The sequence below is a fragment of the Schistocerca serialis genome, chromosome 6 (assembly GCF_023864345.2).
Source record: "Schistocerca serialis cubense isolate TAMUIC-IGC-003099 chromosome 6, iqSchSeri2.2, whole genome shotgun sequence".
NCBI lineage: Eukaryota > Metazoa > Arthropoda > Insecta > Orthoptera > Acrididae > Schistocerca > Schistocerca serialis.
In genome coordinates, this window is record NC_064643.1 from 561,125,611 (window position 1) to 561,182,999 (window position 57,389).

The 57,389-nt window shown below is 39.9% G+C and overlaps 1 protein-coding gene across 1 annotated transcript; it reads right to left on the minus strand.

Annotated features, from left to right (window-relative positions):
• Positions 1-1,521: 1,521 nt before the first annotated feature.
• On the minus strand, positions 1,522-37,124 carry LOC126484424 (eukaryotic translation initiation factor 3 subunit H). Its single transcript, XM_050107938.1, has 6 exons — positions 36,960-37,124; positions 32,283-32,436; positions 21,733-21,900; positions 20,130-20,379; positions 3,507-3,642; positions 1,522-1,803 (listed from the first exon to the last, which is right to left on the minus strand). Exons 1-6 carry the CDS (start codon positions 37,017-37,019, stop codon positions 1,576-1,578), a joined length of 996 nt encoding a protein of 331 aa, XP_049963895.1. The 5' UTR covers positions 37,020-37,124; the 3' UTR covers positions 1,522-1,575.
• Positions 37,125-57,389: the final 20,265 nt, after the last annotated feature.

Below are 57,389 nucleotides of genomic sequence, written 5' to 3' on the forward strand. Positions count from 1 at the left end.
GTGTGAATTGGCCTTTATTCCAAACCTACTAACTACTCTGTGGTTATCATGACCAATTATATTCTCGACCACAATTATTTCACCTTTGAAGGCATCACCTACAAACCAATCTGTGGTACAGCAATGGGCACCATCCTATGCCAACCTCTTCATGAGCTATCTAGAGAAATACTCCCTACCACCCAGTATCCCAAATCCCTTACTGGGTTAAGATTCATTGATGACACCTTCATGATCTGGATTCAGGGTGAGAATACCCTATCCACATTCCTCCAGAATCTCAACACCTTTCCCATTCGTTTCACCTGGTCTTCCTCAACCCACAAAGCCACCTTCGCCAATGCTTACCTCTACCTCAAAATGGCTACATCAGTACCTCTGTCCATGTAAACTCCACCACCCACCAGCAACACCTCCACTTTGACAGATGCCACCCATTCCATACCAAGAAGTTATTTCCATACAGCCTAGCCACACGTGGCTGTCGCATCTACAGTGACAAGCAGTCCCTCTCCAAATATACCAAGTGGCACTGAGGCCTTCAGACTGAAATTACCCTCCCTGCCTTGTACATAAACAAATCTCCCGCACCTTATCTCTCCAGTCATCTACCACCTCGTAGAGTAACACTGCCTAGCCACAAAGGAGCATTCCCCTAAAGACTCGGTACCACCCAGGACTGGAACAACTGAGTCACATTCTCCACCATAGTTTCGACTACTACTCGTCCCACAGCGGTATTCCAGTGCCCACCAAACCTAAGCAATATCCTCGTCCACACCTACCCCACCCTTGCTACCAACCCCCTGCCTTGTAGATCGTAACACTGTAATAAACCTAGATGGAAGACCTGTATCATGCATCATCTTGCTGCCGTCACCACCACCACCACCTTCCCATAACCTCCTTAGCCTCAACCTTCATTGGTCCCTGTTGTTTATTCACCTATCCCTTCCCTACCCACTCTAGCACAACACAGCCTGCTGCTCTACGAAGCACCCACAGTCTTGTTCCCCTCTTCTACTTCTCTCCTTGTCCCCCCCCCCCCCCCCCCCCCCCACCTGTATCTAACATCCCAACTGCAGCTATATGCCCTAACAAGTCCCCATCACAACTCTGTATACTTCAACAAGCAGCACATTACTGTTCCCCACCCCAGCTTCATCCTCATCTCATTACCCAGGTTGATATTCCTGTAATCCGCACTTGCTTACAGTATGGTCTCAGTGGCCAGAGACAGTGGCCTGGTGTGTGTGTGTGTGTGTGTGTGTGTGTGTGTGTGTGTGTGTGTGTGTGTGTGTGTGTGTGTGTACACCTTAGAAGAAAGCCTTTTGGCTGAAAGCGCACCAGTCTCTCTGTTGTGCCTATCTGACTCCATCATCCCTATAAGGTGGGCAGCAGTTTATCCTTTTCCTAATATTATCACATAATATGATTTAGTGTCATGCCAACATTTTATTAATAAGTATATAATCAATAGAGCTTAAAGTTAAAGACAAAGGGATTACTGAAAAAAGTAAAAATATCACACACATTTATTTCAAGATACAATTCAGACAATAACTGACACACAACTTAATGGTTTTTGCTTTCCTTTGCACTCTGGAGTGCTTGAGTGATATACAATTTTGCAAGAGCCTGTGAGCAAAACTGAGATATGTGTTGACTATAAGTATTTATTTGGCCAGATACTATCATAGGATTGAGACGCTGCGGCACAGGAATTGGCCTGAACAGTTTATTGATGTCTTCTTCAGGAAGAGGTGGCTCATTTTTACCTTGTCTGTTGGCATTTTCTTGTGCCTAAAGAGAAATGAAAGTAATAAACATTACTTCATATTCAGTGAGACCAGTAGACTGTAGTTAAACTTATGAATAAAAATATTCTATAAAACAGATGTAATGATAATAATAATAATTATTATTATTATTCATCCAGTGGAGAATGATATTTTATGATATATAACAAACAAACAAAAATAGGAAACACTTTTCAGCTCCTTCTAATGATAAATCTCAACATATTCAAAAAATTTATACAAAGGCCAACATAACAAAAGGGCATGGATATGTTCCTTTAGAGTGTCCTTAACACGGTTTGTAAGCAAGTCCATGAATTATTAACAGTGGCTGCATGGAACCACAACAAACAGTTACTGACCAACTGTACCCCCTGTAATGTACAATATGTAACACAAGCAAATAAAAGTGAACATTATAGAAGACTTGGTACTCCATTCTTTGGAGATGGCTTGAATATTTTGCTGAATTATGAGGAGTTGTCTGGAGGAGGAACATTACCTCAAGCATTAAAACCTCCCAGGCATAGTAGTTGCCATTCTGGCAAATATTTGTGTACATTCTATAATCTAATTAAGGGGTGCCAAAAAACCGTGATTATTTTTTAAAAACTATGTATTTCCAAATTATTTACAAAACAACTTTATCCCCTTCAAAATACTCTCCATTACAACTAATACATTTGTCCCTCTAGTACTTCCACTGTTCAAAACATTTTTGTAGTCATCTTCAGAAATGGCTGACAGCTCCTTCCTTGTTTTTTCTTGCCTCCTTCAATTTTGTCAATTCAGTGTCCTTTCATGCCCCTTTTCATATGTGCAGATAAGAAAAAGTCACATGGAGCCAGGTCAGATTAGTAAGGTGTGTGTGGGGCAGAAGAATCATGCCACTTTTAGACAAAACTGTGTAACAGTGATGGCTGTGTGTGGGCAGGTGTGGTGTCGTGGTGAAAGAACCAGTCTCCTGCCTGCCAGAAATCAAGGTCCAAGATAACCCACTAATCTCTGACAGTTGATCAACTGCGTGTCAACAGTCTGTGAGCACAATCTCTTGATTTTTTTCAATATTTTCATTGATTTGGGCAGTTGATGGATGTCCAGAACAAGGTTCGTCACCAATCGAAATGTCGCTGTTTTTAAATCGAGCAAATTACTCATACACTTGAGTTTTTGCCATAGTGTCATCTTGGTAAGCTGTTTTCAACAATAAAACAGTTTCAGCAGCATTTTTACTGAGTAGAAAACACAATTTTGAGGCTACACATTGTTCACTTAAGCTTGCCATCATAAAAACTGAAACAAGAACGACACAACACTAGCAAAAACAATCACTGCAGATGAACAGAACAAGCCATGTTGACAACACTGGTGAACTGGCTATGAGTTGCACTACACAAGCCTAGCAGCAGAAATGCCTACTACATAAGCTCCACCCACGGTAATGTTATTCCAGTTTTTTTTGGGTACCCCCTTGTAAAATGACTGCCTCCACTCATCCTCAAATCAGGTGGGTCCCTCTCATCCTGGGGTCATTCTCTTTAATGTTCCACAATCTATCCTTACCTCCTCCCCATGCAGAGAACTATTAATACTGAAGGCTAGGATAATGTCATGTATCAGCAATACTAACATTGTGTTTCCTGAATCAAGCACAGATGTCTTTTACATCAGCATACTTCATACGAATAATGTGTAAACTTTACTTACCCTCTTTTGTAGATATCTGTTTTTATCCTGAATCTGCCTATTAACCTGTTGTTGGTAGCGATTGAACTTAATGGCCTCTTGATTCAATTCATCAACTCTGTCCATGAGGCAACGCAACTGGTTTTCCAAAACAGACCTAAATGAACACAAAACCACACTTTCAGCAAACAATTACTATGTAATTTATATGATATAATATCAAATGGCACAGTATTGTTCTGGTGCAGTAGCAGAGTTTTATTGAGCTTAACATATCTTACATTAGTCTTTAGTTTTGCACTGAATCTAAAGGAAACACATGTGTAACTGAAATGATGCAGTTTAAGCTCTGCACAGCAGTTTGATTAGTGGATGTGGAGCAATGACACAAATGAACACGAGTTTCTGAGTGGTGTCGCATCTAAATCTAAAATTATTTGAATTAATTTTAGATTGAGATGCAACATCACTCAGGAATTCTTGTTTGGTTGCATGAATCCTTCCCATAAAAAAATCATGCAGCATGGTAGTTTTAAGCTGTCAGTGTTACTTCCTGATTGACCTGAAGAAATAATTTTTACTTAATCCACACTTGGTCATGAAAAGCTGTTACTAGCAGCTATGACTGAATAATTCACAATTTGTGTGTGCTGAGACAATGCTCCTGATTACCCAAGAGAGCGCCATCATCATTTAACCATACGGTAAAGCTGCATCCCCTCAGGAAAAATTACAGCTATAGTTTCCCTTGCTTTCAGCCGTCCGCAGTACCAGCACAGCAAGGCCGTTTTGGTTAGTGTTACAAGGCCAGATCAGTCAATCATCCATCTTCTCCTTGTCCATCCAACATATTGGGCATCAAATGGAAACAACAACTTAGCAGAACACCCACAAGAACACCATTAATCAATCATGCCAAGATAACCAGAAAGATCAGATCTTTTACCACTTACAGTCTTTTCAAGGAATTTCTTGGCTATTGTGATTTCTTCCATCTGTTTCAGATCTAACCCTGCGGAGATTTTCCAGTACAATTTGTTCCTTTCATTCCTTATCTTATCCTTTATTGTTCATGTCTCAGCACAGATTTTGATTATTCTCTCTGTAAGAGCACAAATCTTAAAATGGGAATAGAGTAGGCCCTGGAAATAGTCTTACCTTACGTAGTATTTGGTTATCCTAAAGGAGGCATCTTAATTGTAAAACTGGACACCTTTGTGTGTATGGCTTGTAACGTCACCGATTTAAGTTTTTACAAACTATCACACTGTCCAGATATGGGAAATGTTGTACTTCTCCTAGGGTCTTCCATTCAGCTGTAACTCAAGGCTGTCCTCCTCTGCCTACCTTCGTAGCTACAGTCTTTGGTTCACTGATAGACCAAACTACTCAAAAGTGAATGTACCGTATACTCAGTTTTCTTGGACTTCATTTGTCTCTCTCCAGATAACACCACCATCAGCAAAAACCATTGCTTTCAATTCAGTTCCATACTATTTCTTTATCCATTTCATGATGTTACTCATCACAATGATGAAGAGCTGTGGAGACAAGGCAGTATCCTGTTGGACTCCACACTTGGTCTCAAATCACTCCTTCACTATTTCCTACTCTAACGCTGCTGATCCATATTTTGTAGTGCATCTTCAGTTTCTTGGTCTATTTCTGTTATCTAGGAATATCCAGATCTTGGTACACCATCACAGGCTTTTCCATGTTTAGGATAACTAGTGTGATGCTTTTATTACTTTCCAGATTTTTTAAAAGTGTTCTAGTTGCATCAATCTGATCAACTGTACCCCCATTTTTCCTAAACCTATGTACTGTTTGTTCTTCGAGGAAACATTCAATTACACTTGGATGTCTGTTTTCTATGATGATCTCCAAAATATTTAAACCATATGAAAGCAATGCTATCTCTGTAATTTTGAAGTAGTTTACTATTACCTTTCTTGAATGATTGTATAATTACACCTCTGCTCCAATAGTCAGTGATCTTGTTTTCCCTCCAAATTGCATTCAACAACCTGTACAGCCAATGGATACCATATGTTCCTGCCACCTTGATCAGGTACACACGTAATTCATCAGCTCTGCTAAATTTTCCTTTGCTCATTTTTCTCAGAGCTTCCTCTAGTTCCAAACGTACTTGGTGGTTTTCTCCACCCCTTCTGTTCTCTTAATACCCAACCTGAATTTCATTATCATTCAGGATGTTGTCCACGCCTCCATTCGAGAGTTGGTTGAAGTAATCCCCCATTACTGCTGAATATGTCATGTTTCTGACTACACTCCCATCTCTATCTTCAATTACTTTCATGATGTCCTCGTCTCACCACCCATAATCCTTTATTACTTTGTAGAGAAATTTCTTATTACCACTGCAGTCTTCTGTGAGTTACTGGTAAATCCGTCCTATCAATTTTTTTCTTATCAGCTAAAGTTCAAACAGTTTTCATTACATGCATTCTTGGGTTACTATTTTGATAAGTTCTTGATTCTTAAGAGTATCCTCTACCCAATGGTTTCTCTAGTCTACTTCTTGCTCCACCATGGGGTTTCTTGCTCTCTCACTTCTGTGTAGCCTTCCCACATATCTCTGTTGTTTCTCTAACTTTTTCTATTCTTCTTCACTACTTCTTGTTGCAGAAGTACGTAATTAATCTCTTATCAGTTGTGCAGTTACATTTGCAGATGATATGTTTAGTTTGCAGATAATTGAAAATGCAAATAATTGGGAATTCAAGAGAATTTTTAGAAGGGGTTGCTTGTAAATTTTCATGGACATTAACAAACAGTTTATAGCAAAGTCATGGCCATTCAATTTAAAAAGCACATTGTAAGTGTGTTAACCTGTAAGAAAACGGCTACAACTCTAGAAGAGATGACAGTGTTAAATTCCTGGGATTACAACTTTATCAGAAGTTCAGTTGTGAGGTACACACAACAGGACTGCTGAAGGATCTATACAGGTTATTTGCAATACTTAAATTATAAGATGAAGGTTATATTAAAATAAAAGAGCTGCAGTGCTCGGGAACCTCTTCAAGAAAGGTAGAAGTATTCATGGTTACAAAAGAATGCAACACACATTATTCAAGGTGTTAACCCAATAAGAGACTCTTCTGTAGCTAATTGGTTAGTGTTGCTGTCTTCAGTGCAGAACACCCCAGATTTTATTCCCAGTACCTCCTCAGATTTTTTTCTGAAGTAGGGAGGTCTGAAACGAGATCCTCTTAGATTTTTAAGGCTAAATGAGGAGCTGCTGGAATAAAGAAGAAGAAGCACCACCACCACCACCATTCATTTACTGACAAAGGCTGAAGTGACTGTCAACATGCTAATTAGATGTACCACAATCATAGAGTGCTCCCTTACTGCCTCAGAGACAACATTCAGCCAGTTAGAACAGGCTTAAGGCCTAAAATTTGAGTAGTGTTTGTGTTTAATTCAAGAATGTCTGCAGAAATCAGATCAAAGAGCTGAGTGTACCATTTATAAATGTGTTTATTCCTTACAGAAATTTACACTACTGGACAGTAGGCCTTCTCACACATGCACATGCACACACACACACACACACACACACACACACACACACACACACACACACACACACACACACACACACAGATACGAGTTGTGTTTGCGTGCGTGCGTGTGTGTGTGTGTGTGTGTGTGTGTGTGTGTGTGTGTGTTGTTTTTTGTGACAGTTTTTTTTTATGTCTGCGACTCAACATCTTCACTATATGGTGAATAGCAATTTAGCCTATTCATAATATTGTCATTATTCCATCCTGGACTTTCATTTCTTTGATTTTACACAAATTTACTGTATGTAATGTACCCAATCACCCTGTCAATGAAATCAGTACTAAGAACACGAATGCTATACGAGAATGTGTCTGGGTAGCTTTGCCAGTAAGAGTTGTTGTTGTTGTGGTCTTCAGTCCTGAGACTGGTTTGATGCCGCTCTCCATGCTACCCTATCCTGTGCAAGCTTCTTCATCTCCCAGTACTTAATGCAACCTACATCCTTCTGAATCTGCTTAGTGTATTCATCTCTTGGTCTCCCTCTAGGATTTTTACCATCCACGCAGCCCTCCAATGCTAAATTTGTGATCCCTTGGTGCCTCAGAACATGTCCTACCAACCGATCCCTTCTTTTTGTCAAGTTGTGCCACAAACTCTTCTTTTCCCCAATTCTATTCAATACTTCATCATTAGTTATGTGATCTACCCATCTAATCTTCAGCATTCTTCTGTAGCACCACATTTCGAAAGCTTCTATTCTCTTCTTACTCTGCCAGTAAGAGTAGCATCCTGCAAAAGGCAAGGTTCGAGGTGGAGGTCCTGGACCAGTACACAGATTTAATCTACAAGGTAGTTTCAAGAATGATATACATAAATATACAAGGTAACTTCATTCCAAAAAGAAGTGTTTTAAGAAAAAAAATACATTTTGGTAACTTTCCAGTGACAAAATGCAAAACTGGAAAGCCATAAGGATTTATTTTTGGGTAGCTACTTCTTTTGTATATTTCACTCCAGCTCACAAAGGTGGTATCATTACCAGTTTTGATTCAAGTCAACTTATTACCAGTACTTGTTAACAATTCAAAACTGGTTATGACACCATTTGTGTTGCCCGAGACTGAAATAAGTACATTGAAAATAAAAAGTCTTGGCATTCCATTTATGAATTTCTAGCTGGACACTTTACACAGGACAGTGGTCAGCAATATGTTAAACTGCCAAAATATGTAAAATGGTGGACCCACTGGCAGAACTGCGTCTGATACATGTCACTAAGACAGTCAAATAACATAAAATATGAACAAAAGCAGTACTGAAATTGCAGACATTTGTAACATAAAATAGCTCCCAACAAAAAATAATGTTGTAGGACATACTACAGAATGGGCATGGCAGGTCTAACTACACACGTGCAGTGTGTGCAGGCCGTTGGTGGGCCAAGGCTCAGTGTGTCTCTGCTTTGCATGGTCCTTCTTGCAATTAGCAGAACAGCACAACGTTTCATTTATTACTGCCTCGTGGCCTTTTTTGGTTAGCACAACTCTCTTCAGTTCAGCAGACTTGTCACGTCAGTGTTGTTTACTGTTCACTATATGATCGTGGTATGGAGGACACTCACAGATTCAGCGGTTGTTTGAAGAAGAGGAAGGGAAAAAAAGGGGGGGGGGGGCATTCTAGCCATCTATCATCACAGGTCCTTAAGAATTAATGAGGATGACAGAAGAGGGGGATAATTCTAAATATACAGTACATCGTAGGATACGCAATGGGTACTGCCAATTTGCTATGAAACGACATTACAATACCACACAGAAAAAAATAGTTGGCAATGTAAACACCAGAAGTTACAACATTCAGCAGATGGGATTCATCATTATCTACATCAATTAGCACTCTGTGCTAAATTTGCAGGTCTGGAGCACGTGAAGAAACTGGTGGTACGAATAGTACAATTTCTGACGTTGCGCGCATCAGTTTTCAGTGGAAACGAATGAAGAGTAGGGAGACTCCATACATTACTGAAAAATACACTGGTTAAGTCAAGAGACAGGCCTGGAATGATTTTTCAATTTCAAACTCGCTATCGTTGAATTTATGGAGGAAAAAGGATGAATGAAAATTAGAACATCCGGAATGGATTGCAGACCTCACATTTTAAGGGGATTTGTCTGCACATTGCCCACACTACAACACTGCAAGGAGAGAAACAACTTACTTCTGATTTTTTGGGGTGCATTTACAGAGAAAATTGCGTTGAAGGGACACATTCCGACAAACAATACAGTTTCCTAAGCCCATTGGCATTAAAGAAAACAAGAGGTCTGAAGAATTCATTGTGGTCTTTAAAGAATTACAATGACAGTTTCCTACATGTTTTGAGGACACTGGCAATCTTACAGCTGTTTTTGAGACCGTTTGCCATTTCAGTTAAAAGCGCTCCTGTGCATGTGCAGCTGTAATTGACTGATCTGCAGGATAATTCCTGTTTTATAGACATTAACGTTAACACTGTCCAGGACATCTATATTGCTCTCCTCATGTAGAGTTTCTACACCTCCACAATGAGGTTGCAAAAATGTTATGATATTTCTATCAACATACATGTATGAAAGATGTTTTCTCAACTATCAAACTAAGTCATGATTATGTGGCAACCAGAATGTGAAAGTCTGTAGAATGGTCTGCCTCTGTCTATATGCCGACTGTGCCAGACAAAAATTACACAACTTCAGTGCATCAAAAATGAATAAATAATACTGAAGAAGTTTTATTTTGATCTATATTGTTGAGAAATGTGAAATATAAAACCAAGTCTTATGCAGTGCTTCTGCATTAATATTTAAATGTGGCATGTTTGCAGACCCCCCCCCCCCCCCCCAATGCTCAGACAGTGTGGCATAGTGGTGGGGGAAACATGCCAGCAAGGCTAAGCTCTACAGCAATCATGCCAGGGTTCGGCCCACTGGCTTAATTCATTCTTACCCAACCCTGATACAGAACCAAAGGTACAATGCAAAGTAATGTGCACTGCACAAGAATTCTTACCACTCACAAAATATATCCAATGTTTAGTTGTCAGGCAAACTTTTCATTAGATCATATTTGTTGACTTTGCTTGTTCACATTCAAATCACTACCTTCACCTTCTAGCCTCATCAAAAACTGTGGCTACACACAAATGACTGACATCAGAACCTTTGTACCAAAGTAGTTAAACACCATCTATGATAGAGCCCCTCTCTCTCCATATTTAAACATTTGTTGGTGGCACAAATGCATATTGCAAATAAACAATGTGTGCTAGTTGTTGGAGATACTACCACTGCCTCTAGACCAGGGTTTCCCAAACTGAGTTATGCTGAACACTGCTGTTCCACGAAAGTGAATAAATACTCTGCAAAAAATTATTAATAACTTGACATTTTGACAACATTATTGTTTTAACCTTTTATGATTTCTGTGTTGTTAGTTATGATTTAAAACTGAAGAAATCACTAATTAAACATTATTTTATCACTTTTTAAAGAACTTTCAAAATAAAAAGCCGTTCCATTTAGGTACCAGAATTCTCAAAGTGCTCTGTGACATGAATGGTTTGTGAACACTTGCTCTAGACCAATGGTTTAAAACCTTTATACAATCATGAGTAAAATCAGACAACACACACACACACACACACACACACACACACACACACACACACACACCTGTGGCCATATCAAGACTAATTATTGATTATCAATTATTGAAAGCAGTTGCCTGGTTGAAGTGGATAGATAGATGGATAGAGATAGAGATAGAGATAGAGAGAGAGAGAGAGAGAGAGAGAGAGAGTAGAAAAGGACACAAAGAGGGAACAGTAGGAAAGAGACACGTCTTTCGAAATTTTGATAACACCTGCTTTCCACTGTAGATGTGGGGTCCACGGGCAGCACCGCTGTACGGAAGAGACTTTTTGACATGGAATGGATGACAGCTGTCAAAGTGCAGGTATCATTGGTGTTTGGTGCACTCCATACGAACAGACCTATTTCTGGAGCCATCTAGGAAGTGAAGTAAGATATCTAAGAACGTGGCTCAACGAGCTGAGAATGACCAGGTGAAGTCGACTCTGGAGTAGGTGTTGGGGTTGTGGAGGAAAGAGCAAAGGTTGTCCTTGTTCTGAGCCCAGATCTTGAAAATGTTGTGAATGATCTGAACCAGATATTGAGTTTTGTGTGTTGACTGGATAGGAAATATTTCTCCAGATGGTCCATAAATAAGTTGGCATAGATGGTGCCATGCAAATACCCAAGGCAGTACCATGGATTTGTTTATAAATTGGATCTTTGAAAGGGAAATAACTGTGGGTTAGGATTTGGTTGGCTAGGAGGATTAGGAAGGAGGTAGTGGGTTACCATCAGGAGCACATTTGGAAAGGTAGTGAGTGTTCTATGGGTGCAAGGTAAGGGGCATATGGAGGATGATGTTGCACAATGATGCCGAATCCAGAGTGACCAACAAGGAGTCTGTGGTAACGTGACAGGAACTGTGGAGAGGCACTGAATGACATGAGCAGTGTCAAATGTAGGATGGAAGGTTATGGACAATAGTTTGGATGTGTCACTCAACAAAGGCTGATGTTTGTTCTGTGGGAGCCTTGTGCCCAGCAAAAATGAGACAATGAGTAGGGAGTTTAGGGAGTAGATGAAAGTTAGGTGTGTGGGGAGTTGCTGGGGTGAGTGGAGAGATCGATTCAGGTGTCATTATTTTGGGATGGACGTAGGTCCTTGAGGAGCTGCTTGATGTCAAGTTCATAAGGTTTGCTCGTGGAGGTCTCAGAAAGTTGGTGGAGACCCACAGCCACATAGTCACTATGATTCATTACCACTGCAATGGAGCATTGCCTGTGGGACGGACAGTAAGGTCTTCATCGGTTTTCAGGTAAAGGATTGATCGTATCATCCTTCCCACAGACAAAGGTTTCACCAGTGTACAAGAATCTTAGTGGCTTTATGGCTGAGGGTCTCTGCCAACTTGCCAACACCTCTGCATACAAACCCTACAACCATGATCCCATCCCAGAAGTCCAATAGGACCTCCAGCAGCTGTTCAACACCTTAGATCCATCCCAACACCTGAATCCATGTCCCTCCTCACAACAGCAACTCTGTACACTCCTAATTTTCAGCTACTCCCCAAACTCTAGAAACTCAAAACCCCAAATCTCCCTACTGGTCATCCCTGTGTTGCTGGGTACAACACTCTCACAGAACGATCATCTGCCTTTGTCGATCGACACCTACAAACTGTTGTCCACAATCTCCCATCCTTCATTCAAGACACTGTTCAGTTCCTACAAAGCTTCTTCACAGATCCTATCCCGTTACTACCAGACTCCTTGTCGATCACTGTGGATGCGGCATTATTTTAAAACTACATTCTCCATGCCCATTGCTAGACCTATGTGAAATTAGCATATTAATTTTGAAAATTTAGTATTTTGAAATTTGAATATAGCATTTATTTAGTATTCAAACAATGGAAAATCCAGTTTTACAATTTATTTAGAATTTATATTTTTTGGTGGGTGTGTGAATTTAAATGACCCTAAACAATATATACATGCAAAATTCTTATCTTAAAGTTCGATTTTTTTTCTTTTCCCTATTCAGTTTTACACTACTGGTCATTTAAATTGCTACACCATGAAGATGATGTGCTACAGAAGCAAGATTTAACCTACAGGAAGAAGATTCTGTGATATGCAAATGATTAGCTTTTCAGAGCATTCACACAAGATTGGTGCTGGTGGCGACACTTACAACGTGCTGACATGAGGAAAGTTTCCAACCAATTTCTTATACACAAACAGCAGTTGAGCAGCGTTGCCTGGTGAAACATTGTTGTGATGCCTCATGTAAGGAGGAGAAATGCATACCATCATGTTTCCGGCTTTGATAAATGTCAGATTGTAGCCTATCGCGATTGCAGTTTATCGTATCGCAACATTGCTGCTCGCGTTGGTCGAGATCCAATGACTGTTAGCAGAATATGGAATTGGTGGATTCAGGAGGGTAATACGGAACGCCGTGCTGGATCCCAATGGCCTCGTAGCACTACAGTCGAGATGACGGACACCTTATCCGCATGGCTGTAATGGATCATGCACCCACGTCTCGATCCCTGAGTCAACAGATGGGTATGTTTGCAAGACAACAACCATCTGCACGAACAGTTCGACGACGTTTGGAGCAGCATGCATTATCAGCACGGAGACCATGGCTGCGGTTACCCTTGACGCTGCATCACAGACAGGAGCGTCTGCGATGGTGTACTCAATGACGAACCTGGGTGCACAAATGGCAAAACGTCATTTTTTCAGATGAATCCAGGTTCCGTTTACAGCATCATGATGGTCGCATCCGCGTTTGGCGACATCACGGTGAACGCCCATTGGAAGCATGTATTCGTCATCGCCATACTGGTGTATCACCCGGCGTGATGGTATGGGGTGCCATTGGTTACAAGCCTCGGTCACCTCTTGCTCTCATTGACGGCACTTTGAACAGTGGACGTTACATTTCAGATGTGTTAGGACCCGTGGCTCTACCCTTCATTCGATCCCTGCGAAAGCCTACATTTCAGCAGGATAATGCATGACCGCATGTTGCAGGTCCTGTACGGGCCTTTCTGGATACAGAAAATGTTCGACTGCTGCCCTGGCCAGAACATTCTCCAGATCTCTCACCAACTGAAAACATCTCGTCAATGGTGGCCGAGCAACTGGCTTGTGACAATATGCCAGTCACTACTCTTGATGAACTGTGATATCGTGTTGAAGCTGCATGGGCAGGTGTACCTGTACACACCATCCAAGCTCTGACTCAATGCCCAGGTGTATCAAGGCCGTTATTACGGTCAGAGGTGGTTGTTCTAGGTACTGATTTCTCAGGATCTGTGCACCCAAATTGCGTGAAAATGTAATCACATGTCAGTTCTAGTATAATATATTTGTCCAATGAATACCTGTGTATCATCTGCATTTCTTCTTGGTGTAGCAATTTTAATGGCCAGTAGTGTATTTTTTTAAACAATAACACAGGAAATTGATTACTTCTGAGAGACCACCATTGTTTTAGTTCTCATTCAAATTTACACGCATTATAGGCACATATACAAATGTTTATCTACTAAATGCAATCACTGAAGTTGTTTCAATAGTGTCTGGCTTCACTGACCTCCTCCTGCCACAACTAAATTGTACACTGAGAAGTATCTCTCCACATCCATGCTGTTCACAGGTGCCTACATTGCAGATAAAGCAGCTCTTCCCAATTCATTGTTTTTAAGGTTTCCACAGAGTAGAAGTTGCACTATATCAGGTTTCTCATCACATCTCAAACAGTTAAATATGTGTCAATGGAATGACTAATAAGCTTAAAAAACTGTCAGATGGAATGTTTTCAAAATGTGGAACCTTTTTTGTTATATTAAAAGCAGATTCATTCAAATATAGCTTTGCACCACAAACTGCAGCACTAAGAGCTCGCCAATGTTTTTGTAAAAGTATAGTTTGATCTGAAAGCAACTTCTCATAGCAGCAGATGCTTTCTGTGCCTCATGGTAAAGTGTGTGAAAACAACAGTGCCTGTTGAAATGCAACCTTCACAATTTCCTTTCAATAATTTTTTTGCTCTCAAGTTCCTCGCACAACAAATATGCAAGAGGGCAAGTTGTGTCTTCCAGTGTTGTCACTAAACTGACAACACTAGCACATGTATCACTCACAAATTTGCAGTGCAAGATAACAATCTGATGCAGCTTAATTTTTCGAATGACCAAGAATGAGCTCAACGGCAGCATTTCTGTCTACTAAAGATCTGAAAAATTTGATAATTGCTGGTAAGTATGTCCAAGTACTGCACTGCATGGAGCCAAGAATTCAATCTCATGGGAAAAAGTTTTTTTCGTAAATTAAGAAATTTCTCTTGAAGGAACTGAAGGTGCGCACTTTGTTTTTGCAGGAGTGCAGAAATGGCATTTTTACCTTACTGAAAATGAAAATTAGTTCCTTTAGTTCTTTCATCAAGCTGTCAACAACAAAGTTAATTTTGTGTATCCAGCATTTGAAATTTATTACATGGTCTCTGATCAATGTTTCAAGTGCTTCAAAACAAGATCCCATGTATGCAGCAGAGTCTGATACTAAACCAACAGCATTTTCCAATTTAATGCTGTAGTCTTTTAGGGCGTCCACTTTGGCCTGACCACGAGTACCTCTGTTGCAACATTTAAAAAGTTGCAGGAAGTCAGATACAGTTTCTGTTCTGATGTTGCAGTCATTGTCCAATATAAAACTGCAGATACACACCTTCCATTTTTGTCATAAGTTTCATCGACAATAATCGCACCAGGAACATCCTTCTAAGCATCTTTGATTTCTTCTTTTATTTCATTATTGCATTGTCTGACATTCTGGACGAAGTCCACTGGATATACAACCAACACCGAGTACATATCTATTTAAAAATGACCTAACTTCACAAATATCTAGTTTAGTAAATAGGATGTTTGCCATTAAACATATTTTAACTATATCGTGGTGCATGGATTCAGTATCAGTTTTCATTTTTTTGGCATTTTCAAACATCTCGCCAAATAGCAGCCTGCCATTTAGATGAAATTCCACTGCAGCCTCTTTTGTCAGGTGACTGGCACTTTTAATGTGTTTTCTAAATTGTTCTCCTCCCAGTCCAGTTTCACATTACAAAAGCAACAAACAAAAATTTTTGTTGTGAACATAAAAGCCTTTTTGTTTCTTACAGGCAGCGCATTTCTGCTGCAAACTGAATTGATGCCTACCCATTTCTAGCACTACAATCACTTCACAACATTCGTGATTAACAAAGCACTACACCATAAAGGTTAATTAAGATTGTGCAATTCCAGTGATACCATACCTAAACTTGAGTATAAAGTCAAGATTGTAATTTCCATTGTTGTTAATGAAAAGATAGATACATAATATTTATTTAATCAATGGAAAATCCATTAAAATCTAGGAACATCTTCATGAACAATATGGATACAGAACCTTCTGAACAGTAGCTGAAACAAGAAATAGAGCCAACAGGTACCCAACTGGAGGGGAAACTTGGAGGAACCTCAACAGATTACAAACACATGTTGCACCAATGAAAATAAAGCTTTCAGGTGGTAGTTAAAAGATGATGGTGACATTTTCTGTAACTGTGTAGAGGTGCAGGATATCATATACACATTAGATTGTCCCATCAGCACTTAGAAGTACATCATCCAAGATCTGTGGCTGGGAAACAATGTAGCTATTGACGTTTCCCAATACTGGGCCTAAAACTTTAGAAGATACAAAAAGGATCAGAGACCACGGCAGAATATTTGCTCTGACATGAAAACTTGAAGTAAAGAAATGTTCCATTAAGATATTTGTCTGTAGCGTAGAGGCTGACCACAAATAGCTCCTTCATGTTACTCTTCAACTACACTTCATTATACAAGATTTGTAAGTAGGTCATCTGCAACTGAGAGGCACGATAATTAAGAGAAGTCTACTTCAGCTGTGCTAATATTCAAACCACAACTGATTTCGAGATTTTAAAATCTCATCTTCAGGTGTATCAAATTATAGTATTTGGTAACTCCGAACATCCAGTCAGGCCAGTCAGTGCAAGAGTTTCACACACACACACACACACACACACACACACACACACACACACACACACACACGGACATTACGTTTTTAGGCCAGTTTCATCTTTGGGGGTCATTTATCTTTTTTTCTAGTACTGTTAACATGCAATGATTAGCACTCTTGCACTGACCAGCCTGATCACATGTTAGGTATTACCAAATACTATAATTTGACACATCTGAAGACGGGATTTTAAAATCTCAGAACTGCTCGTGATTTCAATAAATATTAGTAGAACTGAAGCAGATTTCTAAATTAATTATTGTGCTTCATTAGTAGCTAAATGCTTTACACTTATGGGCAAAGTATAGAAATACATATCCTTGAATAATGGTAGTTCTTACACCAGAAACGATTTTCTAAATTGGAAAGTTGTTTGAAAGAAGTGACAGATCAAAATGGCTCTTTGTAAAACATTTATAAAGGCAATGTAATGCTCTGTGGAAAGAGCACGAGTTGTAAAACATGTACTCTATATTATGTTGTTTTGTATTTTTTCACAACCACAAGGGGCTCCTCACATTAGATCTACAAAATAAATACTGCATATAATTTGAAGTCTGAGGTGTAAGAAAAGGCAAGTAAAAGAAAATACATTCAGAGATTTAGGTTTCCAGAACACTACCAACACATTTACCATTTACTAATAAAATGAAGTACAGTTAGTTCCCTTAATCTCCAGCCTATTTTTGGTTTCTATTTTCTATTTATTTCTGGTTTCTTCTCCACATATAAGAGACAATAAAAACATTACAAAGGTTTGTAAATAGACCTTTTGTTTTCATGTTTGTATGAATGGAACTGGAAGAAGCTCTAACAGTGGTTACAACAGGAGGTACCCTCGGCCAGGTGTTTCACAGTGGTTTGCAGAGTATAGATGTACTGCATTTTGACGATACACAAAAAGATGATGTACTATGACCAAAAACTGGTGATTTATTAAAATGCGTCCACTCCCTATCAAGATCCTCATTTTATAAATGCATCACTATTTTCTTAATCACTATATCAGGAGTTACGGGGACCCACACACAGAATTTTATTTGTACTGTGACAAAATTTTCAAGCACACCGCTGTCTTTGTTGATTGAATGATGTAAGGATATCTATTTCTTTTAAAATCACTTATGACTTTGTATACATTATGATTTTAGCAAATACTTGCAAAGTGTGTGTTTTTTATGTTTCAGGTTATGACTGAATGAGTTGGTGCGTTGATTAGCACACTGGACTTGTATTCAGGAGAACAATGGTTCAAATCCATGTCCGGCATGGTCCCTTTGACAGTGCATGGCTGATTTCCTTCGCCATCCTTCCCTAACATGAGATTGTGTTGCACCCCTAATGACCTCGTTGTTGATGGGATGTTAAACACTAAGTTCCTCGTCCTCCTCAGGCTGCAAGTGGGGACCGTAATACAGCCAGTATACCTCACTATAAGCAAACAACTGCTGTACCAGTTGGAGCAACAACGTTAGTTGATGGCCAGAGACCAGTAGACAATACTGCTGTTTTGTTTGGAGTCCTGCATCAATTATTATTTTTTTAACTGTGCAAAGAAACGAAATGAAAACCTTTTGAAATGTTCAGTTTTCATGTTGTACCTACTAGAGAAAATTCTCTGTTTGGGAAGATGGTATAACTGTGATTAAGACCAACTCTTAAATGCAATCTTTAATTATTGTGATGACTGGAGAAAGTGGAAATGAATATTTTGTTGGCACAGTGGTACAATTAAACTACACTGTCTAACAAGTTTATTTGATAAACAATTACCATATCTCAAAGAAGCTTTAAGGAATATTTAATGAAAAATATTTCATATAATTATGGAAAGTGAAACAACTATATTATCTAGATAAAACTGAGGATAAAATACCAGTACATTCACAATTAAAAAGGGGACAGATGACTGCTTGACATGAAATAATGGGTGATCAAGCCACTTCGTGACACATTAAAATCTCACTACCTATATTTTGGGAAGAATTCTACATGTCACACACGATCTTAAAACATGAACCACACTTGCCTCATCATCCCATAGGAGACCCATATCAGCTCTCCGGTGATCATATAAAACACAATTAATTAACATGTCATCAACAGCTGTGTCCCACATCTGTACACACCAGTGGCTCCTCACAATGTAAAAGAAGTGATATGTCAATGGGTAATGTCCAGCCTAAGTCTTGTAAGGGCTACTTCTACAGCTCAACATGGTGGGAAGGAGGTAAGCCACTGTCACACTGAAGATTTTACAGAACACAGCTTATTATTCCTCACTTTGAGCCACTGAGCTTCCCATCAATACACAGTCTTCTTGGTCACAAATGAGGTAAGATCCTGCAGGTGACTAAACAGTGGGCAGGAGGTGGAAGGGAGCAAGCTTCCTCGGCAGCCCTATCAGAGAGTTTGTTTCCCCAGAATCCCTATGTGCCCTGGAACCCAGCGAAAATTATTTCCTTGTTCTACATATGCAAGAGAAGGGGAGTTTCCTGCACTCGTTGCACCATCCGATATGCTGGGTACATCTGACAAATAGCGAGAAGGGCACTGTGGGAATATGAGCACATATGGAATTTTTTGTCATGACATTGTCTCATCTGTTCTAGGGCCCTAACAAGAGCAAACAATTCCCTAAGTTATAAACAGTTGGTACATTATGCTATGGCAAATTGTGCGACTTCAAATGACGATTTAACAGGAACATCAGCACCAATTACATATGAAACAATTTTACTTCTCAATCAAAAAACAGCCAAAATTCTAACCACCCTTGTCGTGGAATAAAAGAATTGAAATTTACATATTCCTGTTACAGGCAGCATTCGCAATCTACTAAACTATTCCAGAATGAGATTTTCACTCTGCAGCGGAGTGTGCGCTGATATGAAACTTCCTGGCAGATTAAAACTGTGTGCCCGACCGAGACTTGAACTCAGAACCTTTGCCTTTCGCGGACAAGTGCTCTACCATCTGAGCTACCGAAACACGACTCACGCCCGGTACTCACAGCTTTACTTCTGCCAGTATCTTGTCTCCTACCTCCCAAACTTTACAGAAGCTCTCCTGCGAACCTTGCAGAACTAGCACTCCTGAAAGAAAGGATATAGCGGAGACATGGCTTAGCCAACAGCCTGGGGGATGTTTCCAGAATGAGATTTTCACTCTGCAGGAGAGCTTCTGTAAAGTTTGGAGGGTAGGAGATGAGATACTGGCAGAAGTAAAGCTGTGAGTACCGGACGTGAGTCGTGCTTCGGTAGCTGAGATGGTAGAGCACTTGCCCGCGAAAGGCAAAGGTCCCGAGTTCGAGTCTCGGTCGGGCACACAGTTTTAATCTGCCAGGAAGTTACTAAACTATTGTTTAAAACCAATATAGTGTTACTTACGCTGTTCCCAAATCAAGAAATTTGGTTCCTTCTTCCTCCGGTATCATTTCTGCCAACTCTGACAACATAATATTTGTCAAGTGAGAGTTTTTAATTACAATTCGTACTTCTGTAAATAAACTTTCATAACCTATTTTCAGGTTCCGTAAAACTTCTGGGGTGAATTCATTTTCTTTATACATTTGAATAGCTTGAGGAGTTAATCTATATGCTTTCAGAGCTAAGAATCCACGTGCTGTTTTCTGGGTATCTATAGAGACAAAAACAAAACAAAAAATAAAATTTGTACAAAATGAAAACATTAATATAACAGTAAAAGAATCATGGAAGTAGCCACACTAGCACAACTAAATAATGCATAACACACAGAAATACTGAACAGCAGAGGTGTGGTTGGTTACTTTGTGTGGTTGTTTTGGGGTTTATGTTCTTCAATTAGGAAAGATGTGGTAACTTGAAAACTAGTGAAGCCTCTGCACTGTTATGTATTTCTAAGCACCATGTACTATACAATAAGGGAGCCCCTTTCCTGTTTTTGTACATTGTTTCCGCCTATGAATATACATCACAGAATCACAATTTAGGTAACATTAAGTGAACATTTCTTTTACTATAATGACATCAAAATCATGGACTTTTTCATACCACAGTATGGCTGCATCTCTTGCTAATAAATTAACATTTCTCTCCTTAGTTACATATTCACTTGTGCAGTATGGGTTGCTTACCAGATAGGATTGACAGATGACAAAGAAACCACAGAAGGGCATCTTATTTTGTAAAATCATAAATAGGGGAGTATGTCATCAAAATGAGCCACGTGTTAGGGTGGCAATCCTTAAAGGCGTTTTTCAACGCAGAGAGACCGCTTCAGGAAATTTAAATCACAAACTTTCTCATCTGAGTGTGAAAGTATTTATTGCAGCCAACCAACATAGGGTAAAATGATCATTGTAATAAAATAAGATAAATCAGAGCTTTTACAAAAAGATTTAAGTGTTAATATTTCCCGCCCGCTATTTGCGAATGGAACAGAAGAGAAATAGACTGAAAGTGGTTTGATGATCTCTCTGCCAAGCACTTTAGTGTGAATTGCAGAGTAGTCATGTAGCTGTAGATATTCTTAACGCCCCTCTTCTTGCTCATATGCTTGGGACATATTTAGTTTCCGTAACATCGAGAGTACCTCCATATAAAAGGAAATCCAGGTTTAAAACCATTAGCAGCCCAAATTAACACACTAGATCTCATTTAGTAAAATGTACCCTGTTCCTCACCAAATTTCTTCACTCCTGATCCAGCAGTTTTATTACCTGTATTACCTATATAAAATTCTTTAAACTGACTAGTTATAAATATCCCTCCCCCCTTTCCCTTCTTTCTTGCTATAACAACTTACATGTGAAAACAACACACCTCTGGATTATATAAAAGCTTACTTATTGATCATCACAGTGACAATGAGAAAAATAATAATAGCCAATTACTTGATCGTATCACTCCTGATTGATGAAAATTTACGTACTTTTAAACCTAAGCTCCTGCTGCTGCAAAGAGAGGAGAGAATAATAATAATAATAATAATAATAATAATAACACTGACCATAAATGACAACAACTGACTCTTCAATAGATGTCTGGTAGTGGTACTGGGATTCCAGAAGGGGAAGACTTAAAAAGTTCCCCACATCAGCACTCTGGTACCAACCAACATGGAAATGATCAACATTTACTCTCCGCAGTTGACGCATCATGGCCAGCTGGTATTCCTCTGTAAAATAAAAGGTTACAAAACTGAAATGCATTGGTCAATGCTACTTGTGCTGAGAGACAGTATTCTGGCCACTACGAAGTACTTAACATTCGATTTTAAGAAAATTATTTGGTGAAAAAATTTGACTTTTGCACATCTTACAGTCTGATATGTTTGCTTGATAAAGGACTGAATTTCTTTGTTATTCATCTTAGTAACTGTGCTGCATCAAATTAAGTAAAACATTGCACAAAATTTTAAACACTTTGCAGAGGTAAAAGTGCACTGAATAAACTTTGTGAATGGTTGACTTTGCTCACACACTGCTACGTATGAATGAAATGTCCATTCGATATCAACATTTTATTCAAAACTGAGAGCAGGACAACCTCTCATTTCATTGGTTTTTATATCTGGCAGAGGGTCACTTCGGCACACCCCTTTCCATCCCTAGGCATCAGGAATCGTGTGGTAATAACAAACATCATTTTTCATAAATGGTTTAACTTTTTTTTTGCAAATGGCAGTGCCCAAAGAGGGAAGTATGCGGTATAATAAACACTTAAAACTCTTATCTGTAGAGATATGGAAGAAACTCATCCACAGCTGTGAGAGGGTCAGCAGAACAGGATGCATAAACACATCAACAGTGCTTACGGAAAACCCAGAGCCCACATTTAAACACATCCTCAGCACCAGGGATGCAGTGGACCATGACGAATTAACTCATCCACAGCAGTCAAAGGGTTAACATTAGCATGCCATTGTGTGCGCAACTCCATTCTGTACGTCAGCAAAAATACTACTTAATTATGATCATCTCACTGACATGCAAACTCTCTTGTATGCCCATATGCTATTCATAAACAAACTCACCAGATCTGATTATTATCCAATATGTAAATAATTCAGGAGCAAAGGACACCACTCACCAAATAGTAGAAGCACCAAGTTGTCTACTTTAGTTCCAAATTATTTACGTTCTACCAAGTCTTTCCTTGCCATATTATCCAGTATTGCTCAATGTTCCACATGGCTACTAACATTTCCAGTCATAATCACCGACATGCACAAAGTTCGATAGTAAGGAAACCACCCGATTATTACCAAGACAACAGTAGACATCTCTGTCAGTGACAGCAAGGAGGTGACAGCAGCCAAGCGCCAGTGCAGCACTACTGCACAGGCACATTCAGCACCTGGCTCTGCATGAACTCACTTTGTCACTGAACTGTGCTATGGCTTTCTTGCCGCATGGCACCCAGAACATTGTACTTGCATTATTTTCTCTTGTACCTGTAATTCAAAAATATTTGTCCTAGCAGTGACTGTGCATTTTATGTTGAGAGTTGCAACATAATTAATGATGGTCATGGGCATTATTTGGTGTTTGTTTCACAACCATGGACCTTGTTACACCGTACTACCTCACCAGGTGTGTCGATGAAAGTTGCACTCTGGCAGTTTCTTCAACACCACTTATAGGGACAGAAACATCATAAGACCTGTTGTCTGCACTACTTTCCTACCCATCAACTACAAATCTCCAGCCATTTCCACCGTACGAGTTGACAGAGGAGTGGAGGACTTATGAGAAATGCCACCAACAGCTTTCCACCTCTTTCCAAGTAACAGATCAAGGCATAATCAAAGCCCTTTTCCGTCATGGATCTCACCAAGTACATATCAGCTTTAGTGCAAACTGGCCCTGCTCAATGTGTTTTGCTCTGTACCTACTTTCACAGTCAGTCACTGCCATGTCACTGCATCTCATGGAGTTTTATCAGCATCATAAACAGCCAAATCCATCCTATCATAGGTGGGTAGGTGAACCACAGGGACTCAGTAGAAAATGCCATTGTTACTTCTGTACATAAGGAATCTTATGCCTAAGTGATTATTTGGGAGGGGGGACACTCCGATAAGGAAGTGCAGCACGAAGCTTTACAGTCTGCTGCACCTTTCCAAAACAGCTCAACCCTTTGAAATCTTCCGGACTGCAGTACAGTGATTAGAGATTGGAGGTGAGGGAACAGCTATCATTTAAGACCCAGAAAATAAATCGGACCAAGCCGAAGTAGCAAATGTGGAATCACAGAGAGCAAACACCACCACCTTTTGATCTGGTCTTGGAAACAAGGAAAGCAATCTTGCCCCCCCCCCCCCCCCCCCCCAACAGGCGCATGTTTCCTGCCATGTCTGGAATGTTTTTGAACATGCAAGAGACGACTGCCCCGATACGCCAGGCATGGCATAAGGAAGGGCATTTGTCAAGCTCAGGATAAATGACACCATGGCAGGACTGGCTGGACAATTAATGTGATTTCTTTGAAATCCTCCAACCTGGGAGTGCCCCCTTAGAAACTGTTCAAAAGTTCAGCAACAGGTCAATACGAGCACCTCAGCATCACTGTTTAACTTCAAACATACTTCTGTTTCAAGAATTGGATGACCTCAGAAGGAAATTTTCTCTGGAGGGCTTGGCAAAATGAGGGATTTTGTGGCTCACATCACTTTAAAGGTTCAGCACACCTACTCGTCTTCTGTATGTGGCCTGTACCCGATGCATCGCAGGATGCCATCAAAAACGAACTAGACAGGTTAATGACCATGAACATCATTGAGCCCATGTCTGTGAGTGGATGGGTGACACTGTTAGTTATTGTAAAAAAACTGATCAGGAAAACTGCACTTGAGTAGAGATATTAAGGCTAGCATTAATTTTCTGTCAGATTGACATATATGCCATACCAAAACCTAATGTACTTTTATCGGCACTTGTTGGTAGAGTGCATTTTTCAAAAACCGATATCGTTAAAGCTTATTTGCAGCTGCCTTTGGACGAAGAATCACGAAGTACTTGCAGTCAACACGGCGCATGGGTTCTATAGGTCCAAACTTTTAGTTTTCTAGATGACCAGTGTCCCAGCCATTCTTCAAAGATTCCATGAACAACTGCTGCAGGGTGTCCATAGATGCATTAAATTACCTCAATAACACCATGCTAAAAGTGTCCTCAAAGGTGGAACACTCAGGACAGCTGCAGCAGTTGTTAAACACCCCCCAGTCTTCAGGCTTCAAAGTCAACTCAGAGATGTCAGTTTGCTTTCAACCGTCTGAGGAATACCTATAGAATGTTATCTCCTGTGACAGTATTCTACCCACACAGAAGCTGGTTGAAGCTGTTCTCAAGCTTCCTTGCCCTGGAAATACAAACAAGCTCCAGTCTTTCTTGGAGAACATCACTTATTATGAGAAATTCGTACTTGGTTTGGTGCCAATTGGGCACCTACTAAATGATTATGGAAAAAGGGCATCCCTTTTGTCTGGTCAGAAGTGTGTCAGCAGGCTTTCAGGACTCTGAAGAAGCCCTAGTATCCACCCTGACTTTCTACATTTAAACCAGTAAAAAAAAGTTGGCAGCGGAGAGACGGCCTCTGAATGGGGCCTGGTGACTGTTCTGGTTCAGAGACGCAGATGGATGGCAACATCCAATCACTTTTGCATCAAAGATGCAAAATGTCACACAAAAGAGATTATCATAAACTTTCGATTATGTTTGTGCTGAAAGGAGTTTTTGAATTTCCTCTACAGATCATAAGCCATTACTCTCCCTCTTCAGTCCATCAGCAAAGCTCGTTGAGAGGTCTGCCTATTGCCTTCAGTGCTGGGCACTTTTTCTCAGCAGGTATTATTACGAAATTCACTTCCATAATACCACAGAACACACCAACACAAATGCCCTTTCATGTCTCCCAATGGGATCTGACCAGGAGTTTGACCAAGACGAAATTTTGTGCCTCCACTAGGACAATGAGGCTCAGCAGGCAGGATATGCGCTTCCTATCATGGCAATCTATGAGACAGCAGTTATGGCTAAAGACAACACTTTACAACAAGTGTGGTGGTACATCCAACAGTGCTGGTCGTCCATATTTTTGGTAGGGATTCCCACCTGTTGTGCCACCATTTTTACTTTTGCCACTGACCATCCTGGTGGATAGAATTATCCTCCTCACTAATGACCAGTAGTCTCTCCGGGTGATCACACCAGAACTTGTGCCTAACAATCCCACAGCTTCTACACGAGGAACATTGGGGCGACTCATGCCAAACTGCTTGCCCAGTGCCATGTTTACTGGCCAATCTTGTTCGCAGTAGTTTTCAGTGTGAGCAACAGTAGGCAGCACCTGGACAGATGTTCTCTGTCTGGCTGACGCCCTCCTGCCCATGGGAGCAGGTACATGCAGATTTTGCGAGGCCCTTCTCAGATACAACCTGACAGACTGTAATTGATGTGTACTCCAACCTTCCCTACATGGTCAACTGTTGGTCCACATGTGCAGAAGCTACAGTCACTGCTCTTGGCAGGATTTTTGCTGTAGAATGTCTTCCTCTAATGCTCCATTAGCCAGTTTTCAGCGAATTCTGCAGCCACAATGGCATTCACCATTGGCATTCACCACCTGCTGTAATGACCTTTCCATCCCCAGTCAATTGGCAAGACACAGATGTGAAAGTACATATCTGATGTTTCTCCTGATGAGACTTACTATTTTTTAAGTTCATGCAGGTCAACTAGGGGAGAAGAGCCCAGCAGAACTCCATGACCATCAGTCCCACATGCTTTGCCACTTCACGTTGCCAACACCTGGCGACATCTCCCGGTTTCAACCTGGGCACCCGCACGTGAGTGTGGGGGTTCAGACATCAGGACAGGTGGATTCCAGTAATTGTCTGCCAGCAGCGAGGCCACTGTATGTTCACTTTGGACAAGGGGGACCACATGATGATGTGCCATCAAAATCAGCTTTACCTATGGGAGGGGACATGGCCTCTCCCTCCTTTGGATCCTCCAGCAGTTGCCTGCCATGACATTGCAAATGCCTTTATCCATCTTCCGTCACATCCTCTGCTTCCTTCTCTCCTGCTCCCGCCTTCGCCTTCTCCACCCTGTGTACCACCCGCAATCCCACTCTCATCTTCCTCTGTTTGTAGGCCTGAGATGGACTGGATGTTTGCAGACAATCTGGCTGCCTCTGCCTCTACTGTTCCTTCTGTGCCAAGAACTGTCATGGACATGATGTGGCCTCCACTTCTTACAGTTTGAGCACAGTGACACTGACCATGCTGTGGGGTGGGAACGTTCCAGCCAGACATTTCTATCTGGCATGATTGTGAGCTGGTCAAGCTGGAGAGGCCATCTAATGTCCTCAATGACATCAGCCTGGTTCAGGAGACTGGTGGGATGAGCAGCCAAGCACAAGTCACTGCACTGAGATGCAAACTGTCACTCCCAGATGGTAAAAGGAAGTGGTAACCACCAGATCACCTAGGCTTCGGACGCCAGCTTATGTATCCATCATCAGTCACTAGGAAGTGACAGGATGGCTGAGTGACAGCACACAACTACGGCACAGGTGCTTTCAGCAGCACCTGCCTCGCACACCTATGTAGGTGAACATAAATCAGGGCATGCTATAATTCAGCTCTAGCTCCAAGTGCAAGTCACTTTGTCTCTGAACTGTTATGGTTTTCTTGCCACATCACATCTTGAAGATTGTACTCTATTCTCTCTTGTACTTGTGATCCAAAAATATATTTGTCACAGCACCGATCGTGTGTTTTTATCTTGTGAGTTACAACATATAGCGAGTAGTAGTTCAGTGCTCACACAAGGTGAATATTTCAAGTTCATGCATCCTTCCATAATATTTCATTTTGATACCTCACTAGGCTTGAATCATATTAATTACATTTAAGGGCGTGCATATTTTGTGCCATAAGGAATTATTTGCCATATAGTTACATTATTTTTAATTCAACTGGATACTGTGTCACTGATACATGGTACAGGACACATCACACCACTGACAGAAATGATTCCAACAGAATAAAATGTGGTAAAATACTGCACCTGTTGATACCACCCATTTGCTGTGGCCATGGTATAATAATGGACACAAAACATTCACCAAAATCCAGCATGCATAAAATACATACAACCAAATGAATCAGTTTGTCACCAGATATTGTGTACACTGGCTTCACCAACTCAAAACAAGACTTACCTTACTACTAAACCTAGGCACCAGGTAACACTACAACTAGGTATTTCTTCACAACTAATACTTTGTATTTATATTTGTTGGCTTGACCAACCCACAACCAAACTGTCACCTTTGAACATAGATATCATGCTATACCACAGGTAAGTCAGCCAATTTTAATTTATTTAGCTATATTATAGTCTACACAGTCAAAAGCTACTGTCTTATCACAGATAAGAGAGAATATATGTTTTAAACAATCAATACCATGACCATGTTGTCACAATTGACAATTTTGACAGACAAAATGTGATCCAAGGATTCTGCTTATAAGAACTGGCATCTTAATCATTAGGCTACCTGAACATCCCACCAGGTGTTTGACACTTTTGCCACTTATGATTTAATGCACATGTAGTGCATTAATTTCATCCTCATCAATCCATTCATTAACTCCCATTTCAAATAAGTTCTTTTCTTCTGCAAGTTACAAGATGCCTCCATTAAATCAGCTGGCATACAAAATAAAAAATGAATTTAAAATATTCAACCAATGTTCCATTTCTTCAGGTGTTCCTATACAGGGCGTATACACGGACAAGGAAAAAAAATTCCCAGATTTTCTAGTTAAAAATACAAGTTTTCCACATTAAGACAGCATACTTTCCCTCAGAACTGTGAAACTTGTCAATCCTTCGAATGATGAAGGTTTTATACATCAGCTTAGAACTTGCCGGCACTCAAAAAAAAGTGTTTTGGAAAGACCTCTGATGTGTAGCAAGATGCACACTGCATATTTTCATATTTAGAATGTATAAATTCAAATCTGAATTTCACTGTTCCACCAAATACAGCTTGTTAGTATCCGAAGTATTTAAATCGAGATTTCAGTGCACTTTTGAAAGCCCATCGTAGCTCATATCACTTGATCTCAACAACCGACGACAGCAGATATCCAGAGCATAGGGCACATGATGCAATCAGCCAGTAATACCATCACTGTTACATAGTGCGAACACACAAATAGGAAATGTTAATGGTTTAAATTAATATACATTCTGAAGCTACAAGAAGAGCTAAGCTCTCACATATGATATTAGTCTTTTTTTGCATGTGCTGCACTTTAAGATACATCACACAAACGTACCAGTAAAATTTCAAATAATAACGCAACTGTCTAATTTTCTGGGCTCAAAATTCTTCTAATTGGCTGATCCTCAAAGCGTTAAGTTTTAAATGAGCATCAAACACATTGTGATTTAAGGAATTAATTGCACATAGGTTCACTTCAGCAGCTGCCCGAGAGCTCCAGGAAACACACAGTATTGTGCGTGCACAGCTACAATGACATAGGAAGCCAGTATGTTGGTACGTGTACATAGCATTACGAGATCTTCCATTAAGTTGTAAAAGAAACAGGACATCAGAGGATACTCCAAGAGCATCAAAATTTCATAGCCCATACTAAAATGCATAATTTGGCTTAAAAGTGCATATTCATAAGTCCAGATTCACACTGAGGCTGGCCTCAATCTGATATTAAACTTTTCACTGTGGTTTTCAGGATGCAAATTTTCTTGGAGTACCAGGACTGTACTATTTCATGTTGGTTCTTTATTACAGCATAACACCATACACACCAGAAGATGAAAACATGCACTTGAAATTCAGTGAACAGCTGAAAATAGCTGATAATGTGGAATGAAACACTTCATTTCAAATAAATTGACTGCCTCTGCAGAAAGGATTAATAAAAGCCAAATTTATTTGGCAAATCAATAAGAATAACTTCATTGCTCTGGAAGGCAATCAATGCTCAACTGCCAAAAATCATAGGAATAAAATATAGTTAAAAAAACCGAAACTAACATCATATTTTAATCTTCCTTAACTATGTGAATGTATTTTAATTAACTTGACAGCTCCTGACCACAGAAATCCATTTTGTTTTCTTTTGATGTGAGTTCTGTAAATGAAGAGGAAATAATAAAATCATTAAAAGTAAGCAAGGGTCACATGACATGACAACCCCCCCCCCCCCCCTCCCCCAACAACAATTCAGACTGCTCTGCACTCGTGCACATCTGGCAGCTTGGGCATGCCAGAATAAAGTTTGCCAGGTAGGATCTGGTTGCTTGTTGCTACTGCCCATACAGCTACAATTCAAGTGACCAGAAGTGGGAGAAGGTACCCTCATACGCGACTTGACTGCACATGTGCATGAGCCTGCTACAACTGCTCAAACAAACCTAATGTAAACAGTTGTGACGTCACATTCATCAGAAGCAGTTTGTTGTCATGAAGTATTGCATAGTCTTAGTCCTAAAGCCTTTGACACATTTTGCTGTTGGCAGATGCTTGTGTGTGCACTGTGGTTTGTTGTAAATGCTGCATTTCCTTTGCAACTTAAGTTTTATTTTGATGTTTTTCACTCTTATTTTTACTGCCGCAATATTATTTTACTGTAGCAGGATACAGTAGAATTCTTTGTTAGGGAATCAGTTCTTATCAATCAAAATTTAAAAAATTTAACTGGAAACTAAAACAATGAAAAATTACTGGAATCCTAAAAATGTCCCATGTTTTTCCCAGATTTCAACATTGTTCTGTTATACTTCACGTGACTATTTCAGTAGTCTAAATAACTTAAGAGCTATAGTAGCTGCACTGAGTCACTGAAAGGCACACAAACATGCCTTAAAATGTTGCTAACTTTCAGATACAACACACCTGGTCAGCTGCATTATGCCAGCTGATTATACGGTGCCAGCACTTCAGCTTGACTGAGGTGAGAAGTTGTGTTGTGGAATGAATAAGGGCTTTCTATGAGACAGGGAGCAGGAGGAAGAGTTGGAGAAAGAAGGTTGATGGCTAGGAGAGACATGAAGCATGGGATAAGAATGTGGCACCTTTCTATCAACCCCATTGTCTGTTCCTGGTTCACTAATGATACTTTCATGATCTGGAGCCAGGGCCAGGACACCCTACCCTTGTTTCTCCACATCATCATCATCTCTCTCCCACCCGTTTCACTGGGACTCAGCCTATCAGGCCACCTTCCAAGACACTGACTGGTACACTGAGGGCTTCAAATATATCTCTGTTCACATCAGACCCATTAACCATCAACAATATCTGCTTTACAACAGCTATCATGCCTTCCTTTTAACCAAACAATGGAAAATCCAAGATAGAATGTAACAATTTTTTATGAGAAGGAAAATTTCTCCTCACCATATAACAGAAATGCTCTCTCTCTCTCACACACACACACACACACACACACACACACCAGCCACATGTAGACAGTGCAACTGCAGTGCCAAGAAATTCCTCACCTAACGTGCTGAAGGTCTCACTATTACCCCATTACCTATTCCACAGATAGATTTCCTGTAACATATCCTCACAACCCACTAGTCATCCTACTACCTATTAAGTAGCAGCTGCAAAGAACGCAGAAAACATTGCTGAGCACACAACGTGCTCAATTTAAATGGCTACTTTGTAAGCTATGCCTTCTGGGTCCTTCCCAAAACTAGCTTCTCTAAAATATGGAGATAGAAGTTGTCGTCCTAACACATCATTTCATCCTGTAATCCTTCTGTCCTCCATATGCTCACCCACATCCATTGCTATCCCTGTCCCATGATCTTAGTTTCACTTATCCTGCACCTAACCACTTCCCCTTCCTTTATGCCCCTCCAAGTTCACTACTGCTTGTCATCCTGCACTAAGTTTGCCAGTGCAGGTAGCTTTGCTGCATTCCTATCATGTGAAACTGCTGCCTCTTCTACCTACATTCTTGTCTAACGTACATGCTGCCTCCTTCCACCAGCCCTCAGATACACTTTCCAAACCCTCCCTGCCACCCCCTGCATTTTAAACTCTTAAGAAAGCTAGGAAAGTTACTGTTTAGGTAGGCTTTGCCAAATCAACAACTATACTACTTGGTAAGCTGTCATCTATTTATTTATTTACACCTGGACTTTCCATTATCAATTTTAGTCATTTCTATATAAAAGAGATGACCACTGACATTACCAGCTGTCTAGCAACACTAAACAGAAATCATACTCTATCAGTTTTTATTGTTTCATTACTCAACCTTTCCTTCATAAAACTTTTGTGTGGCCATTTCATTCCTATCTCCACTTACTCTCAAGAAACTTAATTTAAGATTCATCTTGCCAACTCGGCTGTTATTCACAAATAGTTTTAACTGCTCTGCCATCACACTGCCCAAATTAAAAAATAAAGGGAAAAAAAGATGTGAGGTGTTTCACATGTTTTTTCATCAACACAATAATTACTCTGGCATGTGAAACTTCCGAAACGCAAATTTCTTACCTTCATCTATGCTTTCATCATTATGTTTTGGAAATGGAAAGCAGTTTGTGATTTCCAAACGATTGTCCACGACAAGACCAAGCAATGCACCCTGCGCCACTTCCAAGTTCCTGGTGGCCTCCTCATGGCTATGTTTAATCATTTTCATAACAGCCTGAAAAATTGTGTGTACAATTAGTGCCCAGATCGTAACACACAAAGAAACTCACTGTAAAACAACAATGTACGAAATTTTGATTAAAATAATTGTACATTCAAAACTTTAATCTGCACAACAAAGCCTTAATTTTATATTCTTTTACACAACAAGAATTAGGCAGAACACATTTTTAAGACAAACATGAGACTGGCACCATGAAAACAGTTCTATAAACTTCAAGAAGGGTCCAACATCAGAAAATGCTAAACGGAAAAATAAAACCCAAACATGAAACTTAAAATTGCCCTTCATATCTGGATGCACATTACAATAGAAAAATAATAAAAATAAATAAAATTCAACTGTCCTGTTACTGTTTTGTACGACAGAAGCGAACTAAGTTGACATCCCGTACAAACACGAAACATGGTAAATTAGTTGGCAATTTTAATTTCCAAATTCAACGTCAAAATACCAGTAAACATATTCATTGCATTAACCCCACACGCCACAAACTATAAAATTAGAACTTGTTACAGTTCAAAATATTTAATTTAGCACTTTTGCTCAATGGAAATTTGGAAGGTCTGCTGACTTACGCAGGACCCGCTGTAAGGGACGAGTCATAGGTCATTAGAATATAAGACACTGTCAAGGTACTGATTGATTCTGAAGATGAATAACGTTCAGTATGATATAAGGTGAGGGATCAGCACAAGGGGTTGTCCAACATCATAATAGCCCACATTAATAATCATGAAATTGACAACTGTATCTCTAATCACTCAATGCCCACAGTGCATTATATTTTCAATTAATGACATGTTTTGAAATCCATGGACTGGTACCGTCATATCAGCCATTATTACTGACATGGTATTAAGGAGTAATACACCACCAGTTCACTCCAAATTAGAATGTATCAAGAACCAACGTCACCACAAAATCTCATGGAGACTACAGATTAATTTTTCATAATGATGGTTTCAAGGTGGGGCATAAACATAACAATGGGTCAATCGGAATATTCAGCAGGTGTCACCTTTGTCCTGCAACGCTGCTGTGTGGCATAGCTTGATGTGTTGTTAATCTTTGAATATACGTGTGTGTGTGTGTGTGTGTGTGTGTGTGTGTGTGTGTGTGTGTGTGTGTGTATGTGTGTGTGTGTGTGTGTGTGTGTGTGTGTATGTGTGTGTGTGTGTGTGTATGTGTGTGTGTGTGTGTATGTGTGTGTGTGTGTGTGAAGAAGTTTTCAAATGACACCTTTATTCTACTGAAAACCATTTTCTTGTTATTATTATTTTGCTAATGTTTTATATGTCTTTGTTAATTGGAGAAATAAAAACTGTTATAGCACGACATGCTGAAGATCTAACTTTCCTTTCCGATTCCACCCGTCGGCTTTGACCCGTGATGTAAGGCTGTTGTGGTGTGTGACGTCACGACGGCACAGAATTTAGTTTGTGAGAGTGACGTGTTTGTAGGTGTAGTTTTGATGTGATCGATGGTGCTCTCTGGTGGTGTGTTTATGTGTTGTGTGGTAGGTGATGTTTTTTGTTCAGTTTGAGTGTGTGGCGTGTTTATAGGTGGTGTATTGTTGGGGGGGGGGGGGGGGGGGGGTTGGGTTGTTTGGGAAAGGAGACCAGATAGCGAGGTCATCAGTCTCATCGGATTAGGGAAGGAAGTCGGCTGTGACCTTTCAAAGGAACCATCCCGGCATTTGCCTGGAGCGATTTAGGGAAATCACGGAAAACCTAAATCAGGATGGCCAGACGCGGGATTGAACCGTCCTCCTCCCGAATGCGAGTCCAGTGTGCTAACCACTGCGCCACCTCGCTCGGTGGGCGTATTGTTGGGGTCAGTGGTTCTCTCTGGTGGAGTGTTTATGTGTAGCGTGTTATGTGGCGTATGGGGTTCATTTGCATGGTAGCATTGCACGAGTGTGGTGTCAGTAGTGACTGTGCTTTCAGTGGAATATTTTTCAGTGAGTTAACGATTTTGGTTATGTTATGTCGACGTTATTGTAGTTTCTTTCTGTTCATTGTGTGTGAATTTTGGTAAACTGCTTTGCTTATGTCTTTGGTAGGTATGGATATGACTGACAACGTCAACAGTTTTTGGTTGTTGGTGATGATGGGGAACAGTGCATTGTCTCTAACAAAATTTCTTCAACTATTCGGATTTTTGGATGAAGTCGTGAAGTGTTCAGTGCTTCATGAAGAAATGAAACTTACTAGAGCTACAGCGTCTCAGACCAGGGACGGCTATATGTGGAGATGTCTTAAGGATAACAGGTCAAGGGAAGTGTTCGATTCCAATTTTGTTGTGTTTTTTGAGGTAGTAATGACTGGACATGGTTGTAGTTTTGGGTTTTATGATTTGCTATTGGTAGTTTCTGTTGACCTATAGAACTCAAGGGAAGTGTTCGATTCCAGTGGATATTATTTTTAGTAGATTTTGGGAAGATTGTGGTTGTTTTATTTTATCGTTTGGTTTAGTGGCGTGTGTGTATTTTTAGTTTTTTCCCACCTCAAAACCCCCAATTTCCCCCGCTTGTCCCATTAGTTTCATTATATTTTTGGAGGAATATGTGTGTGATGGTTTTTCGATCTATTTTCCTGTTTGTTGTCATGTTTGCGTAATGACATCATAGTCGCAATATGGGAGTAGTTGTGAACGGTCGTTTCCACCACATTGGTGATGTCTTTGGTCAAAGCAGACAGGTGGAATTGGACGTTTCCGATAACCCAAGTATTGTGTACTTATGAACTCTGTTAAATGTCAAAAATGTCTAAGTACAGGTGGAAATGGCTGCTTGCTGCAGCAAGGAGAGATTTGTGTGGCACTACCAATAGAAGAATCTGTGACAACTGATTAAACAGGACATGGGTGTCAGTAAGTACTCAATTATTAAATGGTGAGTGAAATTTTGGTGGGTGAGTGGTTACACATGTATCTGTTTGCAGGAAAATAAATGGGACAGGTATTTTATTTGGGCATATTGATTTTGTCTTTGATTTATAGATTGAATGGTACAGGTTTTTGTTAGTCTAAGGTTTTTGTATGAATGGTGTTTTTTAATAAGTATGTTCATAAATTTCATTTTAGCTATACAGGTAAATTTAACTTAGCAATACCAGATCATAATACCATATTATTTGATTTCTTTGCACATGTTTCATTCATGGTTGGCAGGTACTGTGAAGTTCATTTTATCTTCACTGGTAAATTGCTAAGAATGATACCAGTTGTAAGTCATAAATGGACTTATGTTTCAGATAGCCTATCGTTGTTTCGTGGGTATTGATAAATTCATTTTGGCGACATGGGTTGAGTGCACTTATCAAAATTGGCATTTTTGTGTCCCCATGCCACCCCCTGCTCTTTTCTACAGATACTGCTGTTGATTGGTATCATGGAGTGGAGTTAAACAGTGCCTTTAATTAAAGGATTTGTTAGTATGGACTTTATGTGAATGGTGTTTTGTTTAATTTCTGTATTTGTTTCATGTTAGAGGGAAAGGAAAGTGACGGCAGGAAACATTGTCCAGTTAGTCCCCAACAAATCTCATTTTCCTACTAGTACCTGATAGTTGCATACTGGTTAATGTGAAATAGCCTATATATTTTATGACTAAACTGCTGTGATTATATGTTTATTATGGTTGCATGACTGAAGTAATGCTTGTGATACTCATAGCTGCTCAGGAGTGCAATTTTTATGTCGACACAAGTCAAAGCCATCGCCCAGTATCGAACATTTCTTTATTTCCTTTGAAATGGGTCATACAGCACAATACGTAATTTTCGTCCAGTCGTAATGCAACAGGCTGAAGTAATAACACTTTAACATTAGCATATCCCTAGATTCTTGCCGAATATGCCTACATACAAATCACACACCCAATACTATGTTCAAATAACTAAATATTTACAGAATAACACAACATTTACGTTAAATGACTAATGTCAAAGTTAGAGGGTTAGTTCTCCTTTTCGTGGACCAACTTCTTTTAAAAGCCTTAGGTTTCCGTCAGGGCGCTCGGCCTGGTTAACGAATATTCCTACCGACAAAATGATTCGGAGGAAACAATACACATCAGCAACATGCACCGATAATCACGTGGACGACGTTATACAATGTCTTCTTCTGTAAGAGACTTTTATCTAACTCAGGTGTACTGAATTTACTGTATTTTCCGAGAGGTGCGTAAAATACGGCAAAATGCTTTAAATATGGCGCTAACAAAGGCAGCAAGCTACATCACGGAACAGTATGTGGCTGAAATTTTAACACCGTATCCAAACTCCTTGGCTTCCACCAGAAACTATGCGTCGGGCTTTGCTACAAAATCAGTCTGTCACCACCGCAAGGTTTCTCGGGGAGAGGGGGGTCTCCTATCACCCTCTGGTCCCATTACCTGCCCATGGACCTTATAAAATATAAAGACGAAAATTTTCTGTAGTTTTTACATTAACACACCATTCTCAAGTAACAGCTGTACTTCATATTATGTAATTAAATGAAATATTTTTTACCAAGCCATCCATCTGCACGTATGCAATCGTCGAATCTGGTTCCTGTATTCTTCTCGCCATTTTTCCTTAAGCTTAAACCAAATTATTTATACTACACAAACACACACTTGCACATAACCTTATCAAACGACACAAACTAGCCCTTCCTCCAAACCAAAGAATTCCACTCCTCCAAAGATGTTTTGTAGAAACGTAGAAGCTGTCACACTTTGGCTCTAGCCCTGACATGTATATCTCTGGAATCTATACTGGGGCCCACTCGTTTCGATGTATTGGTCATCAACTTTGAACGGTGTTGGTGTATGCAAGTTCATAAACAGAACGGAAATAAAAAGATGTAGAAATGTCGTCACCTTTCGTCAGAACTCTGACCAAGCGACCAACAGAAAATCAGAAGTGGAAGACCAATCGAAGAGCACTGTATTTCACTCTCGGGGAGGATTCTTAACTAAGATATGTTTACATAGACAATAAAATTGTCATATTGCCGACAATATATCCCGACAATGTTGCCCAGCAACTCTGTGCCCACAGAAATTATAGCCAAATGTACGGCATGTGCTGTGTCAAAACGCCTGGGTTACGTTCGCCCTTACTAGTGCTGAGCATCCTATCCGATAACTTAATAATAATACCTGGTGATTACTGTAAATATACCTATATGATGTATCAAGAAAAAAATATGTGGTATATGATCCAAGAGAGTCGATGAAAAAAAAGGTGGCGAGCGCGCGCGACATCAGCGATGCAACAACTCGCCATCGCTGGGTCCATAGATGCTGCCTGAGCGACGCACAGCAGCCGGCCGCTGTCGTAGAGAACCGAGAGCAGCAACGAATAATTAATTAATTCTCAAAAGTTGGTGTGGCGCTCAGTGTTTGTTCCTTTTAAATGGTTCCTATGGAATGACATAAAGAGTTAGTTAGTCCCTATGTAGACCTCTCACCGAGTAAGTGGATACATCGGTGTGTGTCTAGGAGTGATAGTAGAGCGACCCACTGCGTTATGTAGTGAGGCACCACAGCTGGCGGATAAGGCTTGGGAGAGGGAAAGGAGTTTTGATAGGTAGTACCAGTATTTTAATTTAGGTACAGTTTGCGGAGGCAGCAGGGCTATTTAGTCTGTTAGGCCTCTGCTCATATATGTAGCTGTGACGGTTGTTTCCTCCCAACGCTGAGTAACGGAATATACAGAGATATTCTGGGATTTTCTGAATAATCGCTGGTGATACACTGGTTCTAGGGAATTTTGGTGCACGAGCTATCAATTGATCGCCGTCTTGTGGACGGCTTCTGTCGTAAAGTTTGCTGTGGTAAATCCAGCAAGAGCCTGTCTAGAGAGAGAAGTAGATTGGTAGGTGCTGAGTTTTTGCGTATCGGTGGAACTCATATCCTGTCCATGTTGTACGATAAGTGGTCTCGGCTCGCCCAGAGGTAATTGGGTTGTTAGCCGTTTTGTTGAAGTGGTTTGGTAGTGGTTGGTGTGTGCGTTGAAAGCCTCAAACACATGTTCCTAGTTGTTGTTTAAATACCACTATCTTACAGCGGACCGAGAATTGGCTCGAATAAATACGAGCTGTTTCACTATATTGTGATAGAGTGCACCAGTAATTGAGTGGATAAGCGACGAGAAAATAAAGGAACCATTTTACAAGCAGCACGTAGCCAAACAAAAACTTGATTAGCGAAAGTGATGAGTGGCCGAATTCAAGTAGGGGACTTGGCGAGTCGTGTATTGTCAACCCCTGAAGAGGTTCAGCATTGTTTTAAATTGTCACTTAAGGTGGCGATGGCACTTAGGGTTTTTGTTGTGGGGGTGTAGTATTTGATGGCCCTCACACACTTACATGAATAAAAGTCTATTGAAACACCTAGAGACAATAATTCAAGTTTTCTTGGGTTAACAAAAATCCTACGTGTACTCAATTAGTATCTGAAGTGTGCAATACATTTTATGAGAAAAGCATAGTGTGAAATACAGAGATCTTAAAACCACTATGCGTGACAAAAGTATACGCTGGTATTTGTAAGGTTACCTGATCAAAAGTTCATTGATTGAGTGGATCCACACTATTGATGTGTCACAAAATGGATAAACATAAGCTAGTGGAAGTCAGTGCAGCTTATTTTATAATAATAATAATAATAGTAATTTTATTGTCGTTCACTGATTACAGCATTACTTTTATGTTACAAAAGGAATCAAGATAGGAAGAACATACGAAATTGGGATTTGTGATTGTGTTGTTCTTCAATTAGGTGCAATTACTCACAAAATTTAAGTAGTGAACTAATGCTGGACAGTTAAATACGTGTTCCATAATTATATGAAACTGTCAGAACACTATTTTGTATCTCTTAAAAGCAGTTTATCTCCGAATAGCTAAACCTGATACAAATGAAAAGAGATCATGGTTTAAATAATGAAAAATTGTACCAGCTACTTATTTTTTCTTGCTAATCGCAGTACTTTTCGGGAATTTATTCCCATTTAAAAGTGAATTTGTTTACATAAATATTTTTGTGATGTTTGCGTGTATAATTTTCTGCCTCTCTTGCACTGTGGGTACCTTTTTGAGGTTACAAAGTGTAACATCAAATAGACAGCTACAAAACTATAAAAAGGCCGAAAATCATACATACAAACATCACAAACAATATTTATGAAAACAAATGCACTAGAAAACGAGAAATTTTCGAAACACATCATACTAGGCATGAAAAAAATAAGTAAATGTTGCAGCTGTGAATTATGTAAGTCATGAATGACACAGTTGCAAGCTTTCCAAAAACATTGATTACGATTAACGAAATTATTAGAGTGTGTACCAGTTACAACCAGAACGATGATCACCCTTTGGAGTTTACCTACTGATGATTTGCACAGAAGATTAATTTAACTCTTTAAAGTTCACCATTCATCAATAACCTCAAGGTACCAGAAAAATGCAGTGCTTTGGCAGAAGGACTGCAATATTTCATTAAGAGAGATTTGAAATAGGAGTATAATTTTTATTTTTATTCGTCAGCACACACCGCTCTGCACACTACCAATTCCTACTTCAGACATGTCTCGAGATCGTATGAAACTGTTGGTTCAAAATGCAAACCAAGTGTATGAGCCACCTGTGACTCAACCATTCTTACCCAACCTTCTCGCCTCGCATGTAGCATATATTCTAAGATTCGGAATTTTGTTATATGTTTAATCAAGTTTGATTTCCAGCTCATTGCCAACAGCTCGCTGAATGATTTTACAGATTAGCATCTTTTTATACACTGATTTGATGTCCAGTAGCTCTGGTCATGGAGGAGTTGCACTTGTAAAATGTATAATTCTCTCTTTTGTCAAGTTCTCCATTCCTATACACAACAAACAACTTCAAAACATGTGGTTACTTACGTTAAAATCTATTATCCAATATGTAAAAACGTATACTGTTTTCTCTCAAACATTTGATTGTAGTTTTGTCAGTGAGAGAAGCAAGATGACAGTGAGGGGGAACCTTTTACAGCAAGAACAGATTCCTGCAACACGAAATATTCTCTGCCCTTTGTGGATAACACTGGCGAACCCTCGGCAATACGTTGGGAACTATCTGCAAAATCAGCAATATTGTCAAGCCATACAATAAAATTGCCATCTATGCAGCCACATTGCAATAGTGTTGACCACAATGCTATTGTGGCCATGTATTGCCATATAATATAGTTCACCTAAGGTAAAGCACAGTTAAAATTTCTGTATCTTAAACTAGCAGCAATTACGTTTTTGTTCCCCACTTGTCACAAATACTAACTGTTTAATCAGAATATGTCGCGATCTCAGAAAGTGTGGCCTACACTCGCACCAACCAAGAAATGAGATATGTGTAGGCATTTTGATCTATCTACAGACAAACTTTTCCTGTCGGGATGTCGGGTGGCTAGATCCACCTGAAAGCCGAGCATGGGATTAATGCTATTCTAAAATATATGACGGGGCACTAGATGGAAGAAATTTTCAGGTCTGAGTTTATGCAGAATTTAAATATTGCGAATGTTTTTGGGACACATCATGCGAGGAGCATAGCCACAGTAAAGATGCATGAAGTGAAGAACTTTCTTCATTTTTTCTAATGAATCAATAGTGGTTTCGTGTGGAACATAGAATAAAAGTTCGTCGGTCTTCTGTAATTCTGTTTTTAGGTTTTGTTTCCGATACTTACCGAAAATGAAATCTAAAGGTCGAATTACTGACATTCAATGGTCATAAACACTTAAAATATATTTCCTTCATTGTTTTCAGTTTTAAGAAATCCAGTCTATATCCAAAACCTCTCCCATGAGGGAAGTGTGGGATATTTTACAATTTTAACAGTTGCTAAAAGCATCATTTCTTATGTGTCTGTTGTATTAGGTGATTTGCACGATCACTGTGTGCAATCTTTCTTCTTCATATTTGAAATGAGTTTCTTAAACTTATAGGACATCTTTTATGTTTCTTACACATAAATAGATTAGTAACGTTTACATGAACATCTTTTCTTTTAGTTATTTTGCTTTACCATGATGTACTTCCTCAGCCAACTATAAATCACGTTACAGGTTTCAGGAATCATTTGAGTTAATAATTGTGGGATACAAGAGCTCTGAATCTGAGATCTTCTTAACTTCTGCCACTGGATAGAAATCCACCCCCCCCCCTTGCAGTTTACAGCCTATCTCTTGGTTGTGTTCTTTTTCTTTAAGAATGGCTTGATGATGTTCAGCAGCTCCGAAATGCACAATTCATTCATTCTCAGATAGTTACGAAAATCATTGGCTCCCAAATGCTTAAGTAACGGAACTTACATTAGCCAATTCTTTCTCCAAGCTTTCTCCTGGCTTTTTTACGTTGTTACCTCTAAAACAGCCAAGGCAACAGACCCATTTTTATTTTGGTGTAAAGCCAAATGTGATCTCATGGAACGCAGACTCAATGAACTTCAGCTAAACAAATTACAACAACAGAAGAGCCATGTAATTATTGAGTACAATTGGTCTGGATGTTTAGGCTGCCACGAAATTAGTCGGTCGGCCGATATATTGGTGCATGTGTAGCAGCCTTAGGAGCACAGCTTAAAAAATGAATTTGGTGTGAACTTCAAGCAGGCAAAACAAAGCGAGAATTCACCTCCCAGTACTGATTTTTCATTGGTCAGTTGTTTAGAGATCAGACGCACAGAGCACCAAAACATCAGGAGCATGTATCACTAAAGCCCTTTTAAGGCAATGGTGCATTGAAAATTTATCACAAAGGTCATTCTTTGTAGATTTGTTACATATAAATGTCAGGTAACGACACGTCAACAGTAAAGAGCATTCAGCAGATTCTAAGATAAACAATTCTAAGGCCACCATTTGCATGTGAACGCTGTGGTCTCGTGGTCAGACATCAGTGTTATGGTGTCAGAGAAAGTGCCATTTTTGTGAGGCCCAGTCTAGCAGTACTATCAATTTCTCTAACAGAGGAGAACGATATTGAAATCTTAACAATAGAGCTAAGCAGTTGTAGAGTAACAGCTGTCCACAAGCCTCCTTATGAAACGTTTAACCTCAGTCTCCAAGTGAATTTTTTAAATCACCACACTCGCTTCGTTGTGGGCGACTTTAACAGCCACGTTAGTCTTTGGGGACACAAGGATGGTGATGTAAATGAAGGGGTGGTACTGGACTGGGCTGATTCCAGAAGATTAACTCTGTTACATGACTGCAAGTTACCAACTTCATTTACACTGACCGCTGGAAAAGGGGATATAAAACTGAACTGCTTTTGGCCAGGACACAGTGTCTCATCAGTGTGTGAAGACTGTATCATCACCTGTGCTTAGCAGCCAACATAGGCTTATCTAGTTTCAAGTATTAGCAGCCATCAAACCACAGGTGATCACATTCTATAGGCGGTTTAGCTTGAAGAAGGCCAACTGGAGGGACTTTGTGGGAACTCTGAATGAGGCAATACTAAGCATCAAACTCATACAAGACCTCATAATGGTTTTGTAGACACTGTGAAGAGGTCCTCTCGCGCTTTGAGCCCCAGAAGCTGCTGTAAGATGTCCACTCCGATTATGAACAAAGAATTGACGTCAAAACTACTAGAATACCTTAGACTATTTGATGACGATCGATAAAATATGGATACAGCAAAATCAGGGCCGACACTATCCCAGGAATTTGTGAAAGCCAAACAAAATTGATGGATTGAAATGGTAGAGATTACTAACATGCCTAGGAGTAGGAGAGAAGCTTATCAACTGCTCAAACAGCTCAGTAATTACCCTGTTGTACCAAAAGTAAGATCAAACATTACCCCAAATGAAGTCGCCCACCAGGTGCTGCTGAATGGCAAAACTGAAGAAAGAAAGGAAAAAATAGGGTTGACCGCGCAACATCCAGGAATAAATGTGCTGTCCACTAAATTTGCTTTGGAATACATGAAAGCTGGTATCAAAAAGTGTAAATTTGGCAAGGCGCCAGGATTTTACGATTTATTCATAGAGCATTAAAGCATTTTGGGCCTGTGACTATGGGTTGACTACTGCAATTCTAGAATGACTAACACAGTAGCATATTCCCATTATCTGGAGAAGGACAAGGAACATCGCCATACTTAAATCCAATAAACCAGCTTTGGATGCCAGAACTTTCGCCCTATATTTATTTTGTGTCATCTTTATAGAACCCCTGAAATAATGTTGCTTAATTGCCTGAGCGCTGTTACTAAGCCACTGATCCCGCAACAAGCTGGATTTAGAGCAAATAAAAGTTGAACAGCAAAAATCCTCAATCTGGCACAGAATAACGAGGATGGATTTGAGAGGGGCTTGATTATGTGAGCAGTATTCATGGGTCTCTCTGCAGCTTATGATACTGAGCAGGATAATATCATGTTTCACAAACCATATCAATTAATGAGAGAGAGGTTATGATTTTACCAGCTTCATGGGAACTCTCCTTCAGCACTGTAGATTCTATGTCAACTGGACAGCAAGAAAAGCAGATGGAGAATGCAAAAAAGCTGTCTGCCCCAAGGTAACGTCCTAACACCAACCTTGTTTAACATCTGTCATAATGATTTGTCACAACCTCTTAACACAAAAGCTTCATCTATGCTAACCATCAGGTCTTAATATCTCAAGTCAAATATTTTGGAACAGCTGAGAGGCATCTAAAAATGTTTTTCCACTCTTGCTGCATACTACAAAATAATTACCTGAAACTGAACCTGCCTAAATGTCAAATATGCAATTTTCATCTATGAAACAAAGATGCTAACAGCAAATTAAAAGTCATATGGGGTGGCATGAAGATGGATCTCTGTCATAATCTAAAATACCTAGGGACACACTGGACCATGTGCTGACATTTAGGAAGCACTGTCTGAAAAAACAAAAATTATCTGTCTGCAATAACTTCATCAGAAAGTTGACAAGTACGAGATGGGGTGCTCAACTGACAGTATCCAGAAAAAGGACACTTGCGTTATGTTATTCTACCGCTGATTATGCCTGCCCTGTCTGCTACAGTTCTGTTCATGCCAGGCATGTGGATGTTGCCCTCAACGAGACTTGTAGAATAAAATCGGGGTCCTTGACACCACCACCTCCCTACAAACTATGGTGGAGAAAGCTCCAACAGATATAAGACAGGAACTTGCTGCGAACACAGAGAGATGTAAAGTGGAATTAAGCGCTGCTCACCCATTGCATGGACATCAACGTTCCCTAACTAGACCGAAATCTAGGAAGAGCTTTCCGAAAACTTTTGTCAATGATAGTGCATCACCATCAATGGCATGACAAAATCTGCGGACAACCAGAAATGCAGATATCGCATTATTGCCACCACCTAAGGTGTTGGGTGTGTAGAACAAAGGATAACATGGCCAAATTGAACCATCTAGGTGATTCATCAACTTTTTTGGAAATGTGGAAGCAGGAAACCACCAAGCACCTGTGCAATTGTCGTCAGTGTCCAGCTTCCTGTATGTTGGAGGATTTGTTGCAGGCCAGGGAGAATGTCATCAAGATTCTTAATTTTGAATCTGACTATATTTAGTGTTTTTAATATGTTTATATATATATTATATATATAATATATATATTATAAACCGGAACAGAAGAGAATCGAAGCATTTGAGATGTGGTGCTATAGACGAATGTTGAAAATTAGGTGGACTGATAAGGTAAGGAATGAGGAGGTTCTACGTAGAATCGGAGAGGAAAGGAATATGTGGAAAACACTGATAAGGAGAAGGGACAGGATGATAGGAAATCTGCTAAGACGTGAGGGAATGACTTCCATGGTAAAAAACGGTAGAGGAAGACAGAGATTGGAATACGTCAAGAAAATAATTGAAGACGTAGGTTGCAAGTGCTACTCTGAGATGAAGAGGTTAGCACAGGAAAGGAATTCGTGGCGGGCCGCATCAAACCAGTCAGCAGACTGATGATAAAAAAAAAATATATATATATATATATATCATCATCATCATCATCATTTATTGCCTTATCGGGCCTTTAAGGCCTACAGCAAGAAGAACAAAAGGAAAAGTAAAGACAAAAGACTTACAAAAGTACTCTATACAGTAGTAAAAGTTACATATGTACATTACAGCTTAAAGAAAAACGAAAAAAATAAACAGGGCATTCAATCAAAGGTTTAAAAGGCAAGAGGGATACATTACAGAAACAAAAAAAAAACAAAAAAAAAAAAACACACACGCAGTGTCTGTCAATTACACGAGAGGAGGGAGCTGTTGCAGATGGCAGTCCATCTCATCCGGTCGTTGGCGTCCTCCTCCACGGCTGCTGGTTCCACTTCTTTCAGGATCGTTGTTATCCTATCCTTCCATCGAGTTCTTGGGCGTCCTCTAGGGCGTTTTCCTGTGGGTTGAGAGTGGAGGACTCTGTTTGGAAGGGATCCGTCTGCCCGTAGGATGTGGCCAAACCATTGGAGTCTCTTCTGCGCCAATATTCGTCCAATGTGTGGCTTTCCATACCGCTGGTATAAATCTTCTTTTTTTCTTCGTTCCCATTTACCTTCCGTGGCATTGTAGATGGGTCCATATATCTTCCGAAGTACCTTCCTTTCAAATGCACATATTGCTTCTTCTGCTGTTGCTGATGTTGCCCAAGTTTCACAGCCGTATAAAAGTACTGGTCTCACCAGTGTCGTGTATAGGTGGATCTTGTTCTTCTGCGATATCAGCCGAGATCTGAAAAGATTGTTCAGGCTAAAGAACATGCGATTAGCATTTGTTATACGTTGCTGTACTTCTTTCGTTACTTCACTTCTATTTGTTAGTATGGAGCCCAGGTACTTGAACTCTTCAACTCGTTCGAAGGTATGCCTGTCGACATCAATGGAAGGAGGGAGATCTCGGCGGCGTGATACAACAAGATATTTAGTTTTTTCCTCGTTCACCACCAGCCCAATTTTCTCTGCATTGTGGAGGAATCGGGAAGTATCCCTGCGTACTTGCTCTAGAGTGTCGCCAAGGATCACAACATCATCAGCAAATGCCAAGATTGTGTCTGCTCCCACCATCTCCATCTCTCTGGTTCGACAAGTGTCACGGCTTACTTTTTCCAGGGCCAAATTGAATAATATTGGCGCCTTCTTGAATATGGGATCTCCTTGTCTCAATCCATTTTGTATACTGAATGATGGTGATAGTTGATTACCAAACCGCACTTGGGCCGTAGACTGAGAGTAGCAAGCAGCAATTAAGCGGATGTATTTTGATGGGATGCCGAGTTCCTCTAACGTTTCCCATAACGTGGCGCGGTCAATGCTGTCATAAGCTTGTCGAAAATCGATGAAGATGAGGTGTAGATCCTTATTGAATTCGTAGAATTTTTCTATCAACTGCCTCAGAGTAAATATGTGATCAATTGTCGATCGTCCAGCAACGAACCCACATTGATAGGTCCCTACAATTCCTTCAGCCAGTGGTTTCATGCGGTTTAGTAGCAGTGTTGTAAAAACTTTGTAGCCAATTTCAAGTAACGAAATCCCTCGGTAGTTGGATACATGAGTAGCATCTCCCTTCTTGAATATGGGACATATGATTGCTCCCTTCCATTCCTCAGGAATAACTTCTGCTTCCCAGATGGTAGAAATTAATCGTTTCAAAGCACCCACCAGTGTTTCCCCTCCCAAGCGAAGCATCTCAGCTGTGATACCACTACCTCCTGGAGCCTTGTTGTTCTTGAGTGCTTTTAGGGCAACACTGATTTCTTCCTCAGATGGTTCAGGGACTTCAACTCTGTCAAAACGGGCATCCGTCTGTGTTGTCCCTACTGGTGGGTTGTCGGGATTCAATAGGTTTTCAAAATGTTTTTTAAATAGGGTTGCTTGCTCTTCTGGCGGTACAACTTCACCCGTCTCATTCGTTAGGACCAATGTACGTTGTCTGTATGCGCCTCTGGCGAATCTTGAGGCCTGGAAAAACGAGCGTGACGACTTTGCTTCTTCGACTGCAATCAACAGACTTTTGTGGTGGTCCCGTTTCTTCTTTCTCATGAGTTGGTCCGTGTTACGCCTCGCTTCGTAGTAAGCTACCCTTGCTTCTTCCGAGAGTTGCTGTAGCCATTTTATCCTCTTCGCTGATCTAATCTCAACAGATTCTCGACATTGTTCATCGAACCAAGGTTTACTTCTTCGTTTTGCATCGCAAACTAGTTCTTCATTTGCACTTTCTAACACTGCATTCCTCAGCAGCATCCATGCGTTCTCCACACTGGTAGGGTTCTCTGTTATTGTGAGATGTTCTGCAATTTTTTCTTGATAGCGCTGTCTCACTTCTACATCTTTCAACTTATTCTTGTCGAAGCGGACCATCATTTCAGAATTTCTTCTCCACATGGTTGAAAGTTTCAGACGTAGTTTGACTACCACTAAGAAATGGTCTGAATTCATATCTGCCCCGCGAAAGGATCTTACATGCTCGACACTACAATGATGTCTTCGGTCAACAAGAACGTGATCGATCTGGTTCATCGTACTTCCATCTGGGGATATCCAGGTTACTTTATGCACTGCTTTGCGGGGGAAGTATGTGCTTCTAACGATCATTCTCCTTGTATCGGCAAGGTTAATTAATTTGATACCATTCTCGTTGCTTGTTTCATGGATACTATCAGGCCCTATCGTTGGACGATACTGCACTTCTCTTCCCACTTGGGCATTGAAGTCTCCCATTATCAACTGAATTGAGTGTCTTGGGAGTTTGTCTACTACATTCTCTAGTTCTAGATAGAAGTTATTCTTTGTTTCTTCATCGGCATCCTCTGATGGGGCATGACAGTTGACTAGGCAGATCTTATATGGTTTAGCGTGTAAAATCATCCAACAGATTCGGTCGTTTACGTTTTAATATATATATAATATATATATATATATATATTACTTTATGTCTCTATCTCACATTTGTAGTACTAATGTTGTGTAGTTGGTCTTTTTCGCTTTTCTTGTCTATTATGTACGCAATGCTTTTAACACGAATAAAAAAAAAGGTGTCGAAGAAAATGAGTTCATTTCCTGCTACATGCAAGTATCTCCTTCCCATTTTCGCTTTTGTAATAGATTCTGGTTCTTTCTTATTCATGTAACTGTAGTATGCTCTGCACTATTCAATGTTGTTTATGTGCAGGATGTTCATTTAAACTGCAGTATTTGAAACATTTCGATAACTGCACATTGAGTCAAAAAAGCTATGATTCCAATTTGTTTGATGTGAAGGGGGACGTTCAGTGATGCCACACTCGACCTCCCTTCCCACCCAGTGTGTGGGTGGTGGAGGGGCAACTTTGAAATCTTCAATGGGAATCCACCATTTTTTATTGCAGATTACGATTCTATGGCAAAATCAACATACGTTTTGTCTGAAGCATTTTCTCCGCTTTGTCACAGGAGGTGCTGTAATTGGAGAAATAGAAATGGGTACACAATTGTAATTTACGACTTGCCACTCAATGGCCCTTGAATATCCAATGCCACATGGAAGCCCACCTCCATGCTGTGAGGGTTGGACAGGCCAGTGTTCCATAACTTCTAATTGGAAACTCCATTCACAATATTGAAACCCTCCCATAAATCGAGCAGGGGAGTATTTGGCTCACCACTGTGGCTATGGCCTGAGGCAAGTGCTACTCTACTTTTCCAATTAGAATGTGTTCAAACTTAGTACTGCCAACTTCAATTTACTTAATGATCTACTCTTCAAATAACCATAGACAGGACATACTTGTGGGAATGTGAGCACAGGCATTTCTCTTGTGGTTGACCATGGCTTTATAGCCTGTTGGCACTAGCTGGAACACCTTATCATTTAAATATCCCCAAAGAAAGAAATCCAGTGATATCAAATCAGGTTACCTAGTTGGCCAGTTAATAGGACGACCTCTACCATTCCAAAGTCTTCAAGGGTCTCATACCTCCTGTGCTTCAGCTGCATAATGTACTAGGCTATTGTTATGTTGAAACCACATACGTTGTCAAACGTCCAGAACAACATTCTGCAGTAGTACCAGTAGTTCTTGTTCCAAAAACGTTCGATATTTTCAACCATTCAAAGAGCTGTCGATGAAATATGGACCACTGAGTTTGTTCCCCATGATGCCACACCATCCATTATCTGACCAAGGATGTTGATGGTCAGCTTTCCACAATCAGTTGTAATTGTCTACCCTCTAGTAATGCATGCTATGCCAGTTAATGCTACTATGGTTTGTGAATGTAGACTCATCAGAAAATAGTATCTTTCCACATGTGGGTTGTTTGCATTTGTTGATGTCTCCATTTGCAAAACGCTATCTAGTTATAGAAATGAAGTTCTTGATGCAGTGCCATATGGTATGGATGATACAAACTATGCAGTATTTTGACAATACTACCTATGGACACGCCAGAGTCATGGTGTAATTTCCGGGTACTTATCTGTGGGTTTTGGTGCACTGCTTCTAGTACGACTATTTCACAAGCTTCACCTGTGACACGTTGGTTGCATTTCCTTTTGCCAGTCTGTATACTGCCGTCAGACCTAGTAAAAGAACGAACGAGAGCGAGCTTTCTCCGGAAAACATTCGGTGTACAAGTCAACAGCAGCATCAACATTTCTCCTACATTGTTCATAAACGGGATCCATTTCAATTGATTCTTCTGTGGTTGCAATATTCATCATTCACTTGCACGTCTGCTCTCCAAATGATAGCTGGACGTCCAGGCAATAAACATTGCGCAAGTATTGCTATCTTTGGAGCCTCTGTCTCTTCTATGCCTGCACGATATGTGAGCTCCAGTTGCAGTGTCCTGGTTGTTATGATACGTTGTAGGTCCCTACACCACATGGTGGTGCATCGAGTAGCATCTGTTCGATATATCAGAGGAATTCAGCGTTGTGTATGGAGTTTCCAATTAGAAATTGTGTAATACTGACCTGTCCTACTATCAGAGAATGGAGGTGGAGCCCAACATGTCATTGGATTACAGCACCATCTGTGACGAAAGGAAGAAAATGCTTCAGACAAAATGAATGTAGATTTTGCCATAGAATCGTAATCTACAATAAAAAATGGAGGGTTCCGATTGAAAATATCAAAGTAACCCCCCGGCGCCGATGCACAGGGGGGGTGGCACGTCTAGTGTGGTACCATTGGATGCCCGTCCAAGACGAACAAATTGGAATTATAACTTTTTTTGATCCAATGTGTAGTTTTCGAGATATTTCAATATCATCAGCTAAACTGAACACACTGGGTAAGAGCATGCTCTTTAAGCAACGTATTTCTTCGATTTTATGATTTCTGTCTGATTAAAAAACGAAATATGAATCTCCTGCAAGTGAAACGACAAGCAATGATATTTGTATTCTAGCTTGTTATGAATACCTTGATGTATATTCCTAATATGTCGCAATTTCCAAAGGGCGCGAACAGGCAGGAATCTAAAAGGACTTCTTAACCTGCTGTGAGTGAAACAATCAGCAATGACATTTACACTATGTGATCAATAGTATTCGAACACCTGGCTGAAAATGACTTACAAGCTTGTGGCGCACTCCATCGGTAATTCTGGAATTCAATATGGTGTTGGCTCACCCTTAGCCTTGATGACAGCTTCCACTCTCGCAGGCATATTTTCAATCAGGTGCTGGAAGGTTTCTTGGGGAATGGCAGCCAATTCTTCATGGAGTGCTGCACTGAGGAGGGGTATTGAGGTTGTTCGGTGAGACCTGGAATGAAGTCGGCGATCCAAAACATCTCAAAGGTGTTCTGTGGGATTCAGGTCAGGACTCTGTGCAGGCCCGTCCATTACAGGGATGTTATTGTCGTGTAATCAATCCACCACAGGCTGTGAATTATGAACAGATGCTCGATCGTGTTGAAAGATGCAATCGCCATCCCTGAACTGCTCTTCAACAGTGCGAAGCAAGAAGGTGCTTAAAACACCAATGAAGGCCTGAACTGTGATAGTGCCACGCAAAATAACAAGAGATGCAAGCCCATCCTTGGGAAACACGACCACACAGTAACAACATCGCCTTCGAATTTTACTGTTGGCACTACACACGCTGGCAGATGACGTTCACCGGGCATTCGCCATACCCACACCCTGCCATCGGATCGTGACATTGTGTAGCGTCATTCGACACTCCACACAACGTTTTTCTACTGTTCAATCGTCCAGTGTTTACGCTCCTTACACCAAGCGAGGCGTCGTTTGGCATTTACCGGCGTAATGTGTGGCTTATGAGCAGCCGCTTGACCATGAAATCCAAGTTTTTTCACCTCCTGACTAACTGTCATAGTACGTGTAGTGGATCCTGATGCAATTTGGAATTCCTGTGTGATGGTCTGGATAGATGTCTGCCTATTACACATTACGACCCTCTTCAACTGTCAGCGGTCTCTGTCAGTTAACACACAAGGTCGACCTGTACACTTTTGTGCTGTGCGTGTCCCTTCACGTTTCCACTTCACTGTCACATCGGGAACAGTGGACCTGGGGATGCTTAGGAGAGTGGAAATCTCGCGTACAGACGTGTGACACTTGTGACACTCAATCGCCTGACCACAGTCGAAGTGCGTGAGTTCTGCAGAGTGCCCCATTCTGCTCTCTCACGATGTCTAATGACTACTGAGGTCGCTGATATGGAGTACCTGGCAGTAGGTAGCAACACAATGCACCTAATATGAGAAACGTATACTTGTCACAAATATTTAGTTATGATTGAATCGTTGACAGCACTTCTGAAAATTCAGTGCTCAAGACACACTTTGCACCACACAGTGAGAGATAATGAACTTTGTGCAAAATATAGAATGGACACTGATGTTATGATGTCTGACTGAATTTTACCCTACTTTCCATAGTTAATGTTTTGGGTCTCACTAAATGATATTCGAAGACGAAATATACACTTAATTGTATCAAACAACACTGTTCGCCAATTCAATTATTCAATACAAATTCTATTACAAATTACAGATGAGTTTTGATTGGTTGGTTGATTTTGGGGGAGGGAACTGAACAGCGATGTTATCAGTACCGTTGGATTAGGGAAGGATGGGAAGGGAAGTCGGCTATGCCCTTTCGTAGAAACCATCCTGGCACTTGCCTGGAGCGATTTAGGGAAATCACAGAAAACCTAAATCAGAATGTGGATGCGTATTTGAACTGTTGTCCTCCCGAAAGCAAGTTCAGGAAAGTTTCCGATGAATCTTTATAATACATTAGTGTTTCAGAACCAGAAGCTGGCATCATGAGCACTCACATATTGAAAACATGGATCAAATTTTATTTTCCTCCCATTTCCCACAACTGCTGTGACAAAATACACTATTGACAAATTATTCCCGCAATGTTTCACATGTAAACATTCAGATTTCGTTATGTCTGCCATGGTGCTCACAGAACCAATTATTCTGGACTAAGATACAGCGGTCTTTAGTTGTGGTATTGTATTTGGAACTGTGAAATGGGTTTTTTGTACTTTTTGTTCTGTAAAACTGTCCTTTAACATAATAAATCACATTTTATTGTTTGCCAGTACCATGTATGGCAACAATTAGAATTATTTAGAATACACATTATTACGAAATTACAACTTTTTGGTATTTCTTGTGAACAGTTGCACTGGACACTAATTGTTGGTTATACAACAGTGATGTTTTCTATGGGGGTTACATTTTGTTATTAGAAAAACTGTGCATTAATAAATATCAATTATTACATTGTTACAGTTGAGTTGCAGTTAGGAATGTAAACACATAAGGGATATTACATTATACTGGGGTGTGAATTGGTTTACTATTGGGCCACTTTGTGGTTAGTAGCAGGTTTACTGTATTATGTAATGTTTAAGAGTGGTTATGTGCTCAGTTGCAATTGGTCATTTAGAACCAGTTGGGGATTTAGGGCTAAGTCTTTGTTAATTTCTAGTGCTTCTAGTAGTCTGTTTTTTCTGCCTTTATTGGCTTCCAAGTTTCTTTTTGTTTCGTAATTAACAGAAGTTGGTTTCAGTATATTGTGCTTCTAAATACGACTTCTTATGTGTAAATATGTTGTTCATATTCTGACTGAGTTCTGCTGACATGCATAATATAGGATGGAGTAAATGAGTCCATTTTTGGTTTTATGTCATACAGAACAGAAGCTGGTTTCGCTACATAGTGTTGTGTCGACTTTTGTGTATTTCTTACTGCTTACAAGTCTGTGTGTCAACAGCATAATATTAAACATATTGGTTTTATTCTACTTTAGTTTTGTTTGCATCCTCGTTCCATACTTTCTCGCATTTAATGGAGAACTCCATGTTAGCAGGTTTTAATAATACCGTTCTTTAGCTTTGCTACATCTTGTCATGGGATGAGCTTGTAGAACGGTGTTGCTTCTTGCCACTGAGTGCCATGATTTTACAAAGGCTTATGGAGTGTGGGTTCAGATGTAGATGAGTATCGTTTGTAGTCTTGGTGACTGGGAATTCTTCCTTGGAAATGCTAAGAATGCGAGAGCAGTTATGGAAATGTTTTCACGTGTTACTAACAGGTACTGAAAACATTATATTATACCTGAAGTCAATTCAAATGTCTGTGACCGCCATTAGATGTGAGAGTGCGAAAAACAAATGAGTACAAAAATAACATTGAATATCGGCAATACACTTGCAACGTATTTAAACTGTGCAGTTCAAACATGGATTCATAAGCAGTAACAAACACACGTGAGTCTGCAGAATACCAAGTGACAAAAACAGCTTTGAATCATTTTCCCCACCCAATATTATGGATGACAGAAAAAATTAAGCAGAATACAAGCAACATATTTACATTGGTATAAGAAGAGTGCAATAAACACCAGAAGTTGAGGTCAGGAACATAATTTACATTTGTTCCACATGTTCGAAAATGCAGTATTGTGTTTTGTAAATAAATTCAATTTACCACTAGACTTCCATACCCACCCATAAAGTATAAATGAACAAATTTATCATATAGTGTTCGTATTTCACAAACAAGTATACAGGTTATTGTGGCATATTTTCCCGAATTAGAAGGCCACTATGTTGGAATTGTGTGAATAATATATTTCGTGTGAAACAGCTGCAAAGTGCATCACGTTGAATATAATAGACCTCTCTGGTGCTATTGTACACTCCAAGTTTTTGCACATATAATGAATGTTCCTTGGTTGTTGTTTCAATGTGTTTTAGCTGGAAGTGCAAATATAGTTACTGGCACTGAGTGTGTTTTACTCACCATTACATATTCACCTGTGTCGACTCCAGTAGGTTATGGGTCCAGTGATGCATTTGGAATAAGTATATACATAATATAATAGTGAGAAAGTGTTGGAAAAGTTCCAAGTAGTGCACTTACAAGACGAACCCAACTCTTTTGTATTATTCTTAGGTATTATTCTTTTCATCAAGAAAGATCAAAGTTACCATAAAATGAGCACGGCACAAATTCTGCGGATTGAAAGACTTATGGGTCGCGAAAATTATGCAATGTTGAAATTTGCAGTAGAAGCGTATTTACGTTTAGATGACCTATGGGATATGGTGGGTGGGACAGATCATAATTATTCAAGTAAGCATAGGAAAGCAAAGTCAAAGTTGATATCCCTAGTTGACCCAGTGAATTAAGTTCACGTTGAAAAGCTGCAAAGGCGAAAGTAGTCTGGGACAAATTACGAAGTGCATTTGAGAATGGAGGTCTTACAAGGAAAGTATGATTATTACATGAGTTAATTACTTAGCTGAACAAATGCAAAAGTGTAGATGAATACTTCAGCAAAATAATAGCCACGTCGACCCGACTGAGAAACATTGGGTCTCAGATCGCTGATGAATGGATACGGACACTGCTGTTGGCAGGACTGTCTGAAAGGTATGCACCTATGATTATGGAACTGGAAAGCTCAAGTGTGCTGATCACAGGTGACAGTGTTAAAGTGAAAATCCTACAGGATGTAAAGAGTATTTTAAGCCGTCATGTATTGAAGAAAGAAACTGCATCTGCTCTTCATAAAAAAAAAAAGAAGAAGAAGAAGAAGAAATCAGGAGGTGCTATAGATGTCAGAAGAAGTTGCATATTGCATCTCAGTGCAGAGAAAAAGTAAACCCAAGGTCAGACACACAGAAAAAGAGGTACATTGCTGGTAGCCCAGAGAGGGAGATCAATAATAAAGTTAATGCACTCTCATGTTTTTATTCTTTTGGAAATGTGGGTAATCGTCAACTGGAATAGATTTTAGACTCAGGTGCATCAGTGCATATTGTTAAAGACAAATCTCTTCTTTGTGATGTTAAAGATCGGACTCATATGCTAATATCTACTGCTGATGGCAGCAAGCTTCAGTGTCATTTGGCTGGGAAACTAGACATACAAGTAAGTGTAAATAGTGAACCCAATATGGTTACAGCACATGATGTTCATCAAGTAAAAAAATATTGTGACTAACCTACTGTCTGTAGGGGAAATTGTCAAGAACGGAAATACAGTCTTTTTTGTCTTGCACAGAGCAAGAGTAATCAACGAAAATGGTGAAGTTATAACTATAGCAAGTAACAAAAGGAGTATTTTTAAATTGGATACGATTGACAGTAAAAATAGAAGTGTCATTCAGAATACTCAGCAGAAGGTTTTTTATTGCACCACAGACTTGGGCACCTAAACAGAAAGAGTATGTCTTTAATGAGGGATGTGGTAAATTGAATACAGAATTATAGTGTAACCAAGGACCCTTGTGAGATAAACATAGAAGGAAAACAAGCGAGGCTACCTTTTAAGACTAGTAAAAGTAAATCTACACATATGTATTTGTCCAGATTGAGTGCGAATCTATAGGTGGGAGCCATTATTTTCTTACGTTTATTGATAATTATTCATGATATACTAATGTTTATTTTCTTGGTTCCTAAGACCAAGTGAAGAACATTTGTGAGGAATTTTGTAATATGGTCAAAAGGTGGACATGAAAGAAAATTAAGATCATCAGGTCTGATAATGGGAGAGAATATATTAACCAGAAGTTGAAGACACTTCTGGCAAAAATGGGAATCAAGCATCAAACTACCATAAGGTACAACCCATCTAAAATGGGTTTCTGAGAGGGTTAGAAGCATGCTAACTGATCCTGGATTAAGAAAAGATTTTTGGACAGAGGCGGTATCAACAGATTTTTGGGCAGAGGCGGTATCAAGAGCTGCATATTTGAACAACAGATCAGCTACAAAAGCATTAAGGAATAAAATACCCTACGAGATATGGGTAGAAAGGAAACCTGACCTAAGCAACATGAGGGTTTTTGGGTGTGATGCAATGGCGCACATTTCAAAACAGCTAAGAGGAAAATGGGATCCTAAAGCTAAACAGTATATTTTTGTATGATATTGTGAGAACTCAGAGGGCTACCGATTAATGGAGCCATTGAATAAAAGGATAGTTACAAGCACATATGTAATATTCTTTGAAAATAGAAAGGAGTCTGAAGAGGGTAAGGCTAAGTTAACTGCACCTAGTTCCGAGAGTGAAACCTTATGTGACGAAAGAGAAAGTCGAGAATAGGAAGAGGACAGTCGAAGACAAATGTAGACTATTTATGATGACAATGAGTTTGAGAACGATCAAAAAGAAGAGAATAATGTAAGGCGTTCTTCTCGCCTACGAAAACTAAGAGCATATCTGGATTTTGATATGTATGCAGTCCACTCTTTTAATGATGAGCCAGCAACACCAGAAGAAGCAATGAGCAGCCCGAACATTCAAGAATGAAAAGAAGCGATGGAGAGAGAATTGGATTCTTTATCTCAGAACAAAACCTATGAATGGGTAAATATTGTAATGTCTCTTGCAGCGGTCTATCCGCGATATTTTCAGAAATTTTATAAATTATATAACTC

What these genes read in the sequence shown, in the direction of transcription:
- LOC126484424 (XM_050107938.1), bottom strand. Translation starts at nt 37,019, where the DNA reads ATGGCGAGAAGAATACAGGAACCAGATTCGACGATTGCATACGTGCAG. An exon ending in ACGTGCAGATGGATGGCTTG is followed by an intron (nt 32,437 to 36,959) that starts GTAAAAAATATT and finishes ACAATTTTTCAG; the next exon opens with GCTGTTATGAAAATGATTAA. An exon ending in TTTCTTGATTTGGGAACAGC is followed by an intron (nt 3,643 to 20,129) that starts GTAAGTAACACT and finishes GTGTTCATTTAG; the next exon opens with GTCTGTTTTGGAAAACCAGT.